This window comes from Cebidichthys violaceus, unplaced genomic scaffold, assembly GCF_023349555.1.
Source record: "Cebidichthys violaceus isolate CVI_PGR_0920_01 unplaced genomic scaffold, fCebVio1.0.p SCAF_4, whole genome shotgun sequence".
In the NCBI taxonomy this organism is placed as follows: Eukaryota; Metazoa; Chordata; class Actinopteri; order Perciformes; family Stichaeidae; genus Cebidichthys; species Cebidichthys violaceus.
The window spans coordinates 19,452,032-19,512,979 of record NW_027176594.1 but is presented as its reverse complement, the minus strand read 5'-3'; the positions used below and the strand labels follow the sequence as shown (position 1 = coordinate 19,512,979).

At 44.3% G+C, this 60,948-nt stretch overlaps 6 protein-coding genes across 12 annotated transcripts in view; 3 read left to right on the top strand and 3 right to left on the bottom strand.

The window, feature by feature from the left end:
- Window positions 1-227: 227 nt before the first annotated feature.
- On the top strand, window positions 228-15,649 carry dnm2b (dynamin 2b). Of its 3 annotated transcripts, none has more exons than XM_068726895.1 (20): window positions 228-675; window positions 3,391-3,464; window positions 3,792-3,941; window positions 4,079-4,282; window positions 4,769-4,867; window positions 5,065-5,225; window positions 5,526-5,668; window positions 5,763-5,898; window positions 6,397-6,464; window positions 8,632-8,770; window positions 9,727-9,813; window positions 9,932-10,002; window positions 10,648-10,702; window positions 12,128-12,238; window positions 12,459-12,568; window positions 12,666-12,777; window positions 13,112-13,279; window positions 13,389-13,615; window positions 14,190-14,435; window positions 14,682-15,649. In XM_068726895.1, the coding sequence occupies exons 1-20, from the start codon at window positions 515-517 to the stop codon at window positions 14,749-14,751; spliced, it is 2,592 nt and encodes an 863-aa protein (XP_068582996.1). In that variant the 5' UTR covers window positions 228-514; the 3' UTR covers window positions 14,752-15,649. The 3 variants fall into 3 exon arrangements, with proteins under 3 accessions (XP_068582996.1, XP_068582995.1, XP_068582994.1); XM_068726894.1 differs by lacking the exon at window positions 8,632-8,770 and adding an exon at window positions 7,670-7,808 and having other exon boundaries at window positions 229-675; window positions 14,685-15,649; XM_068726893.1 differs by lacking the exon at window positions 8,632-8,770 and adding an exon at window positions 7,670-7,808 and having other exon boundaries at window positions 229-675.
- A 1,737-nt stretch (window positions 15,650-17,386) lies between these two features.
- On the bottom strand, window positions 17,387-21,850 carry tmed1b (transmembrane p24 trafficking protein 1b). Its single transcript, XM_068726897.1, has 5 exons — window positions 21,581-21,850; window positions 20,007-20,104; window positions 19,722-19,911; window positions 18,527-18,694; window positions 17,387-18,426 (listed from the first exon to the last, which is right to left on the bottom strand). The coding sequence occupies exons 1-5, from the start codon at window positions 21,830-21,832 to the stop codon at window positions 18,376-18,378; spliced, it is 759 nt and encodes a 252-aa protein (XP_068582998.1). The 5' UTR covers window positions 21,833-21,850; the 3' UTR covers window positions 17,387-18,375.
- A 3,536-nt stretch (window positions 21,851-25,386) lies between these two features.
- On the top strand, window positions 25,387-28,485 carry LOC137884847 (tumor necrosis factor ligand superfamily member 14-like). The gene is made up of 8 exons (XM_068726896.1): window positions 25,387-25,467; window positions 25,580-25,673; window positions 25,960-26,208; window positions 27,042-27,107; window positions 27,208-27,241; window positions 27,418-27,489; window positions 27,618-27,852; window positions 28,042-28,485. The coding sequence occupies exons 3-8, from the start codon at window positions 26,011-26,013 to the stop codon at window positions 28,241-28,243; spliced, it is 807 nt and encodes a 268-aa protein (XP_068582997.1). The 5' UTR covers window positions 25,387-25,467; window positions 25,580-25,673; window positions 25,960-26,010; the 3' UTR covers window positions 28,244-28,485.
- Window positions 28,486-30,900: 2,415 nt separating this feature from the next.
- Window positions 30,901-33,173, bottom strand: LOC137885041 (uncharacterized). The gene is made up of 3 exons (XM_068727173.1): window positions 32,612-33,173; window positions 32,462-32,495; window positions 30,901-32,130 (listed from the first exon to the last, which is right to left on the bottom strand). The coding sequence occupies exons 1-3, from the start codon at window positions 32,915-32,917 to the stop codon at window positions 31,757-31,759; spliced, it is 714 nt and encodes a 237-aa protein (XP_068583274.1). The 5' UTR covers window positions 32,918-33,173; the 3' UTR covers window positions 30,901-31,756.
- A 6,553-nt stretch (window positions 33,174-39,726) lies between these two features.
- On the top strand, window positions 39,727-47,042 carry LOC137885378 (phospholipid phosphatase 3-like). Its single transcript, XM_068727615.1, has 6 exons — window positions 39,727-40,299; window positions 42,642-42,799; window positions 42,911-43,197; window positions 43,308-43,365; window positions 45,817-45,993; window positions 46,094-47,042. The coding sequence occupies exons 1-6, from the start codon at window positions 40,092-40,094 to the stop codon at window positions 46,190-46,192; spliced, it is 987 nt and encodes a 328-aa protein (XP_068583716.1). The 5' UTR covers window positions 39,727-40,091; the 3' UTR covers window positions 46,193-47,042.
- Window positions 47,043-48,362: 1,320 nt separating this feature from the next.
- LOC137885500 (adhesion G protein-coupled receptor L1-like) overlaps window positions 48,363-60,948 on the bottom strand; it is a 27,224-nt gene continuing 14,638 nt past the window's right edge. For 2 of the 5 annotated variants that reach the window (XM_068727820.1, XM_068727822.1), the window contains 21 exons: window positions 60,714-60,921; window positions 59,958-60,222; window positions 59,514-59,853; window positions 59,136-59,429; window positions 57,850-57,953; window positions 57,551-57,736; window positions 57,400-57,438; window positions 57,127-57,307; window positions 56,906-57,028; window positions 56,480-56,697; window positions 56,186-56,359; window positions 55,303-55,515; window positions 54,990-55,210; window positions 54,678-54,744; window positions 54,470-54,558; window positions 53,150-53,318; window positions 52,892-53,041; window positions 52,673-52,769; window positions 52,477-52,587; window positions 51,789-51,809; window positions 48,363-51,462 (listed from right to left, as the gene is read on the bottom strand). In XM_068727820.1, the coding sequence (XP_068583921.1) occupies window positions 49,469-51,462; window positions 51,789-51,809; window positions 52,477-52,587; window positions 52,673-52,769; window positions 52,892-53,041; window positions 53,150-53,318; window positions 54,470-54,558; window positions 54,678-54,744; window positions 54,990-55,210; window positions 55,303-55,515; window positions 56,186-56,359; window positions 56,480-56,697; window positions 56,906-57,028; window positions 57,127-57,307; window positions 57,400-57,438; window positions 57,551-57,736; window positions 57,850-57,953; window positions 59,136-59,429; window positions 59,514-59,853; window positions 59,958-60,222; window positions 60,714-60,921 (5,264 nt within the window). In that variant the 3' untranslated portion in view covers window positions 48,363-49,468. The remainder of the gene's footprint in view (window positions 51,463-51,788; window positions 51,810-52,476; window positions 52,588-52,672; window positions 52,770-52,891; window positions 53,042-53,149; window positions 53,319-54,469; window positions 54,559-54,677; window positions 54,745-54,989; window positions 55,211-55,302; window positions 55,516-56,185; window positions 56,360-56,479; window positions 56,698-56,905; window positions 57,029-57,126; window positions 57,308-57,399; window positions 57,439-57,550; window positions 57,737-57,849; window positions 57,954-59,135; window positions 59,430-59,513; window positions 59,854-59,957; window positions 60,223-60,713; window positions 60,922-60,948) is intronic. The other 3 variants (XM_068727821.1, XM_068727823.1, XM_068727825.1) reach the window with 2 other exon arrangements.

Genomic DNA, 60,948 nt, shown 5'->3' with positions numbered 1-60,948 from the left:
ATATTCATGTTTTATTTTCGTAAAGGGTTAATTTGCAAAAACTGCAACAAAAAAAAAAGCAAAATGAATAAATGAACTCATTCGGGTGTTTTGTAACTTTTCTTCGTATTGCAATCCCAAAAGCTGTGTTGTAAAAACGATGACATGTATTATGACAGACGTCCCAGCTGACCAATGAGAGAGGAGAGTGACGCTGGAGGCGGAGCCACGATCTCCGGCGGAGAGCTGGGTGTCGCCTGACCGGATGATGACAGAAGTTTTCGCTTTATTGTTGCTACTTTTATCATGCACTCACTCAGACAGTAACCTCGCCGGCGCTCTGACCGCGGTCGGGACTCTCGACTCTGAGCTGCCTTGTGTTTTGCGGAAATAAACTCGCAGAGGCTGTTGCAGACTGCAGTGACATCTGGGAACTTTTGCGTTGAAGAGCGACCCCTTGGCTCCTTATTTGACCGGGGGGGGGGGGGGGGAAGAAGAGCAGGATAGAGCCCGCTGGGCTGACCGAGCCGCCGCTATGGGAAACCGGGGCATGGAAGACCTAATTCCCCTTATCAACAAACTCCAGGACGCCTTCAGCTCCATCGGCCAGAGCTGCAACTTGGACCTGCCGCAGATAGCGGTCGTCGGCGGCCAGAGCGCAGGGAAGAGCTCCGTGTTGGAGAATTTCGTCGGGAGGTTGTACCGTTAATATGGATTCATCTGACGATGTGAATGTGATTCGTTTTCCTCCCGTGACTGTAGTTTGTGGCCCTTGTTGTTCTTTTATTACAAACAGCGCCGAGCTTTTTTGCGTAAAAGTCGCCAACTAAGCACTTGGTTGCGCGCTCCGTTTTGTCGGTGCCTCCCAGTTCCTAACGTTTTTTTTTTTGAAACGGATTCTTTCCATTTTGGAGCTGAGCTATTCACGATCCATAATTACGCATACTACGCTACAGAAAACAGCTGTTGATGGAGAGAAATTGGTTTAAACTGTGTATAAACGTGATGTTAGTCTAGAGCTCCTCGTCCTAGATTTATAGAAATATAACTTTTATATCGGCGCTGATCTGTTCTGTCGCTGATTCATATTAGGCCCAGTCTGTCAAACATTGACAGAGCTTGTTTTCCTTGAGACTGCTTGCCAGCGGTTGTAAACACATCTTTATAGCCTCGCATTACAAAAGGTCAGGTCAATGTTTTACTTTCAAGGGTGAGATATGGCTACTAAAAGATTGTTGGGGGGGGGGGGGGGGGGGGGGGTTCATGATGTCACTGCCAGATAGATAAAGTATTGAAGGAATCAGCACAAATGAAGACGACAGGAGTCTGGGCGCGTCTGCGCTCCCAGCACGCCTGCGCTGCTGAATGCCTTGAGGTTGATGAATGAGTATAAAGGAATTTTGAATGAGTTGTGTGGACCCCAGTTTGATGACAAATAGAAGCAAACTCAACTGTTCCATTAACGCCATATGTTAGGATCACTCTGCTTATACCAACATAGGAAATAACCACTGAGCCAGTTTGTCTGGCAGTTAAAACAAGCCTGGAGGAAAAAAAAAAAAAATCTACTTGTTAGGAAAGGGAAGAGGAAGGAGCCGCCATAGAGGCCTAATGTGAAGATGTCCGCAGCAGCTTTGTGTTTTTATCTCCCAGTGGAGATGTCCAGAAAAAGGGAACACTTGACTCGTCTACATGATTTCACTTGTTGTCCAAGAGAGAGGGAATGTTGATTAGCCCGCCACGTCTCCTTTTTTTTTTTTTTTTTCCCTGTTGCCTTTTGTCTCCGAGTCCCAAGCAGTGGCTGGGGTAGACAGTAGGGGCATTGATGCGTTTGTGCTGGGGTCATCAGTGATGTCACCAGCTGCACTGTCATGTGTATATGACACACTGGGTACCAGATACCCACAGAAGGCTCCTTAGCTGTTTACGTGTTTGTTAATTAGCCTGGAGCCGGTTTGTTCTTTTATTTTTTTTTACTCGAGTAGGTTTTAGTCAGTGCTGCAATAGTTCCCAACCTGTGGGAAGGGACCCCCTCCAATGGGTCACGTGATTAATCTGAGGGGTCACAAGATGATTAATGAGATAAAAGACAAAAATGGAATTATTTCTGTTGTTTGGTAAATATTGGATGGTTTAAAGTATTTAGGAGTCTAGAAAAGCTTCATTTCTCAGGGCCAAAAAGCCACACAGGCTGGGAATATGGTCGCAACTAAAGATTATTGATTTTTTTTTTTTCTTTGGTTTTATCAATTCAAAATGTCTGTTTTTGTCCAACCAACGGTCCAAAATGAAAGAATGTCGGTGTGCAATGAAAGAAAAACAAAATCACCAAAATCTCACAATCAAGAAGCTGAAACCAGATATATTTGGTTACTAAAACAATTCATCAATACTCAAAACTGCTGCCGATGCATTTTGATACAATTTGATTAATCAAGTATTTCAGCTCTAGATAGAAACCAATGATTTACACTATAAAGTGTGGGGAAAAAAAAAAGAAATGACAAAAAGAGCCCACATGCACACATTCGAGGAGCTGCAACAGCGAATGTTTTGGTTGCGATGTTTACGGGATAAATGACACAATGATTTCATTGATTAACCTTCTTGTTGGTCAATGTATTTTTCATGTTGTGCTTTCATAAGTAACAGGAAGAGATGAGGAAAGAGGATGGGAATCGCTGTTGTGTAACATCCTGACTGCTGGTGTCAGCAGTGGACAACAGGCACAGGGTGTGTGTGTCTGTGTCTGTGTGTGTGTGTGTGTGTGTGTGTGTGTGTGTGTGTGTGTGTGTGTGGCCCGCTTAACTTATACTAAAACTCAACTCAGTCGTTGCTGCTGACCCGGCAAACACAGAGACAGAAGGACAGACGGACACGTTCTCATCGTAGCCTGGAGAGATGTGGAGTCGGTGACCTGGAAATGATCACAACTGTATTGAACACGAGTTTCCATTCTGATGAACGTGTGTGTGTGTGTGTGTGTGTGTGTGTGTGTGTGTGTGTGTGTGATGAGAAGGGGAAGCTGAGACACGTTTCCTTCTCTTTGCACCATTTATAATGAACAGGGTTGTAAGTCTATCTTTCCCTTGCATCAATAATGCACACTGGGGATCAATGGTATAACTTGTGCTCTTATTTTGGTAGAAGCTGACACAGATTCAGCACTTTATCATGAGAACGTATGAAGACAAAGGGCTAACGGGATTTTTTTTCCCCACAGTTCGTATGTATTTGCTGAGAGAGAGTATCGTGCTGCTGAATATTTAATCGGGGATCAATGCGAGTGCACTCGATTTCTCTTATTTTAACACTTGATTGTGACATTTTGTGACATTTTGTCCGTTAATGTCCTTGTCCCAAAGTGGTCCGTTTGTACTGAACCTTGTTCTCTCCCTTTCTCTCTCTCAGGGACTTCTTGCCCAGAGGATCTGGCATCGTCACCCGTCGTCCTCTCATCCTCCAGCTGGTCAACAGCAAAGCAGGCAAGTTTTGTACACGAGTCAAACAAGTCGGGGGGGGAAAAGTGCTTTTCAACAGTTAAATCGAATTGAAAGGACGATTGTCGGCACAACTTACAGACCATGCAGTCGTATAACCGTCCAAATGTATACACAAAATGTTTCACACAAGCTGTATTAAGAGTTTACTACAACATGCTGAATGAAATTAATAATTTGATTTCACTCCCTTGAAGTTCCTCTTTGCGCCTTCGCTCTCTGTCCCCTGTTTTAACGCATCTGTTTCTATATTCATCTCCCATCCATCACTCGCCCTCACTCCTGTCCCAATCTCTCACTTTCTCCATGTAGAGTATGCGGAGTTCCTGCACTGTAAGGGGCGTAAGTTTGTGGACTTTGACGAGGTCCGTCTGGAGATTGAAGCAGAGACTGACCGGATCACGGGATCCAACAAGGGCATCTCGTCCATCCCCATCAACCTCCGCGTCTACTCTCCCAATGGTAACACACACACACACACACACACACACACACACACACACACACACACACACACACACAAACTCCGCCTTCTAGATGCGAGTTTTCAACCTCTAATCGATTCCTTTCCTGCCCACTACCCCATCAAACTCTCTCAGTGCTGAACCTGACCCTGATCGACCTGCCGGGGATGACCAAAGTGGCCGTGGGGGACCAGCCTCAGGACATCGAGCACCAGATCAGGGACATGCTGATGCAGTTCATCACCAAGGAGAGCTGTCTGATCCTGGCCGTCACCCCGGCCAACACTGACCTGGCCAACTCCGACGCCCTCAAGATTTCCAAGGAGGTGGACCCTCAGGGTAAGGGGACCTCGTGAGACCTCGAGGCCTCAAGTTAATCTGTCTTTGATACCTTTTCTTCTGCCTCGGCTCTAATTTGGTACAAAGCTAATTACTTTTTTGCTGTGTCTTGCAGCCATTATCACTCTTCTTTCTATTAATATTTGCCTCCGTTGCAGGGGCCGACTCGTCAGAATAATTAACAGTTGCATTATTAAAAGACTTCCTGGCAGCATAGATGTATTGAATACGATTAATAGAGATATATTTTAAATTGAATCACCTTCTAGTTGGTCTTTCTTTCATTCAATCCAGAAGATGTTATTAAAAGTACAGGCGTTTAACTGTAGAGTGGCTAATAACTGCAGCTGAGCAGTTTTCCCCTTAACGTTCCATCTAATAATTAAATATGATCAATATAGCAAATTATCCGTGTAAATCCTAAAATCCCTGTTTGACATGTTTGAATACAAGAACTTCAGTATTATCAGTGACGCCCGTCTTTAGGTCTGCGGACCATTGGTGTGATCACCAAGCTGGACCTGATGGACGAGGGGACGGACGCCAGAGACATCCTGGAAAACAAACTGCTGCCGCTCCGCAGAGGTGAGACCACACACACACACACACACACACACACAGACAGACAGACAGACAGACAGACAGACAGACAGACACTATAACTTCTCAACATGGCGACTGCTAAGCTAACAGCGTTAACAGTGCTAACGACAGTTCTGACAGAGCTCGCTGTTTTTAGTCTTAAGCCATAAAGAATGGGCCTCGTCTGTATTTCTCTTTAGGTTACATCGGGGTGGTGAACCGCAGTCAAAAGGACATCGATGGAAAGAAAGACATTCGCGCCGCTCTGGCTGCTGAGAGGAAGTTCTTCCTGTCCCACCCTGCATACAGACACATTGCCGAACGCATGGGCACATCACACCTGCAGAAGACCCTCAATCAGGTAAGCGATTTCTGGCATGTTTTCAATAGTTTTTTTGTGTATCGGTGCTGCGCTGAACTGAAACTACACTAATTCATTGAGTAAGTAGGTGTTTGTGTTTTAGCTTGGATGGATTTGTTTCTTTTCTGTTTATCATATTGATATTCTAAGCGAGTGCTTCCCTAAAAAAAAGCACATGATGAAAAATAAAAACGGATCTCCTCAGCTTTAACATTTTCCCTTAAGTCATATTTTAAAAATGGACAAAGGGACTTATTGTATAACTTTGGGAAAAAATATATTATTTCTGTGTCGTTCCAGCAACTTACCAACCACATTCGAGACACATTGCCGGGGTTACGCAGTAAGCTGCAAAGCCAGCTGTTGTCGCTGGAGAAAGAGGTGGAGGAGTACAAGAACTTCCGCCCCGACGACCCCACACGCAAGACCAAGGCCTTGCTCCAGTCAGTACAAGCGCGTGCCGACGCTCGCAGACACACAAGTTGCATTATATCGAGACGTTTCGACATTTCTTTGTCTACTACTTGCAATCCGTAGGATGGTGCAGCAGTTTGGCGTGGACTTTGAGAAGTGCATCGAGGGATCTGGGGATCAGGTGGACACCTCCAACTTGTCAGGTGGAGCAAAGATCAACCGCATCTTCCATGAGCGCTTTCCCTTCGAGCTAGTGAAGGTGACCTTTTCTATGTTTTGTAAATGATCTTAAATGATGATTGATTAGATGATTAATTAGTCTGGTAGTGCCTTTAATTTGAGTGTAGTATAGTTATGAATTTCAGCAGGTTTTGACTTTAACTTAAGTTATAAGTCACATATTTTTACATTTGGCGAGGAATTGCTCTCTTTTATTTTGCTGTTGACAAACCAACTGTGTCAAAGGATTGTTAGTTTCTTACAAGTGGCTCAATCAGTGATACTTAAGTTAATAATGTGCTCCGACTGTTTCGTGTTTACAGTACTTATGCGGCAATCTTTACAAATACTGGTTATATTGTAACTATGTTGCCTAAGCTCTCATAAATCCAGCGCTAAGAAAGGGAACACAAACCACAGACCATCCCTTCTGTCTGGCCTCGTGTGTGTGTGTGTGTGTGTCAGGATACGTCAATAAGTAGACTTCATTTTTGCAAAGAACAAATACAATCTAAGCCTTTTCTGCCCCGCGTCGTAGATGGAGTTTGATGAGAAGGAGCTGAGGAGGGAGATCAGTTACGCCATCAAGAACATTCACGGAGTCAGGCAAGCCTGCAGACATTACACCACGTTTTGCACACATTTGTCTTCGCTGTCTTTACGTCTTCTCTCAGACGTTCGGTCTTCTCTGTCTTCAGGTGTCAGTGTACGCTTTTGTTTTTCATGTCCCCCCCTTAAAGAGTAACTTTGGTATTTTTCTACCTGGACCCTAATTTCCCATGTTTTTGTGTTTTTAGTGACCAATGGAGACAAACATTTTTTAAATTGGTCCATTATTGAGCGACAGATGCTAGACGGGCTGCAATGTAACCGCTCAGAGCAACTGTTCACGGTCAATGTACGTCCACTGAAGGTGCTCGTTTCTGCCGCTGACGGGCTCAGATGTTATTATAAGTGTCTGACAACATTATGGAAAGGAACCCACAGAGAAACGGAACGTTTTCCTTTAGCTTTAGCTTGATCCGAGCCCGTTTGTTACTGTGTGTCTCGCTTGGAAAAGTCTCGTTCTGAAGTGTGCAAGAGAACTTGGAAATGTTGAAGTGCCCTCTCATCCATCCGCATGCCAAACTACCTCTTCCACAGCCATTGGCAGTTGTGCGATTTGTTATTTACAGTAGTTTAATTAGTTTTTACCCCGACCCAGATTCCACAAAGACCCGCCCTATCCTTTATAAAGGTGGCAGCCCTTTTTCTTTTTTTTTAATGTTCCTTTATGGAATAAAATTACAGATCCTTTGGAGATTCCACTTCTGATGTGGTGTCATAATTAAACCTAGTTTTATCCTTAATGCTGATATGGCCCACTGATTAAGAAGAAAGCAATCTGAGCCTTTCAGGGGCTCTTAGTGGATGTACAATGATGGTGAGAAGATTACGCTGCAGCCCATTTAGCGGCTCCCGTCTGCAGCGCTGTCGCTCAATACGGGACCAATTTCAAAAATTGTTGTCATTTAGACACAAAAAAACATGGTCCAGGTTGAAAAATACCAAAGTTACCCTTTAAGTGTTGCCGTCTCTTCTGTCTGTCTTTGTCCTCTTTCATCTGTTTCATATTTTTCTTTAGTCTCCTTGGCTGCTTTTTAGCCTCATAGCGGTCTTCCACTCTATTTGTTCTAGTTTTTCTTTCACAACTCCTCATTCGGTCCTCGTCAGTGTGTGTGTGTGTGTGTGTGCTCATGTCTTCCTCCATCGGTGTGCCTGTCTCTTTCTCTTCCACGTCTCCATGTCTGTCTTGTCTGTATGTCCTTCAGGACAGGCCTGTTCACCCCAGACCTGGCGTTTGAGGCCATAGTGAAAAAGCAGATCATTAAGCTGAAAGAGCCCTGTCTGAAATGCATCGACCTGGTCATCCAGGAGCTCATCAACACATTCAGACAGTGCACTAATAAGGTATCGCTGCACGGTCTCCTGCCTGGCTGCCACACCCGTACTACATACACACCCCAGAGACCAGCCAACTTTAGAGCTGCCAGAGGCCATTTTTGGTGCCAAACTGCTGTATAAAGCAGCCGTTTTAGTTTTTCAGCTATGTGCTTTTGGACGTCATTTCGGCATCTTGGAATAAAAAAAAAAGAAAAAAAAAAAGGGGATGAATTCAAAGATAAAGGTTGAGTTTTTTACAGTCCTGCTTTGAAGTTCACTTGCATGAACATCAGTGGATGTATTTGAATTCCCTGGCTGTACTGCAGTGCACTGGAGTGGTGTCTCTGAGAGGCTGTGTGGTTAGAAACAGACGGGATGTGACATGTTCCTGTACAGGTTCATTACAAAACAAGCTGCAGGCATTGGTTTTAGGCTACAGCTGAAACTAAAAACTGCTGTCATGCACAGTAGTGCTCAAAAGTGGTCCCACAACTGACATCGCCATCCATAGAATCGTGACGCTAGCATGGCTTATAAGCTGTAGGCTGACTGATAAACACCTGCAGCTTGTTTCTGTTATGTACATGAAGTAGAACTAACTAAATACCTGTTTTGTTTTTTTTCTCATGTTCCTCAATCTCCATCCTCATTCTTTTCCTTTTTTTTTTAAACTCTTTCTTTTCTCCCCAAACTATCGCATCCCTCTTGGGCTTTCATTTTTTTTCTGCCACCGTTCCCTTCTCCCCTCATCATGACCCGTGCTACACCACCACCACCACCACCACCACCACCTCCTCCTCCTCCTTCACCCGACATAAAAACCTCCAACTCCCGTGATGCCTCACCACAGGACAGGCCTGTTCACCCCAGACCTGGCGTTTGAGGCCATAGTGAAAAAGCAGATCATTAAGCTGAAAGACCCCTGTCTGAAATGTGTCGACCTCGTCGTCACCGAGCTTGTCACCCTGATCAGGAAGTGCACTGAAAAGGTAAACAGGAGCAGCGGAGCGACAGATGAATACACACACACACAGAGAGAGAGAGAGAGAGAGAGAGAGAGAGAGAGAGAGAGAGAGAGAGAGAGAGAGAAAAGACATGTGAGTGATGGAGAGCAGTCAAAGAAAGGAAAGGGGACTCACAAAAATGTAATCGACTAACTTGTCGCTGTCTCTTATTGTTGATCGTTCCCCTTCACCGCTGCTTAAAGGCTTCACTCAGCACACGTCTCACCCCCCCACCCCCCCCCCCCCTTTACCGCGTGGTTCCCTCTCTAATGACGAACTGATCCTGGATCCCTACCAGCCCACTTACCCAATCAGCACTGCAACTGGTGATTTACGTAACAACCCCATCCACCCTGCCTCACTTATCAAATCAGATCCCTGCTCTCACAGTAAGAAATGTGGCTGCTTAGAAATGGCACGACTGTGGCTGTTTTCCACCCTGTCCTGTCCAGGGAGATTTGAATGCATTATCCTCCGATACACCCGTTTCTGCACCACTGACACCAACAATGTAATCCCCCTCCCCTCCCCTACCAAACCCTCATCTCTTCCTGGACTTTAACCTGATCTTCTTCCCCCACTTCCTCCCTGATTTGCTGAGACTCCCTATCAGCTTGAGATGACGCTATGCTAATGCTCACTGTTTTCTTTCATTTTGAACCGCTTCATTTGCGATCACAACATCTATAGTTGGAATCTCAAGCTGGTATGGAGCTCGTTAGTGCATGCCTCCACAGTCTTAATGTGTCAACATGTCCTGCCTCACGGTGTGTGTTTATACTGCATCTTTGCCGTCGGTGGTTGGGTGTAGCTGCTTGTGAGGATACTTGGTCTTTGCAGTGTTGCGTAAGTCTATACAGGTGTGTGTGTCCTGTAATCACGGTGGCTGCAGCAGTGTGTGTGTGTGTGTGTGTGTGTGTTGTCTGTGTGTGGGTCAACAGCTGGGATCCTACCCTCGACTGAGAGAAGAGACAGAGAGGATCGTCACCACCTACGTCAGAGAGAGAGACAGCAAGACCAAAGACCAGGTGTGTGTGTGTGTGTGTGTGTGTGTGTGTGTGTGTGACGGAGAGAGAAAGATGCAGCCCACATTTGTATAATTTCACCTTTTTGTGAACATAACATGTTTGATGATCTGTCTCTCAGGTGCTGCTGTTGATTGACATTGAGCTCTCCTACATCAACACTAATCATGAGGACTTCATTGGATTTGCCAAGTAAGATACTTCCTCGAGATACTTATTGAAACAAGTAGGTGATTAATTGGTTAGGCAATTGACAGAAAACGAATCTGCAACTTTTGATTTTCTGTTATCCATTGTTTTTCATGCAAAGATTTGTTGGTTTCATCTCCTGAAATGTGAGATTTTGATGCATCTCTTTGCCATATATGACACTAAATCTTTACGTTTCTTCACTGTCGGCTGTATAAAACAAGCTGTTTCAATAATGGATCTAATATAGATAAAATAATGGATAACTTTCACTATTTTCAAATATTTTGTTGATCAAAAAAATGAATCTGCAGATAATTGATGAATCAATCAATTAGAAAAAAAAAAAATCAACATTAGGTGCTTTATTCTCCAACATCCAGCCCCGTAAAGCGTAGATCAGTCAAATGTAAAGACCATTATGCTCTCCATCTGAAATTATTAAAATGTTTTGTAGTAATATTTGTAATATTTTTCAGCATTTCTGTAATAATATAGACCAAACTAAGAAAACTATGGGCAGAATTTATGAAAAATAATCATTAGTTGTTGCCCTAGGTCATATCAGAATTATCTAAATAATAATATGTGCTTTTGTTCGGCTACCCCTTCATCCTCGGGTGTTACACCAATTTCTTTCTCCTGCAGTGCTCAGCAAAGGACTGCTGCTAACGCCACCAAGAAGAGAGTCATGCCCAATCAGGTGAGTCTCCCGTTTCAACAGATGCACCGTATAAAGCCCTCACACTGTAGCATCATAGCAGCTGCTTTCTCCTGCTGGTCTTTTATTTCCCGTTCTCTCTGTCGATGTCTCAGCCTGTCTTTCCTGTCATCATTGCCCTTTTGTTGCTTCACATTTACACACACTCTTGTCTGTGCCCCTGTTGTCTTTTTTATTTCCCTTTCCTCTTTCTCCTCCTCTGTTCCTGCTTTTTTTTTTTTTTTTTGGCCCAGGGAGAGATTCTTGTAAGTACCGTACCCCCCCCACCCCCGCACCTCCACTTGACACTTCCTCTTTGGGTGGGTGGGGGAGTCTACGGTCATTCAGGCCCATACCGAGAAACAAGACTTGGGCTCCTCGATGAAGAAGGGGGAAGCGAAAGCGTTTCACTCAAGGATGAATCATGAGAACTGGATACCATGTACCAAGATGGCCGCCAGTCCTTCCAGTTTTCAAAGTTTCTCACCCGGCGAATAGGCCGAGAGATTTTTCTTCTCATCCTGTTTTGGTCCCGTGTTGTTGTTGTTATCATATGTGGGATATGGTGGAACATAAGCAGCCCGTCTTGTTATCCATCGCTCTGATTCTTACATAGTGGTGTGAACACATAACCTGCGTGGGTCACAAAGTAAGCCAGCGGTTTGAATTCATGACGTGACTGACCGCTTCAGCCCTCATTAAACTATTCCCAAAGAGTCAGCCTGCAGACAAGATCAGGTGTATATTGATGTGCGACCGTTGACTTTATTTAACTATCTATACATGTGCATAGACATAAGTGAGACCTGCCTAAAAGTAGATTGGGTGTCTGAAATAAATGACAAAAAAACGTCCTCTTTGGCGCCTAGCTCGCCGAAACAGCCCTAATTATTATAGTGTGTGTTATGCAGAATACGCACACAACGCCACATCAGCACCACCCAAGCAGACGCCGTGGACATGTTAAAAGTACAATAGTTATGGTTAAAAATACCTCAGTGAAATTACCGAATTTAAAAAAAAAAATACTCAAAAAGTAGGCCGAAAAACAATTAAGTTACAGTAACAAAAGTAAATGTACTGTGTTACTTCCACCCCTGATTGTCCCTGTGTGTCTGTTCACTTTGTCTCGTCCGTCAGTGTGACACAGAGAGGGATGCAGAGAAGGTGATTCTCACTAGAGCCCGTCATTCATTTCCAGCCTCTACGTTTGTGGTGTATTTATGGGTTGATCTGACTGCACTGTGCTCTTTTATTTCTTAATGAATACTGCTGCTCCTGCATGGCTGTTGTGCTGCACATCGATATATACACGACTATATCTTCTCTTTCATGTGTTTTCTAGTGTTCTGTTTGCTTTCTGTAGATACGTTCTACCCCTCTCGTGAGGGTGTGTAGTTTCTTCAACTGTTGGGCTCTCGCACGCAGGTGATCCGCAGAGGCTGGCTCACTATCAACATCAGTATCATGAAGGGGGGATCCAAGGACTACTGGTTTGTCCTGACTGCTGAGTCTCTCTCCTGGTACAAAGATGAGGAGGTAAGGCCGCTCACGGGACAGTAAATGCAGGAAAACGTTTTGTTTACTCGCCTTATAAAGTAAAGAGTTATTACTGTAACACTACAGTAAATCTGTAGTCATCATGTGCCACAGGATCCAACTTGTCGCACTCACTTGAAGTTGCTCCGGTGAGTTGATGGTTTATTTGTTACAGTCTGCCTTCTTTTATATGTGTCATTGCGTCACTGTGTCCTATCAGGAGAAAGAGAAGAAGTACATGCTGCCTCTCGACAACCTGAAGCTGAGAGATGTGGAGAAGGGCTTCATGTCCAGCAAACATGTCTTCGCCATCTTCAACACTGAACAGAGGTGTGGATGCTGTGATCCTCTAAATCAATCGTGTTTAAGGTGTTCTGATATTTGGTTAATGTGTGTGTGTGTGTGTGTGTGTGTGTGTGTTTTACAGAAATGTGTATAAAGACCTGCGTCAGATTGAGCTGGCATGTGACACTCAGGAGGACGTTGACAGCTGGAAGGCTTCGTTCCTCAGAGCTGGTGTTTACCCAGAGAAAGACCAGGTACACACACGAGTGTATTCACAGTTTAAATACTGCAGGCGGGTTAACACGGCGTATTAACAAAGGAGTCCGGTATTTCTTTTGAAGTGTGGCGTAAGGATATTTAAAGATACACGGCACATTGTGACTAACGTTTAGCAGAGAGATCCGTCAGCTGTTTGCATATATTTGTGACCAAGACCACTGCTTCGAAGCTTAATGGTCTATCAATCCAACATGCAAAGTTGAAAAATATAGTTTTGAAAAATGCATTTGAAGGGATTTAAACATGCGAACAAAACGTCTCTGCGTCGGCGTCCCTCACGTCTCCTTCTCTTGTCTCGGTCTCCTCCAGCCTGAGAGCGAAGACGCGATGAATCCCAGCGACACCGTGTCCATGGACCCGCAGCTGGAGCGGCAGGTGGAGACCATCCGCAACCTGGTGGACTCGTACATCGGCATCGTCAACAAGTCCATCAGAGACCTCATGCCCAAGACCATCATGCACCTCATGATCAACAGCGTACGTCTTCTGTCTCTTTTACCCACCGATCACACTGTAGACCTAGAGACCTAGGTCACTCCCTCTTGCCTTGCTGTCTTAACTTCCTCTTTTTGTCTCCCATCTCCAGGCGAAGGACTTCATCCACTCTGAGCTGCTGGCCTACCTGTACTCGGCCGGGGACCAGGGCAGTTTGATGGAGGAGTCGGCGGAGCAGGCTCAGAGGAGAGATGAGATGCTGAGGATGTATCATGCTTTGAAAGAGGCGCTGGTCCTCATCGGAGACATCACCACCACCACCATTTCTACCCCGGTGCCTCCACCAGTGGACGACAACTGGATCCCCAAGGACCCAAGGTGACAAACGTGATTCAACACAAATACGTCGGCCGATAACGGCTTCCTGCCGATATATCTGTGTAAACAGGCCAGAGTGCAGTCGTGCCGAGGTATTTTAGAAACAGAGTCGCCATTACATACTTTGGCCACAGGAGGCCACTGTTGATTTTTCTACTGTACAATGTCCTGATTATGAATCCTGGTAAAAGAAAAAAAATCTAAGGAATAAAGATTGCTGTCATGTGTTTACGTAAACAAAATCACCATCGGCCTAAAAAAATCAGCCGAGCAGTAGGATGCACAAAAACTGTCACAATCAGTAAACAGACTATCACTTCTACCTCTTAATCAGCGTCACGTTATTTCTTCGCATATTTCACAAAATGCACACCAAAATAGCTCCAGGTTCATGTTCACAAATAATGTTGTATTTAATATATTATCCCTAATTATAATCCTCATATTTGCATAAGCCGCCAGTCAAAAAATATGCATAACACCGATATAGAGAACACGAATAACGTATCAACAAACATAAAATAATGTAAAATGTGACTCTTCACTCTAAAGCGTTCTGTCTCTCTTGTGTCAGTCCTCCACCGGCGTCCCGCCCCGCCTCAGCAACAGCGGCCCCTCCCAGCCGACCCCCAGGGGTGCGGGGGCCCACCCCGGGCCCTCCACCCCCTCTCAACCCCTCGCCGGCATTCGGAGTGCCGCCCGTGCCGTCGCGACCGCCGGGCCAAACGGCCTATTCAGGCGATCCTAACTCTGGCGTTGTGCCTCTTATCCCTTCCAGGCCGGCCCGCGTGCCTCCTGCACTGCCTCCCGGGATTCCCAGGTACGATCGTAAACACACACACGCACACACACACACACACACACACACACACACACACATTTGATGGCTTTCGTGGTGACTTTGGTACTGCTGCTGGTGAAGGGTTGCCCCGTACGCTCTGGCTTTTGGTGTTTTGGGAATCTTTGGTGCATGACTATCTGATGATATTATTCCTTGCATGTTTCTTCGCCCCTTCCCCTCCCCCCCCCCCCCCCTCCCCCTCTCCCCCCCCCTCTCTTTCTGCAGCAGAAGACCTCCGGCTGCTCCCAACCGGCCCACTGTCATACGTCCTTCAGAGCCCTCCCTGCTTGACTAGAAGCACACACACATACAAAATAAACCCTTTTTGTTTACACTTTTATATTTCTCCTGAGCAGAGATACTCATCATTCTTCCATGAATATTCCTATAACTACAAACTTTGTCCTACTGTAACTGGTAATCTGATGCTGTTTTAGTCTGTGCATTTCAGAAACATATATGTACTTTTGACTTAATATGTAGGTAGCTTTTTTTTTTTTTAACAAGGAATATGACATTTTCTGAGTTCAGTATCATGAAAAGGGATACATTTGATGATGTTATTGACTTAAAGATTATGAACCAGCAAGTCATCTTTTGCTGTTTCATTTGAAATGGAATGTGTCTTTAAACGATTCATAACTTTTATATAATGGTAAGAAAACTATTTTAGAGGTAATGTGTTTGTGAGTTGTATACTTGCTAACGTTTTGTCAGTAATCTTACACACTAAGCACCTCATTAAGTAAGCAGCACTTTTCTCTCTTCATTGATGGTTGATTTTCAAAGCTTATTATGAGCTTATTAAATTCAGACTGACCGATGGAATTTGTATGCTTCGATGTTTTTGGGCTGATCACTTTATTAGAAGATTTTTCAGTTATTGGTTTTGGTGTTTCTCTTGTGGACCAATTAAAATGAGGAGGAGGAGGAGGAGGAGGAGGAGGAGGAGGAGGAAGGGTGCTGGGAACACAGGTGTCTTCTAGTGTATTACTGATAATTATGCTCTAGTTCAGACGGTTACCTCCGACCACTGCTCATTCTTAAAGAAATATGTATCCAAGTGCCTTGAGCAAAAATAATTTTGTAATTAAAAAAAAAAAAAAAGCCATAATGAAAAAAAGGCTGATGTTTGGAAAAGGGCCTTCAGAAGGTGCGTGACGTGATGGACTGAATAAAGGAATAGAAACAGACGGTGTGGTGGCTGGTGCTCGTCCTTGCTGTTAAGACATTCTTTTCTCAAATTCTCACGCACCACCAAGCCTCTCTTCGTCTGCTTTGTTGTTGTTGGATCTGTGGTCGTCCGTGCACGTGACGGTCAACATGTAGTACATGTACCTGCTGTCACTGTGTGCGACCGTCGGCGTACAGTTCAGTGAGTATTACGCAACAGAGTCCAGGTCGAGACCTTTTGACTTGCATGAGAGCCAAGCGGAGACAGCCGTGCAGAACAAGAACGTTTCACTTTTCTGCGAGCAGCCTGGCATGACCTCCCCACCTTCCTTCCTTCCTTCCTTCCTTCCTTCCTTCCTTCCTCCCTCACTCACTCACTGTATGACGGAGCTGTGGGTTGCCGTGGTAACCGTGGTTGCCAACGGCAACACACAGTAGAGACAGTGTTACTCGTTCCTTTTGGGCCGGGCAGGAATGACTGAAGGTATGCAGTCTTACTCCTGTTCTCCGGAGATCTGTTCCTCCTCCGTTGTGTCTGTCAGCTGCTACTAATCCACTTAAGAACACAAACTGAGCGTAGAAATCTTTGCATGGTGTTCTCCCACAGGCGACCTCCACACGTCCCATCTCGTCCCAACCACTGGTGAAGGAAACCCAAGGTGTCGAGCACTCCGACTTGGACCCAAGGGCTGGAAGAGTCTGGCTTCAGAAGTTCAGGCGTACCAAAGCGTCACTGTTGTCCAGAGCTGTTCCTATGTCCTCACTCTGTTGATGCTTTGTTTTTTTATTAGACATTTAAAGAAGGTAAAGATGCAGGATTATGACAATGGATGTGGCTGGATCATCTTCTATGTGTTAGGCTTGCCTGTTCACAACGTAACCGATCACCGCTGTACATACGGGTGTGTTATTAATGTTATTAACGTATGCTGTAGTTCAATAATCATCCGTTTTTCTCTTTTTTTAATAGTACTACTGAAATACTTTGTCTCATAATCCCTCACTTGAGATGTCTGCCAAACCTGAGCGTGGATGAGTCGACAAGGAAACTGTAGAAAAATGTGTCAAATTAAAACATCAAGAAACTGTATCATGAAATATTGTTTCTTTAGTCTTATTTCTCCATAGACGAGACTAAAGAATAACGTATTGAACACTCTTGCAAATGGTTTTTTTCTTATATTGCTATATACTGTACAGTCTGATAATTCATACTATGAACAATACATTTAACTCATGAGCTCCTCTCACAGCCACATGTGTCACTTTACACTTCAATATAAAGCAGAAATGCCTCAATGTAGTAACTTGGCAATTTGATAAAATCCAGTGTTTTTCAGATATTACTAGTCACCAACAAGTGAATAGTAACATCTAATCAAACATACCTGGTATTTAAGCTCTGTACCAACTTCAACTTAATGTCAGATAATGCCAAAGTTGTTTTTGACTGTGTGTTTATAGGTTTTGAAGGTCAGACGTTAGGGGGTGCCACCACAGCAGAAATACAGAACTGTATTCTGATCGCTTCCTCTTAAGTGGCTCTGGGGAAAATACTGCAGTTTGACAAGCAGGCTTGTGTATGGAAATAAGCTTGTATGAAAGAGACTAAATATACTGAAATACATATGGTTTCCTGGTGGTTTAAAGCTACATTATGCTGTCGTTAGCTCATGAAACGTGTCGGTGTTAACGGCACTAAGGGTTCTCATGATTTACAATATGCGGACGTGACAAAACACACTTCAAAAGATGAATCTGTGTCACCATTTTTTATTCACTGAAGACATCAAACCAAGTATTTCCCGTGTAAAAAATGTATTTATTAATATCAATGACTCATGTAAACCTGATTTTTTTTTACATTTTTTTTTTACTTATTCTACTGAATATGTAATGAAAGCCTGTTATTTTTTAATTCTTTTTTTAAAAACAGTCTGAGCAGAATCAAAACGTCACATTCTGTTTGATCATCTAGAAGACAAGAACAGAAGCAAGAGACACAAAAACACACATCTAACAATCGGCATGTCCACACTGAATTATCCCGATACATATCTGAACTGACAAACACATACGTACTTCATAATTGTCTGGAAGAGTACTGACACGTTGTACATTATTGGCAATCACACTGTAAATCATCCCTCTTTCTGATTCGACATTCTCACCGGTCCACGGGTCAGAATGGACTTCTCAGTAACGTCTCAAAAGAACTAAGGCCCGGTCAGATGGACTCCTCACTAACACGATGGAGAGATCTTTAACTTTTAGGAAGAACAAATACGCCAGAGACACTATTGCACATTGTTATCCCATGTAAACCGACCTTCATCCTTTAGTGAGGACAATCTCGCCTTTAACGAAATATTCCAAAAACCTCTCACCACTTTCAACAAACACGCTTACGCTACAATGTTTACCGTTCCGTCTATGCAGGCAGTGCCTTTTTTAAAAAAAAAAAGACGCATTTGCTCATTGGTTTGTGGTGAGATTTGACATAAAAAAAAAAAAAAAAAAAGGCACTAAATGAAATCAAATAACCACCTTCCTCATCTGGTTACCCTTCGTGATCTCGCAATATTGAATTATTGCTCACAAGCTGATCTAAAACAAGATTTTAGACGTAAAATCCATTAAAAGTGACGACGAACGCCGGTGTTCGTGTAGACTAAATGAAAAAGAATAAGAGCGTCGTCTGAACGGGTAACCAGCTGAACATCTTGTCCTCGATTGTTCTCCTCCATTATGTGCAGACCCTCCGCTTATCGTCGAACAGTTTTCGGACGGTGTAGACCTGGCGACGGAGAAATACACACAGAGATAGCGTGACGTCGGCGCGCGGACACATTCAAATCAGAAGCGCTGCGTGTGTTGTGCGTCGGCGCTCCACTTACCTGGGTGAAGGCCACACACAGCATCACCATTACACTGGCACAGGACCAGAAGGACACCCTCCACAGGTTGTCCTCCAGAAGGTTCCGGTCCCGCGCCTCAAAAGCCCGCAACACCGTCTGCATCTGCCGGCTGCGCTCCAAGCGTCTGTGCAGAGAGTCCATGGACTCCTGAGGAAAATGAGAGGAAGGATTTTTAGGGATTTGTAAAAAATAAATAAATAAATAAATAAAAATGGTGGCTGTAATGAGAGAGAAGTGGAAGTGAGAGACAGAGAAGACTCAAAAGTACACAGGATATTAAATCACTCTCGGCACATCCTTTGTCGAATTTAGCAGATGTGTTTATTTTCTGAGCTGGTTTTCATTGTGTGTCATAATGTCGGGTCGTGCCAGCGAACCAAACCATCACTTTGGTCTGGTCCAGCTAGTCTGACCCCCAAGGTAGCTCATGTTTAGCAGTTAGCATTCCTCCAGTAGACCTGTATCAGTTCAAACGGTTCAGGCTGACGTTATTCTATATTTTCCAGAAAGTCAGCAGATCTCACAAGGAGACCAAAACCACAAAGTGCGTCTTTCAATACTTTCCCACTTCCTCAATGTGGAACTCGCCCCCAAATTGTTCCTACTGAAGTGACATATAGTTCCACGAAGAAGAGAAGCTAATTAATTGATTTGACGGATAAAATAGTGCATTTGTTTGGGGACTATTTTCAGGCGTGGATTAATACACTCGAGGGAGTATTTACAGCAGCGGGACGGTGTGTGTAGGATTGACTCATAATAACCTACAGTATGTATGTTCATCAGTGACAGAGGAACAAGATATATCAGGCTTTTGTGTTAGTGGGATCAATTGATTGGTGGTTTTGGTCTTTTCATGGGATTTGCTGACGATAGGAAACACACAGAATATTTCTAGCCTTATTCTTTGAACAGCCAAGCTACATTTAACAGTATCTGGTCCAGAGGCCAGAACTACAGGAGCAAAGGGGACATACCTAAACCTGAAAAAAAGGCTGTTTTCATACTATTAACGCTTAATTAAAACATGTTTAAAATCTGAACTGGGTTGAACCTGTCACTATCTCTTCTCGTACTCCCTGCATGTTATGCAGACATTAGTTGAGTGTTTAACTGGGGGTGTATTCAGAATTCCTTCCTGGATTCATTTCTAAACCCCAAACAGCCATCTCACCCGGATGTCGTCCAGCTTGTACTCCAGAAGGCTTCCATCGGGCTCCACCAACCCCGGCCACTCTTCATCTCCACCCACATCTCCTCCCTGACCCTCGATGATGATCTCAAAGAACACCATCTTCTCCGAGAAGCGACTGAAGCTGTTGTCGAAGCAGATCTCATAGTCTCCCTCCACCGTAGACTCCACCCTGGAACGACAGGAAACAATGTCAAATATGAGGCGACGGATCCAACGCCGGAGGGGGGGGGGGGGGGGGGGGCAACGTGAGGAGGTACCACTCACACGTGGACTCCGTCAGAGCGTCGAGACTCTATGATGATGTTGATGCCTTCTGGAGAGACGATGGTGAAGTCCACGTCCATGCCAGCGCCCGCTATCACCTGGAAATACAGACACTTAATATTGAGATAGTGACAGTAGAGAGACAGACAGTACTGTATGTGAACAGAGAGACGGGACGGTACCAGGGACAGTGCAGTTACGTGGTCTGTGTCCTCTTAAGCACTAGGCCACCAGGACACCCCCCCCCCCCCCCCCCCCAAGACAAACAATCGAGATTACGAGTGCCATTTAAGAGAGGGTGTATTGTCGTTTCTTAGATTAGGACTCACCCGTTAAACAAACACACCGGTTAAAAATAGAGCTTTACATTAGACGACGTGTTCCTGTGTTGCTACGTGTGTTTTTAAGTGATTCGTATTGTTCTGAACAGAAGCAATTAAAAAAAAAAATGCCCGAAATTCATAAATTCCAGCACTTCTAATGTGAATATTTGGTAATTTCCTTCGACCTGTGTGATAGTAAACTGATACTATTCGGGGTTTTTGGAATATTTTTGGGACAAAACAAGCAATCTGGAGTCCCTGAGCTCTGGAACATTATGATGAACATTTGACATGATTAATATAATAGTCAGCTTAAACAGTAGACCGGAGATCTCACTGGGCACACAAAGGGCCGGTGTGCAGCTGCTCAAAAACCACTCAAAAGTGTTAAATGAACTGTTACGAGTGTGAATCCTGTAAATGAATAGGATGAACTGACTTTAAGATCCGGCTGTTGACCTTTGAATAACTAAAACTACTGCATGATAGAATGTCACACAACAGATACGGGGGATTTGTTCTTCCTCGAATCAGAATCAGCTTTAAAGTCCAAGTGAGTGTGAACACAGTGAATTTCATTTTGCTGCTCTCAATGTGCATGCACAGAAATAGACAGCTAGAAGGTAAACATAAGACACTTGACTAGATACTACGTACGGGACCAGAACCAGAACCAGGACCAGGACCTCCCTTAAAGAACCACCTGCTGGATGACCAGAGGCTAACAGGATCTGACACTTCCACTTATTTACGTGTAAAGCCCATCATTCACATAGTGACTCATTCAAACTTACTATGAGCATTGTGTGTATATCTAGATTTCCTGCTCAGTATTTTTTTTATCACTGAGCTTTCTTAGTGAAGCACGTGTGGACGTCTCTTTCCGGAAGTAACGTTACATATTGTATTGCAAAAAAAAAAAAAAAACGACGTTGGTTTTTTTTTCTTTCACCTAGTTCCTGGAAAATGTGAGTCATGTTGTTAAGTCAATTTAACTCCCACAATATGAAGATAATGGAGACATAAGCGCTGCCATTAGCCAACAGCTCCACTTTAAATCTGTCTCGTGAGAGTATGCACGGCGGACAGTATGCAGATAGTTCAGCTAGCTAAAGGAGTAACGTTACAGGTTTAGTGACCGTTAGCCCTCCACACCGTGCTCCTGTACCGCTGTTGTACGGCGTTAGCAGTTGGCGCGTGAACGTGAACACACTTGAGTGATTATGTATGCTGACCGCAACACACAGTTACCTGATATTCGACCTCCATCGTACCATTCTTTATTGCTGTTTGAAAGAAACACTCGGATCTTCCGGGTGGCAGCAGGAACGTGAACTCGCTGTCTAGGTTCTGTCCGAAACAGTTGGCAGCCCCTAAACACCAGCCGAACACGACTGCGAGGACGAGCACTCGCGCTCCACGTCCCTCATTCCTCCGGAGAAGGTCCATGGTGAAGATATTCCCAAACACAGGGCTATCTAAGTTCAGCCATCTCCTTCTCATCCCTCTTCCGCAGCAAGAACTTTGCGATGCTGTGATTGGATGGAGGCCCCAGGACGAGGGCGATCCTGCGGACCAATCAGAGGAGGAAGAGTAGCAATCGTCCTCCAATCACTGCAGGGCTGAGGTGTTCACTCAGAGCTGAGATGCTACTGTATGAAACACTGAGAAAGTGACACCACTTTATAAAGGATGTAGAGGTTATAACTTTATTTAAAATGTCAATTCATATTTTTTTATATATGTTTTTGGGTAAGTGTGGCTTGTTAATACAAACCACTTTTTTGGTTTCCAGGTTGAGAAAAATCTCTCTTGCTGGCCGACATAGACCGGAGATTTCACTGTGCAATTAGATCTGTTGTGGTTGTGGAGCAGCTGTCCAAATACTATTTAAAATGCTAAATAAACTTTAATGACTACAATAACTTAAACATATTATCATGTCATTGCCATTTGCTCTTTCCAAAGTAAAAATGTAAAAACATAACGTTCATTTATCTTATTTCATTCTACTTTATTTGAGGACAAAAGGCCACGAGGCAGCTCCAAAATGGGTCAGCAGGGTCAGACATACTGTTATCTTTTGTAACTATTAATATAATATTAGAAACACTGCCATGTTTCTAATGTTATTTAGTTTTTTTGTGTGTACATTGTGACTGATACCGATCCAGCTTTGTGTCGCCCCCGGAGCCTCATAGGGGTGAAGCTGTCCCATCGTGGGCTCGATCGCCTCCTAAACCTCTCTCAGGTCTTAAGCAAGGGGCCTGTTTATTAGGATTTCTGATAATGTTGAGGTTGAAGGGAAGAACAAGGTGACTAGCCCTTCTTTTTTCCTTCCTTCTTGATTTACTTCCTAGACACACACTATGGGTGGATGCAAACACTTGTAAGAGTTAATGTGACGCTTTTAATTATTCTTTCCTGTGTCAGACACATACGGCAGCCACTGTCACGCTCCGTTTATTACAGATCATTTTCACATATCACAGCAGGGCAGACACAGCTGCAAGTAACAAACTTAACGATGGGTAGGTTTGTCAGCTGGCAAGCATTGACAGTAGCAGTAAAATATTGTCGATGCTTGATAATTAACACACCTAAAACCAAACCAAGCCGTTACTCACTTTCATAGCTGCAGCTGTGGAAATGCTCCTGTCAGAAAATGAACGTTTGTACGGTGTCTGAATAATGTTTTAGCACATCTTTTGCGTCACAACTCTGGGGATTTTTTTTTGATTGATGTGATGATCAGTGACTTATGTCTATGTAATCAGTAGACTCATGTTGAAATATGTGTTTCATGTGACAATGCGTTACCTCTATTTGTGACACAATGTAGCTATGACAGTTGTTGTGGTCAGTTGGGTTAACCTGCATGTGTCATCTGTACTGTTAGTGCAAATAAGAAGTGAAAGAATTCTCATTACTGGGGTATTTGGGACAATTTTTTTCCTGAGTCCGAAATCTTTCCCTTGTTCAGTTTGCGATAACCTAAATAAAAGACACTCACCACTGACGTCTCTTTATAGGAAGTACGCCATGACAGTGAAGCAGCTAATTGGAATTCAGCCATAATTGTTTATTTTATTCACCCCTATGAATCGACTGTGATTATTATTTTTATTATGTGTCAGCATTGGCCGGTCACACAGTCATTTTGTCATCTTTTTGAATGCGACGCAAATACTTTCTGTTTGATTGTCGGAATTTTTGAGGCCCCTTTAAAACACTATCAGAGGCTGAGCCTGGTGCATCCACGTAGCAAACAGGGTGTTTACGCAGCAAATTATGGAAATAGACACCTAGACCATAGGTGTGACATTAGTAATAGCTTCATATCATTCAGTCGATCCAAAGCCAGCCAAAGCCCTGGCGTTGTGCCTGCTGGCTCACTTTAAAGGCTTTCTGGGACCCTTAAATGTAATTCATTTATCATTAATGTTGTTAGTTACAGCTGTGCTGCTCCTGAGGCGCACGTCCTCCTCCCCATGGGGCTCAAGCAGCCCCGTCGCTGCAGATTCAGACCAGGCAGAAGCAATGCTAGAAATCAGCAGATTATTGGATGAATGTGCAACACAGACAGAAATGTTTCAGGAAACGTTGTTAGGCAGAAATAGGAAACAGATAATTATTCAACAAGTGCTAAAAAAGTAGCAGAAATGAGAAGAGTTGTTGTTTTTTTCATTTTCCATAAATCTCCACTTTATTTATTAGTTAATGTATAATTTACACAAAGTTACTTCTGGGGTTCCACACATCTCTCTATGACTGCATTTATCAAGCAACAGCCACAGCGGCCTGTGTAGACTTCCGTCTGTCCTCCCAGAGTCTTTATCTCCACTGAACACAGTGTGCATATGTGTGTGTGTGTGTGTGTGTGTGTGTGTGTGTGTGTGTGTTATAGTGTGTGGGTAGAAAGTTTCAACATGTGGAGTCTGTCATGTCAAACTGCTCCCTCCTACAACAACAAAAAAAAAATGTGATGGAGTTTCTCATGCAACAAAGCCTGAATCATCTCTTTTCACAAGTCAAATACTTTATTGGCTCTTTGTTACACAGCAGAGAAATAGAAGAAAACCTGCAACATCAACATCAACATCAACAGCACATGTGAAAAAGAGAGGGATATGAAAGTATTTATCAGAATACGTGGTTCTGAGGTATGTGAATAAAAAGAATAAGAGGAAGAACAAAAGAGAAAGAAAAATATTCGATAACCAGCAGAGATTCCAGACACGTCTGCACTTCTGCTCAGCTGTCCACACACACACACACACACACACACACATGAAAAAGGAGGAATTTCATTGGTGGGATGTCGTAAATGGACAAAGCAAGAACAAATACGTTGTACCTCAAAACAGAAAGCAAATATTTTTGAATCACCCCGTGATACATAAATATGAGGGGAAAAAGGAAGAATAAAAAGTGAAGCAACTTTTGAACAGCGCAGTGACCTTAAGAAAGTGTTGCCACATGAGGCCTTGTGCTCGGCCGTAGTTTGCTTCACAGTCTCTGCAACGCATTAGTCCTCTTCAATCACTGCAGGTTGCTCAGCAGGAAGGAGAGAGACCCATGACTTACCCCAAATATCAACTCATGTTGCTCAAAATCCTATGACTATGTGAGAAAGCCTGACAGTGTGGGAAGAGGCTTCATAAAACGCTCTGCCACATTAAAGTGCAAATTAATAAGACCGTGTGGGTGACACAGTGCGAGGCTGTGGTAGTGGCCGACTTGACCTCACTCAACTCATCCTCCCCATCCAAACTCTACTGTTTCAAAGACATCACACCGGCTGACAAACAGAAATTGCCGTCAGACAAACTGAGAGGAACAAACCAAAAGTGAGCATGACACACAGTGAGCAAGAAACCAAAAAGTGAGAAAAGGAAGTGCCAGCTTAGGAACGACAACTATATTGGTGGGGAGTGTCCCGCCTCACACTCACACTCACATGCACACTACTCACACTCTCTCTCTCTCTCTCTCTCTCTCCCTCATCTTCATTTCCTCCTTACATTAGCGTGCTTCAAAAGCATTAAAAGTGATAGTTGACAGCGAGTGAGCAAACACAAGAGGTGAGGGAGATCAGTACTGGCGAAGCAGACGGAGGATTTTCTTCTTCTCAGGAGGTGAGACATCTGGACAAGTCATGATACACAGTGATATATAAGAGAATGTTTGTAGTGTTGTTTTAATTTGAACATTTATTTTAAGAACTTTTCTATCATTTTCTATCCCTAGGGAGTTTTCAGAGGTGTGTGTGTGAAAACCGCCCTGTGCTGCTGAATGGTTGACTGAGCTGTGTAAAAACATCTAGTGCACATTTAAACCCAAGGTAATGACTTACTGAACTACCTGTGAAAAACAAAAAAAAAGAAAGTATAAGAATGGGATATGTCTTTTTGATTTATTTTAGGTGTTGTTACGTGTTTCTTGTGTGCTTGCAGTAGTAAGGGTATGAAGAAATCACCTTGTTTCCAGAGGCTGGTTGCATTGCATTGGTTTCTTGAGGCCATGTCTTAATGTCTCATGTCTCCCTCTCGGTCTCTTTGTGTCTTTGTGTCTTTGTGGCTTTACCTAACCCTAACCCTGTTTTTTCCCCCCTTTTCTCGCCGCATCAGGCCCTTTCACCTTTAGCCCCTAACATCCTAGTCGGAGTGTAATCTGGTGGGATGGCAGAGGGCGGTGTGGCTACATGCCCCCAGGTGTTCGTGGTGGACAGACAAGCGAGCTACATCTCCCAGCCCAGCGGGAAGGCTTCGAGGTGGCCGAGAGTGAGCCAAAAGTTCCTTCTGCTGCTGTTGGGACTCACACTGTTGGGACTTGTTGTCGAGGCATGTTTCATCTACGGACTATACAAAAAAACGGAGGTGAGGCTGACGCCGGCATGTGATTGTGTATGTGTGTGTGTGTGACCGTGTGAGTGACAGGAGAAGCATCTGTGTTTGGAAAGTTTCCCTATTTTCCCATACGTCATAACCAGACACACACACACACACACTACAGCGGGCAGCTGAGCGCTTTGTATGTGGGTTGTCATTTGCTCTTTTAGTTAAAGGTCTATAATGACAAACGTGTTAAATGGACTCTTTCTCTACTTCTACTTCCCTTTCTTTTCTCTCTCAAGGGCAAACCCACAGTATAACTTCGCTTTTCTGAGACAGTTTCATAATGTTTCTCACATACTTGTCTCTGCTATGTTGTAAACTATGCATGTTATTTAATACAAAAACCTGTACAATGTCCAGCAATGACTCTCATCGCTTTACCGGCCACTGTATTTCTCAGTCGCTCATATTCGAGACAGAACGTAACATTTTGCTACATTATTTAGTTTATATCACGTGAAGGCTGAGGCATTCAAATACCTTTATTACAGCATTACTGTAAATGACCAAATTAAATAACAAGGACAAAAATCAGTGGTCAAGTGAAACCACTAAATAACTCTGATTAAAAAACAAATTTAAAATGTATTTTCTGTTGTTTTTTTTAAAAATAGGGGCTATTTTTTGTGTCAAATGACGATATGCCATTCTTTTTTGTGTACTTTTCTATTGGTTTCCCCAAGGCAGGACACTTCCTGTTCTTACGTATTGTTGAACTTTTGACATCTTGCTTTCAAACACGCACAGATATTATTACTCACCCATGTGTTCATTCTGTAAGTCTCACACTCTCTTTTAACTTCCTCTCCCTGCAGGAATTTAACCTCTGTAAACATCCTCTCTGCCAGAACCTGTCCCATCCCCAAACATCTGGCCAGCAGGTAAGTGTGGCCGTATGAGTCAGGTGTTACACTGTTGCTCTGCCAAATAGATGTGCGTTTTCCAATTAAAACACCTTTTTTTTTTTTTTCCCCGTTTCAGGGTGGCACCATAATGAGACAAGTGGGACCTAAAGGTATTGACTTACTGTCTGTTTTCATGATTGATTATAATGAGCCGCAAACATATGACGTCGGAATCAATCAGCGAAAAGTCAATTTTTTTTCTGAACTTTGCTAAAACTGTCACGGGAATTCATGTGAAGATTTGACATTGATTGATTGGTTGGTCTGACCCCGCTTTCTTGAACAGAGTCCAATGAGATTCCCACAGTGCCACCACATCTGGATCAGGTCCAACAGAAGCCCTTTGCTCAACTGATAGGTTAGAGCCCTCTCACCGCTCAAACCAGAATACTGAACATGACCCCCAACGATTCATCCGAACCATTCCCCCTAATTCTCTTTGTTCACAACGACTCTTTTCTCCCTTCTATCTCATCTTCATCCCAGGCGCCAACGATCCTAAAGGGGAGAACGACATGGTGCTGTGGGTATATGAAGATGCCTCCAGCCACGGCATGGGCTACGACGGCAAAGGACGGCTGTTGGTGGAGAAGGAAGGCTACTACTACCTCTACTCCAAATTGACAATAAATGCTGCAGAGGACTGTTCGGTTATCCAGCACAAGGTCATGAAAAAGACCAGTGCCTATGACTTGCCTATACTACTTTTGAGATCAAAAAGGTGAGTCAGTTTCACCACTCCTTACTTCCTTCGTCTGTTGGAGCGCATGTGCTTACAACTGCTTACTCGGGTGCAGCCAGTATGCGACTTCATCGTCTGTGTATTTAACAGGGCAAGCTGAAATCAATGTCGTCTTCATTATGTTGCGGTGAGTTTGCTTTCTGACATCTCGGGCATTTTTTCCTCCAGGAACCGCTGCCAGACCAAGAGTCACTCAGCAAAGGCTTCAGGCGGGGAGGATCTGTGGAACAGTTTTCTGGCTGGGATCTTCCACCTGCAGAGTGACGATAAAATATATGTCATATTGGAAAATAATACCAAGATTCGTCCAGGACCTACTGACAATCTCATGGGGGCCTTTATGATATTTCCAGGCAAAATTCTGCAATAACGCCTCCCTCCCACATCGTGAACTGATTCTATACCTCTCTGTGTGTTGTGTAATTCACACCATTTGTTGTGGTACATTGTGTATATCTAATATATACAATATATATATATTCTAAATTATACCGTATTCAGTTAATGGATTTGAATCCTTTATGAAAAAGCAACAAATAGTTGCGATGTCATAAAAAAAACGTATCTGATATTTAGATTATATAATCCTACAATGTTGCATATTTTGTGTGAATAAAATACAGTTTCTTATCAAACAAGTGTGAGGTGGCTTGAGCTCCTTATAAGGTCATAGCTTGAACGGGTATCAAGAGAAACGTGTTTTAAATAAATATTCTGTTGTCGATACGGAGCGGATTTCTTTGCCGCCCACGTGATAGACAGTGCAAAACAAACAAAGGACTCTTTTTGAAGCAGCTTAGATAGCTTCAGCACGATGAGACTAACCACATAACACAGTTGCAGATCTATAGATACATAGCATACACCAACGCCTCTCTCACTGTGTGTTTGTGTGTGTGTGAAAAGTGCAGGATGTGGTTGAGTCAGGATGCACTGAGGAGAGAATGGAGGGGAAGAGTTGCTGAGGTTGGTGTAGCTGACTCAGCTCTTCTCACTGTACAAGGGGAACGTTTTGCATACACTGCAGCATGGTGTCAAATGTTTAATAAAAAAAAATTAAAAAAAGGACATAATGGAGGTACAGAGAAATGAAGTAAAGGAGAGTTTGGCAACCAACGAGGGAATTCTGTCAGGGAATTTGGATGTGAAAGGAAACGCAGAAAGCGAAAGCGTACCAAACACATGAGAATAGCGTGAAGACACAGGAAACCATATAGACAGGTAAACAGACAGGTGACCAAATTAATGTGAGTGGAGAGACTTGACCTCAGATGCTGCTGAGATATTTGGGTCATTTCCTGCTCTGAAGAGGATACACATCTGAGTAACTGCGTGAAACAAATACACAACAAGGCGATGCTCTTGCAGCATGAGCTTTGCATATAAAAACAAACCTGGTTTTTCTTTGCGGCTTTGGAAGATTTCAAGAGAATTTGCTCAAGTGCTGCCATTGTTTAGGTACTTAGGTGAATTACTTGGTTTCTTTCTGTCTTGTGCACTTTATATCTCTGCTCCACATTTCAGAGGCCGACATTGTATATTTTACTTCGTTACATTCGCTGTAGTTATTTGTTACTTTGGAGTTTAAGAATGTGTACACATTGCATTTATTCAGCTGTTGAGATATGATACTAGACATGGATTACCAATGGTTTCACACTCCACTGATCAACAGGTGGTGATAGTGCACCTTCACCTTGTAAATGCACCTTTTGTGGAGATTTCTTTTAAGCGTACAAATATTAGGTTTAAATTCAGCATTTCTCACCAAAACGTTTGAGGTCAAACACATGGGTTGAATGCATTCGCTTCATCATAAAACGTTTGCAAAGTCTATTTTTTGGCATCTTCAACGATACATTGTTAACATCCATGTTTACTTGCTTGGTGTCTGTGGTGCGTTGCTCTGTGTTTCTTGGTGCATAACCACCACTTGTGGATTGTTTGAATAGTGGGAAACCATTGTTGATCGTGAATCACGTAGCCTGTGTGCATGTTTGTGTATATATATATATATATATATATATATATATATATATATATATATATATAGGGGGAAAGTTCCACAGGGAACCTTTAAATCTGCAATAACTGTTACGCAGTGGAAACAAGATGTGAACAAAACAGACACATCTTTTCTTTTGATATGGAAAACTTGTTAGCAAATAGTTGCGTATTTACACATCCAGATGTTATATAGAGCAACATTATAATTTATTTTGATGTCATGTCCATATGATGAATGTAAGTAAAACATTTTTAATATGTTAATAATAACTTTATGTTCACTATGTTTATCAGCTGGTCACTGCCTTGTTTGCTGTTTGGTGCTGAGCAGGTCGTGTATTCTGGGCTTTTAGAGCTTTTTCAGTGAAATATGATGCTACGAGAGCGGCTAGAGGGAACCAGGACAGAAGCTTAACAAGGAGCTGCAGGTTCATCCCTACAAACATCCCCTTCACATTGTCATTTAACACATACATGGCATTGTTAATATAAGGATAATGATTATAGCCACTTTAAGTAATGACAACTACACCTTGAGGCATGTGTAGCTTTGAGCACAATCAATGAATTGCACTTAGTTGATTAGTTTCTTAATTCGGGAATCAAAGAAATGGAGGAGAATGAGCCGACATTTTAAAAAAAAGCACACTGTACACACAGGCACTCTTTATGATCTCATTAAACCAGCTGTAATTCTTCTTAGATATTTGAGTCTGCCTTCTGCATCGTGTGTGCTCTGACAAACTGTGTCTGGTAAAAGCAGGTACATTTGGTTTATACCACACGAGAGGTGTAATCATGTTTGTTTGCTGGCCCACATAAGAGGTTTTTTTTTTCTCCTAACCCACACTGTTTGGTAAATAAACAGGAAGTGATGTCTATGCAGTTCCCGGTATGCGCTGCGTAACAGCAGGGAACTTTCCCTTACAGATGCACTTTTCATATATTCCACTTGAAACCTTTTCACAATCGCTTTCACACTCGTCATTTTCTACTGTTCACACCAAAACGAACTCAGCATTCACCATATTCATGTTTAATATGGATTACGATAAAAATACATTCAACAGGGTGTAGTTTGTCCATAGGACTTACATATCTTTGAAGAACAAAACTTTTTTTGGTTTTTATCAATTCATGTGTCCACATATTACAGATATCTTAGTCACAATTACAGAAGGATCATTTTTGTGGGGCTTTGTTTCTGTAAAAGCTTTTTAAGTGCAGAGCGTTACTCATCATTGATACTCATCATTTGCCAGTATAGCGTTTGAATGACTTTAGCTTTACTACACAATATTTAAATGAGGCCCCCGAGGAGCTTGTTGGGGTTTTGGAGCAGAATCATAATCACACATTTTTTTAAGCCTTTTACTTTATGCCCTAAGCCATTTATAAAATGAAAAAAAGAGCTATAAATCACATTTCACTCAATGTAGGCTGATTAAACTTGCAGTGTATTGCACATCAACATTAATGTAGTGATATACATCAAAATAAATGTCCATAAATATAAATATATAAGTACATAAATAGTTCCATATTATCAAATAAATATATCATATACAGAGTAACATACTGTATGCACATTTATACAGAATAAGGTGAGTGTCTAGTCTTTTCCACATGCTGTTTGCATTATCATAAATGCAATTTCTCTTCAGATTCCACCTGAAAAAGTCCTGCCAAGCCTCATCGTCTTAGTTCGCAAGAAATGTGGTCATAGCTTAGAATAAGGCATCGGCGCCTGTCCCTTTTTCACCCACTTGGACTTTAAGAAAACACAAAACTGGTGTTGTTCTGAAGTCACGACCCCGGAGGTCAACGGCCACATCTGCATCTTCACCGCAGCATAGCTGCGCTGCACGTGTGCACGTTAGTCCACAAGGAACATCCCGAATCCTGAGCCTGTGAGCTCCAGTTTCCAGTTCTCCAGTCCCTCCTTCGGTACAGTCATCTGAGTGATCAGTTTCTGCCCCTCCAGTTGGCTCACTGTCCAGCACTTTCTGCTCACGGGTGTTGAATCTGACACTTTCGGAAGCTGCACCTCGCAGGTGAGCTTATCGGCCACGCGCACGCTGAGGAGGCCCGCGTTGCACTGGTAGGTGCACGTGAGGTTCAGGCTAACGTACATGAAGTATATCCCCGCCCGTTCGGCCTTCAGCGAATGCTGATCTGTGTCAAACAAGAACTTGCTTCCCGCAGCGAAGTCGGCCGGAGCCCATTTCATGGTGGAGGTCTTCAACTCGCCTGCAGGAGGAGACAAACACATGTCATTTAGATGATGTTTACAAAGCTCAAGAACAGCATTGGTAGCTGTATTCCTTTCCAGTGTTGACTTGCCTTAAGTCTGAAATGATTTGGCACATTCTAAAAACCTTATGGAATCTCATTAATGTCTTTAATGTTTGGAAATGTCACTCTGTCTATGGAGAGGGAAACTATTCTACATTACGGCCCTGAAGGGAGACATTATTATCATCTGTTTACTCTATTTATTTATTTTCCTTTATAATGCTGATAATCTGTCCCCTAACAATAACGTGACATGGGTGCTTTAAGTGAATAAAAGTAGACTTACTTGAGATGGCGTCCAGATAGACAAAGTTCTGAATCTGTTGAACAAAACAGAAGATATGAAGTGGATTAAAATGTGCAGAGGACATGGGTCAAACTTGATAAAGGAGGGAATAAACAGGTAGAATGTGAATAATATGAGACACTTGTTTACCTTGTTTGTGGGGTCAGTTGCGTCTCCTGACAGCTTTGACGTCTCCAACACAAAAGACGGACGCTGGGACTCCAGTTTGGACCGCAGCTCCATCACAACCATCACTCCTCCGGCGGCCCCAGCTGTCACCGCCACAAACAGAAAAATGATAGACACGACGAGAAAAACGTCCAGGCAGCTTCCGCGGCGGCGGCGGCCGCTCTTCTGGTGAGACTCTACATCCATTTCTTTATCTTGGTGTCCCATCAAACGGCAGTGCGATGCCTGAGCTTCGGGGAGACTATCCAATCCGTCCGGATTTTGCATTCAGCGAATAAAAGTCTTTGGTTTGAAGTTGTGCAACTCCAGATGTTCGGCGGTTTACCTCCTCAAAGATAGTCCTCTTGTTGTCACACTGCCCAGTCCGCGTCTAAATGTGAATGTCACGTCTGTGAGCACCATGGTGGCTTTTTATAGCCCACTGTACTTAGCACAGGGTTTCAGACACAGAGGAAAAACGCGGAAGTCATGGATTTCCCTCTCCGGAGTCTCACACACGCCCCCTCCTTCGCATCACGTAAGGTGAGAAAACGAGACGCGCTGACTTTCCACGGCTCTCCCTCAGATTGCGCAAGTGCGCCTCAAAGGAAGCGCGCGCGGTGGAAAACGAAAGGGAGAGAAAACGCGCATCCTCTAGCAACACTAGGCCACATTCCGACACAGTTCTCACTCCACTATAAACCTCATACGGCTGGCAAAAAGTAGCACAACGGACATACTGCAAATCTTATTTGCACTTTGCTGCATTATTGGAAAAGCAGCCTCTCTTTTTGACAACTTAATTAATGTAGAACAGGAACGGCTGTGTGCGCGTGCGCGCTTGTGTGAGCTAATGTAATGGTACAGGGTGGGGCATTTGTCAGGAGTATATGTATTTCATCACCAGGCCAAAGAAAGCTGTCATCGTCACTCACCAAGGTTTATATACCTGGCATTATTCAGGCACAAGCACGTGCCAGCTGCTAACAAATCAGATTGAGAATTATGCGGCTGAGCAAAAACATACGGGAATCCCCCACTGTATTACGTGTGTGTATGTTTGTGTAGGTGTGTCTGTGTGTGTGTGTGTGTGTGCTTGAGCAAGATAGCGAGAGAGAGAGAGAGAGAGAGAGAGAGAGAGAGAGAGAGAGAGAGAGCGGCATGTAGCCTATCCCAAAAAATTTAAAAAGACAATCAGACTGCAAACTTAGAAAGTCTCGACAACAATAGATGTGTGTGTGTGTGTGTGTGTGTGTGTGTGTGTGTGTGTGTGTGTGTGTGTGTGTGTGTGTGTGAAAGAGGGGGGAGACAGAAAAGGTGCTCAAGAGTGAGATGCTGGTTTCCTATCAAGTGTTTTTTCATTAACATACATACATACAACATCACTCAAAACACATTGGGCAATATTTTACACCTGTCATTTTAATAAATTAGCAGCAATTTCTGTGAAACTGCTCCTGTGAATTTTTTGTGTGGTGTAATTTCCAGGAGTAAGCAGACTGTAAACCAAAAAGCAGTACTTCCAGTTATGGGAGCAGCACTGTATGTACAGGTGTATTACTGCAATTATTACTGCAAGTCGAAAAAGTTGCCCTGGGACATTTTAAAGTATAAGTTATATGGCTGTGTTACATGTAAACACACTTGTCCACAGACTTTTGTTCAGGGTTTCTTCTGTTTTCCATAAAGGTCCCTTAGTTCCAATCAAGGACATTCTTAAAGCTATTATACAATGATGTACAGGCAATAGTATATGCCTCCAGGTTTGTGGCAAGAGTCTAGGTGAGGCCCTTAAACGTGTTGCTGCCCATGTACATTGTAACGCCTGGTTCTATCAGCCAGCATCAGATATCGCCACAAATCCCTGTAGACTGGTTCTAAAATCACGTGGAAAGCCTTCACAAAGGAGTGGAGGCTGTTCTAGCAGCAGATTAACACCTTCACTTTTTTTTCCCAGAAGGAAATAGTGGCAAATAATGATCTGTGAAAATTACCAAAGACTGATAGCAAGCTTAAAAGTAGCCCAAGAAGTGTGTCTCTTCACTTTAAATCAGCCTCTATGAGAAATAGTTTATTGTTCTCTATGTTTCTGTCTATTTGAAGACTAATTGTACCGAGAAAAAACCCCCAACATCTCCTGAGGTTAAAGTCGAGCGGGGTTGGTTGGGCCTCTTTTGTATTGACAGGTGTCCCAGCCACACCCAGGTAACTGTCCCAACCGTCCCAGAGGGAGCCAACAAGCTTTGGGCTCCATGCTACCAACAAAAATCCAGCTAGCTAACACAAAGCTAGCATCAACCAGAAAATAAGCTTTCCAACAATAAGGTTTTCGTACGTGGCATAACTAAAAACAGTATGGTAGAAGAAAACGGGTTAAGTTCACTGCTATTTAGTATGCTTGTCATTGTGAGCATGTTGAGATGACATTAGCATTTAGCTCAAAGCACAAGTCGCTCAGTCTTTGTCTTAGTTGTCAGTGCAGATGAGAAACACTATTGGTGAGATTTATTAATCTTCCAGGTGATGCAGAGCTAAAACACAAACAATAAGTTGTTCATTTTACTGTAAGATGCAATATGTCACTAACCGGTCACCAGTGTGTCAACCCAGTGTATTTACCGGTGAGGGCTTCGTGTCGTCAGGCGCTGATCCATTCAGCCCCGACCGCCTGCAGGAGAGTTTCCCGCTGGGATTTATGGTAATCACACTCAAATGCTCCATGCTGATCAAAACAACGATCAGCTGATCAGACCCAGACACAGTTTGCAAAGAGAGAAATGTCAGGGAAATGTTTGTGGTTGTTACGAAAGAGCAAAGTGCACGGTTCACTTAAGAGAGACAGATATATGTAGAGGTATGTGTTTGGGTTATGAGTTGACTGTGCTGCTGAGAAACATACACATGGCAAAGCTGACACTAATCATCAAACTATTAAAAAAAAACAGCTCATGCTCTATTGTGCATTTTAGCTCAGTCTGCACACGTAGACTGAATTGAAATGTGAAGATAAGTCACTTGTGGTTGAGGAACAAAAATAGACTTCACAGTAATTGTTTATGTATTGTAGTTTTCAGGAAGTAGTGCTGCAACGCTGCTGTAAAGCGGGAAATCGTTATGTAACGCGCTGAGATTGCATTATTCTATTATCTGTGGTCTAATCAAGGGCTCTTGAAATTCCAAAAGTCCTGGGCAAGTAAATAAAATGTTATTGTCTGTTTTTAAAGGGGAAATGCCACCTAGATGAAGAATTCCAATATGTTATTTCCAAGGCCTCGAAGAGTTTAATCTATATCTGTGAACATGAGCTCCTCCCTCTCAAAGAAACCAGAGAAATGATCGAAAGTACATGCTTCCAAGTCGGTATTCCCGACTTCCAACCTAAATGCGTCCCTGTGCATCTGCTCGGGAAATAATGGACTCCTGCGGCAAACCGATCTTTGCATGACAAGTCTCTGAGCTTCGCAAGCGTCCACAGAGGACCTACGTCATGAACCACGACGCCATTAGCAAAGAGAGGATAGTAGCTTAAAAGAGAGGGGAGGAGTAGGCTAACACCCGCAGAGAAGCACAAATAAACTGAATGGAAATTGAAATGGCAGCTACAACAATGTTAGAGCAGGTTTCATAACAAAAATATTATATAAAAGATCAATCTTGCCCGACTTGAATTCATTGCACTTCACGGTGTCGGTGTTGTTTTCTTCCCGAGTCTCAAACTTGTGATGTTGTCAAGTATAAAGTGTGGAGCTGCTCCATGTATACGATGACTGGGAGACTGGGAGTTTTCTTTTCTTTATACAATAATGATTTTTTATTCTATTATAATGTTCTCCGTTGTGCAACAGAAAATGTATCCATTTACTCAGAACGTCCCCCTGGGTTCTCCGTGTCACCCAATACATCGTTCACTATTCATAGTCGATGGAGCAGCTACACACTTTATACCTGATGACATCACACATTTTCATTTCAACACTCTAGTCTTTAGATTTGGGAGGGAGTCGTTCATGTGTACTAATATTTTTGGACAATATAATATAACGTGTGAAATTTGAAAAAGGTCCACTTTAATATGGACCTAAATCCCTCCGGGAAAATATTGTTTTTCTTAAAGGTCAATATGATGTATTATGTAAATTTGTCTGTACATACATTTTTCATAATACTCCTAAAGTCTACGACATTGCGTTTTTTTTGTTCAATTTGTTTCAAGTAATTACTGCAATTTAAGTAGATTTACTCATGTACTGTAATCCAGTACTTGGAGGTACTGCAGCTGATATTGTAAAGCATTAGAAGTGGAGTATTTTACATTAGCCTGATCCAACTCTACTCTCTCCCGGCCCTTTCATTTTCAAAAATTTTAAAATTAAATTTCCTCTTCTGCGGTACGGTCCTTGCTGGTTTTATTTTTGATGACTTTTCTGTCATCTTCTTAGAGAGCTCGGATCGGGTCTGGAAGCTTTGATGTTGCAGGTCTGTAAAGCCCCCATTGTTTGTCTTCCTCCACCACGCTCAGTTTCCCCATAAAATCAAAATAATAAATCTAAATCTATAACCTCATAAAAAAAAACAAAAAAAAACTGCTTCAGTAATTACAACACTATGAGGAATGACAAGTGAGAAAAGTTGTGGGTTATGTTTCTGTGGGGGAGTGACAGACGGATAATGTCAGCCAGAAACAGACACAATGAAGAAATGTTGCATTTAGCATTACAAGTATGACATAAAGTGTGCAGAAGGTCAGATGCTCCTGCAGGGCAAAAACCCATGTCTTCAGTTCCCTAACGAAACTAACCACACGTGGTGCAAACATAAGCACACCCCCACACACAGATAAATTCCTCAGATGGAGACATAAATCTGCTGATGCATCCGTCAACCTGTTGGTAAAAGAAATCCAGTTGTTTTCCACCTGTCATAAGAGGAAGTGATCCAATCCGACTCCCAAAGTGTCAAAGTAACAAGCTTGGTCAGTGCTCCTCTACGTCTGACAACAACAACATATTTCATGTGTGCATGGAGCGCAACCACCCACGGCATTATTAAGGGCAGAGTAACTGACGTAGTTTGAAGAGCAAGATAATCACACAGCGGGGCAGCAGAGGAGGTAGCTGGGTCAAATAAAGCAGGACTTTTTGTTCAGGAGGTCGATGTTTTGCCTTGAGTTCAGCATTTGGGTCGTCGCCATCTTGGTTTTTTGCAACCAGTGAAGGATGTTAAGAGTGCGGAGGAGCGGCGTTGACACGGCATATACGTATGGCTCTGGTAGTGATAGCAACCTGTCAATCACAAGGTAGCCCCGCCCTATAGCATGCCCTGCTTTATCGTCTATTTCACTCTAATGGGACCATCATTTACGAAATGAACGTCATGCTGTATTGAAGAAGACTTGAAACTAGGCCATAAACTCATAACCTAAGGCAAACCAGTTGCTATAATTATAAATCAATAAACAGACACACACACACACACACACACACACACACACACACACACACATACATGAACACACAGTTTTCATATCCATAGTCAGATATTGTGATGTCAGGATTACGTATGGGCCTTTTAGACAAAAATAAAAACCACCGCCATGATTTGCTGGACTTTTTTCACGGGGAAGTCGCTGTCACTGTTTTCACTTCACAATTAGAAAAGTACAAGTACTCTCTCTCACTCTCTCTCTCACTCTCTCTCTCACTCTCGGTCTCTGTCTCTGTCTCAGTCTCTCACTCTCTCTCGGTCTCTGTCTCTGTCTCTGTCTCTATCTCTATCTCTGTCTCTGTCTCTGTCTCTATCTCTATCTCTATCTCTGTCTCTGTCTCTGTCTCTGTCTCTCTCTGTCTCTGTCTCTCTCTGTCTCTGTCTCTATGTCTCTCTCTCGCTCACTCTCTCTCATTCTGTCTGTCTCTCTCTCTCTCTCTTTCTCTCGCTCACTCTCTCTCGTTCTGTCTGTCTGTCTCTCTCTCTCTCTCTCTCTGTCTCTGTCTCTCTCCGTCTCTCTCTCTGTGTCTCTCTCTGTGTGTCTCTCTCTCTCTTTCTGTTTTCCTCTACGTACAGAGACTAAACTAAAATTGCTTACCATCAGCAAAGGAGTCAAATCAAACCTCCCCTGGCATCATTGCTTTTGCTGCCCCCTACAGCAGAGAGTTAAATTATAAAACATTCAGGGGTTTTTTTCTTCCAACATTGCTTGGGTAAATAAAGGAACTTGCACAGTTATGTGATGACATTTTCCTTTTTACTATGAGAAAACTATTGTGTCTCATTTCTCACGTGGTTAATGGAAACCTGTAGGCCTAAAAAACCCCATTATTTTGATCTGTTACTCCCAATCAATCACTCCCCTCCCAAAGAAAAAAATATGGGACAGGGTCATAATACTAAGCGAGTTTGGGTATATAGATTCTTAATTATCTTCCTCCCAAGTAGGACATTGTCCATTGTTGACAACATGTTGACCCTCACCCACAGTTCATCTTAGCTACTTCAGCTATAGGTCAGTATATGGCAACACCATACATTCACATTAAAACAGAACAGGACCGCTCTGTTTCATGTCCTCTGCTTTTTATTAAACATTTATCAACGGATTACACATGATTTTTAACTGTGTGATTACCAAATAGAAATGATAAACACTGGCTGAACACCGGCTTGTATCTGATCTATAAAGCATTACTAAACGTATTTAACAACTATGAATATATGAAGTGAATCCTTTATAAAGGTCGTCCTATTAAAAGGTTCAACTTCCCTCAGACTATAGGTGGAAGTACTCTTTTTGAAGTTTTACCTTTTAATTAAAGGAAGCAACAATAAAGTGTTGGATATGTGCCATGACGCTTATTTAAAGATATCATTGAAGGGAATTAAAATGGTAACTAAGATTTACAGACATGAGGAAACTTTGTGACTGTAACCAATAAAATGAAGGTGAAAGGTGAACGATATATCTCCCATATTGCCGCATGTTGGCCAACTATCGTCACTGCGACTGATGCATTTGAATCTCTTCCTCTCATCTAAGTTAGTGGAAACGATTGTCACACCCTTTAATTACCGAATGGGCACAAAGAGAGAGGAAGAGAGAGAGAGAGAGAGAGAGAGAGAGAGAGAGAAAGAGAAAGATGGAGAGAGTGAGTCTGCCTGTTGCACAACCAGCCTGGAGTTTTCCGCTCCACCGTGGTGCATATCTTCAAGGTGACGGGTGCCCTGCAACGAGTCAGGGCGAACACCGCGGACTGTGTGATGAAATTCAAAATGCGTAAAAAAGACACTTAACTTAGACATCGACGCGGCACGTGGCGTGGAGAGCACCATAAATACCGTGTCAACCTGCGGACTCACTTACTTCCAGTCTCTCCGCACGCAGCTCTGCACATGAGTAGTTCAAGGGCGCTCCCAAGTTTCTGATGCCAACAAGTTCTTTACTCCGAGCTTCCACCCGCAGCCAATCGTCATGTTGGATACATTCGGGGCGCAGTGCGCCGGTGTGGTCGTCTCCAGCGCGGACCTCCAGCTCAAACTGACGGACAACAAGAGCAGCCTGGCCGCAGCAGGGATGGGGATGGAGAACGGCACAGGGAAGAAACTCATAGACATAACTGGTCCGGCTTTATCCAAAAGAAAACTTCTGGTCGGCTTAGACCTCCTCTGCCTCTGCCTGGGTAAATATCACAATACACATGTAAAACTACTGTTATTTCACTTTGTTACCTACTTTGTTGAAGTGGACCAGAGGTGAACTCAATATCACCGAAGCACCTGTACAATCCATCCCAACTAAAGAGTGTAACAAAAGTTAATACTCGTTTGGTGTGAGTTGCTGATACAACTCTGTGGGCATCGGCTTGCAGCGAGGTGTTTCTGTTATTTTGTCCACTCATATATAAACTGAGTATAGCAAGTCAACAGCCTAGCACTGATAAGTCTTTTTTTTTTTTTACCCATTTATTAATATTTAAAGCTGAAACAAATAGCTGAATAATCAATTAGTGGATTTAATTACTCAGTGGACCTTTTATGTTCATCTTCTAAGCAAAACTGCAGAATATTCTCCAGCTGGACAGGATGTGCTTCTCTAATGTCTCATGATACTGAATGTGAATGTCTTTAGTCTTGTGTTGTGTTCTGATCTGATCATCATGGGCGTTTTTTTCACCATTTGCTTACATATTTATTAACCAACAATTAAATGAATCATTGGCTGCATATCATACAGGAGCCATTACTTTTTAACTTTGAAACTACAGTTGAACTCCCTTAAAAATTGGCATTCGTTCCTACGTAGACTATCTCTGGTGAAGGTGAACTTGTACCATGCCGAGTTCTGTTCCGCTTTGTTTCCGTCCCTTTCTATTTAGTCAACAAAGACAGTCAGGGACTACAATCAGGGACTACATTCAGGCGTGACGATCAGGCATGTGGGCCTTCACAGTATGAGCAGCAAATTAACACCGAGTTTGTGCGCATAGAGAGAGCGAAGGAAAGAAAGTTTTTCAAGTTCTGTCTCCATCTCGATGTATCCCTGGCTCTCTATTTTCCACTCGTGCGCGCTCTCGAGCGCTCCGTGCCAGCTGCTTTGTGCATTGCCCAGGGAATTCTACAGTTTCCATGACAACCTCCAGTTCTCAGGGTAGAGCCGGGCCAGGGGGAATTGTATTTGGTATAAATAAATACATGCACGATCCACTGTGTGTGTGTGTGTGTGTGTGTAATTGTTGCTCCTTCTCATGGTCCCTATATATGACTAGAGGAGGTTATATAACGTTGGCTAATTGGAAAGAGCTGGACGGAGAGGTAGTCTGGATTAACAACAGATTTGACAAGTTAAGAAGGGAGGGAGACGCTCTCTTTCCCTGTCTGTCTCTCTCTTTCTCTACTGTATGTGTGCAGGCATGCAAGGCAGAGACAGAGAACGAGATAGAGGGGGGGAAACACTCAAGAGACAAACAGAGACAGTGTGAGGCTGGTTCTGGCTCTGGTCTGCTGCGGCATTTGCTCTTTGTTTTGCAGGGAAGAGAACTGTCACAAACAAACCCCCCTTTCTCTTCTCATCAACAGAACTACACACACACACACACACACACACACACACACACACACACACACACACACACACACACACACACACAATTCAAAGCATTGTTTTCAGAGAAAAAGAGAGTCACGGTTCCCACCCTTATTTTCCTGTAAAACTATTCTTCTTTGGATCTCTCCCCAGTCTCCTCATCTCATATTCCCAGTTTTACCATGAATTTCTGTTACCGCCTTCTTTCTAGAGCGTCACGTGTGAACCGGTGCTTGGTATCCTACGTCAATGCTTTTGGCGTACTGATACAAAAAGTACAAAAAAACCCCAAAAAACAAACATGTTTTTTTCTTGGTTTTAGGGTTTATTTTATTTCTGCAAAGTCCTTAAATTGCTGCTTGTGTTAGAGTCAACATTGCGATTTTAAGAAGTTGTTCACAGCAATGTGGAGCTGTACTTTGTCATAGCTAACATTGCTGATAATGACAGTGTTAACATGCTAATGCTTAGCAGGTAATTTACTGTCACATCTCAGTTTAGCGTGTTGGCATGCTAACATTTCCTAGTTAGCTTTAGATACAAAGTAAAGCTGAGGTTGAGGGGCTTGGCATTAGTTTTTTGAGTTAACTTAATATTAAGTATTGAAAAGATTATCGTTTTGTTTTTTGTATACAGAACCACAAACCTCTAGAATCAATTTCAAATGACACCCAGCCCTCGTCTGCACGCGTGTATCGATAACACAGAATTTCACATGGCTAAGAGCTGGAAAGACACGCATGTTTAAGGTTATTATTAAATTACATTTTTTCTCATAGCTTTGCTCCTCTTTTGCTCCTCCCACGCATCATCTCCACTTTCCCATCACAAAGAGGAATGTCTATACTCACACTGGGGATCGTTGGGCTATCAAATAATCTCCCTTCTTCTCCTCCTCCTTCTCCTCCTCCTCCTCCTCCTCCTCCTCCTCCTGTGCAGCTTCCATCCCTTTCTTTGCATGTGAGCTGAAGGCAGTGAGTCCATACAGGAGGGGCTTCATGTGCGGCGACCCCAGCATCACCTATCCCTATCGGCATCGAGAGGCCATACCGGATGAATTACTCATCACGGGTGGCATCATAATCACCGGCCTCACGGTGAGTCCTCATCATAACGATCACCACAGTCCGTCCGTTATTCGTTTTACGTGATGCGAGGATGAGGCTGAGAATGTAATATGACTGCTCTGACTACGTGTCCACCTCCAGATCGCCCTCGGGGAGTGTTTCCGAGTTCGTTTCAGAGGCGTCAGCTCCAAGGCCTTTGTGAGGAACCTGTATGTGTCCTGTCTGTACAAGGAGCTGGGCTGCTTCCTGTTTGGCTGCTGTGTTGGCCAATCGCTGACCAACATGGCCAAGCTGAGTGTCGGGCGGCTGCGACCGCACTTCCTGTCTGTGTGCGATGTCACTTATGCATCGCTGAACTGCACACCTGGAACGTACGTCGCAACAGTGACCTGCCGCCAGCCCGACCACCGGTTGGAGGAGGAGGCCAGGTGTGTGTGTGTGTGTGTGTGTGTGTGTGTGTGTGTGTGTGTTAATGTACAAAGTGTTTTGTATCATGCTTTTGTTCTGTGTTATTCTAAATACTTCTCCATATTTTTAGGAAGTCCTTCTTCTCTGGTCACGCTTCCTTTGCGATGTACACAATGCTCTATTTAGCAGTGAGTATTATCTATCTATCTATCTATCACACATTTTCTCCCACACACACACACACACACACACACACACACACACACACAAACACACTCACACACTGGCAAACAAAATTTACGGTCTCTCCAATTTCAAATTACCATCTCTCTATAAAATGCAGAGAGAGAGAGAATGAATGCAACAGGGAGCCGTCAGCCGTCCAGTTAGCAGCAGAAAGCGAGGGAACGAAAGAGGAGAGGGAGAAAGAGAGGGACTAAAAAGAGAAATGGGACAAACAGAGACAGCTTTGTTCTGCTGTGGGAGGAGTGTGACCTCGCCTCACCGCCTCACTGCTCTCCTCTATTGTGTGAGTGTGTGTGTGTGTGTGTGTGTGTGTGTGTGTGTGTGTGCAGGCTCCTTCATTTATATGTGTTTATGGCAGCCTATGTGTGTCCCTGAGCAAGTGCCTGATGTACATGTGCGCATACAGAATATTAATGTGTGTGCCATCTTGGGTGTGTGTGTGTGGGTAGTCTTGGCTTGCTTGTTAAAAAGGGAAGATGAAAAAACAAGGCATATCCAATGCACCAACAAGACCATGATCACCATAACTTTAGATCTCGGAGAGCTCCGTCAAATGCACTGAATTCTGTTCAGTATTCGACACATTGCGTTTCAGGAATCTGGAGGGAAATTGTGTCGACATGGACATTTTGATTTACACTAAGCCTCTCAGCCATTCTCAGATAAGAGCCAGTATTTAAATAATGACCGGACCAACTGCAATAAATGTGTGTTTGACAGTATTTATCTCATAAAGAGAGATTCAGTGCCAGGGCTGGATCACCAACTTAGACCCTCGGGGCCCAACAGGCCTCATGTTCACCGTGTGGCAATGTTTGTGGCAGTTTAAATAAGTGGAAATGAGTTTGGTAATATTATATGCTCTCCTTAAACAAACTACTAAACCCAAATCACAAGGGCTTTAAGGTCTTGTCAGACGGTGTTTTTGTGCAGTTGCTCCATTTAAAGAATTGTTGCTAGGCAACTACCGACTGAGTGCTAACATTTTCTTAACTCAGACCACGAACTGTACGCTACCTGATGACTTTATATTCCAGTTTTAATTAATGAAGACAACTTACCAAAATCTCAAGTATCGCACTAATTTGCCTCCAGGCCTCCATAGCTCCGGGTATCCAGCAAAGAGTCACCGCAATGACAAAACTGCTTCAACTCGAGGCGTTAAGGGCGCTCCTGCAAAAATGTGAGACGCTCAGCAATGCAAGAGCAGTGTGCAAAGCACTTACTTACTCTCGTTAAGACGTTTAAAAAGAAGCCGCCCCAGGCTGCTTCAACTTGCTCTCTCTGATCAGGCCCCAAGCCATCAGCAACATTACCACCATACTCTAAAATCAAGTTATTAGTCCTTGTATTGTATTCAATCAAGTTACCACAAATTACTGTGTCTATCCATCCATCCATCCTGTATTTACAAATTCACACATTCATAGAGCACAGAGCGGTGAGTGTGGCATGAGTCTGGAATGATAAATATAATACAAACAAGGTAAACATGTTGATTGGCACAAAACGCATCGACTGACACGTTTGAAGCAGGGAGGTGGACCCAAGTGCAGGACACTCGAACTAAACAATAAACGTAGAAACGCTTTGAAACAAAGACGGGCAGAACACAAAGGAGCGCCAACATGGCTTCAATGCTGGAAGTGGCGTCAAACTGTGAAAGAACTCAAAGAGCAGACAGGTATAAACACACAAGGAGCTTACCACGAGACGAGGCACAGCTGGAGTGGGCAGGGAACAAGGAATAAGGAGGGAAACACTGTGATTGGGTAACGAGACAGCGAGGACTGGCGTCACAAAGTTGACGAGGCAAGACATTAAACAGGTGTACGAGGGAAGACATGCTGGGCAGCGCTAAAGGAATACATAAAACACAGAAAGCACAGGAAACTCCAAATATGATTGGAAAAAAAAACAGCAGAAGGACAAAAACACTGGGTGGACACAACGTAAGAAGCCAAATGAAAAACAGCTGAAAACCCCAAAAAGTACACAGAACCATGATGTCAACAGCAATTTAAAATGGGAGTTGACAGTAGAAAACAGGTACAAAACAGGTTAATTGTGCTATTAAGTATGTATGCTTACAATGAGGATAATTAGGAACACAGTAAGGGCCAATCTCTAATATGAGAGTGTTTCAAATATATACCTGTTTAGTAATATACTGTAGTATGGTATTCAGATACTCTTCTAATGTAGGATTTCAGCTGTTCTTTGGGGGGGATCTATAGTAAATTGTACTTAGGACAGAGTTTCCATAAACGCTAAAAACCTCTCACTCATGGATAACGTTTTAACTGCAGAATCCAGGTCATCATTTACAATAACAGATGTTACCCTTATTGTTCTGTGCACTAAATAACATCATGTTCATTTTCGCTACGTAGTTTTACCTTCAGGCGCGGTTGACATGGCGTGGGGCTCGGCTGCTGAGGCCGGCTCTGCAGTTTTTCTTGGTTCTGCTGGCGGTCTACACAGGTCTGACCCGCATCTCAGACTACAGGCACCACCCGTCCGACGTGCTCACAGGCTACATACAGGGAGCCCTCACCGCTTACTGGGTGGTCAGTATAACCTCGCCGGCTTGAGTTTGTGCATGTCCACATGTCAACGTCTGTTAAAACCTGAAGGCTTGTCGTGTGCGCTTTTTGTGTGTTTCACCAGGCCTTCCACATCTCGTCCATGTTTAAAAGCTCGAGTTCAGATCTGTCTCCGACCGAGACCCTGGACAGCCCCTTGTCGCCGCACCACACTGTCTGCTAAAACCTCGCCTCCACCAAACCCCTCTGTGTTCCAACATCCACCTGCTGCCTGTAGCTCACCTTGGATGGACGAGAAATTTGAAGAATGTGAGACCATTTCCTGTGAAGTCAAACCACATACCTCATATGGACAGAGTGTGTGTGTGTGTGTGAGAGAGGGAGGGAGAGGAGAGATGCTGAGATACTGTATGTGGCTCAAAAGACAAACCGTGTCAACTGGGAGAAAGGACGAGGCAAGGCGCTGAAAACAACACTTGCTTGCTGGGCTGGAGCCTTTCCTGTTGTCCATGTGACTGACCTTAGCTTCACATGTGATACTTATACCTGTGAGATGAGGCGACAGCAACTACTACCGCTCTATACCTGTAAATATATATATATATATATATATATATACACAGATTTTGTAATGATACTGTAAAAGCACTTTTTTGATTTCCATGTTAGTATTATTAATTAACACTCTGTAATAATTTGCCACGTAGGATGTAAAATATTTTCTACAAACGTGTGATTTAAGTTGTACTGTAGCTGTTTATTTTATTATTTTTTTTTACGTAAAAACCCAGTGAATGTAATGGTGTTGAAGAAAAGCACAAATAGCGAGAAAGCAACTCATTTTCCTGAGGTGTTGTATCATTTAGATGTGGTAGGATGTGTCTGTCCTTCTGTTTGCATTCAGTGTGTCGTATACGTAGTTCAATAATGAGAGAATGACTAGGAGGACGTCTACACAGTAGATATAATCATGTTTGAAACAGTGTGGACGCTTTAACTCTCAGACAGTATGTTGCTAGACTACTTACCACTCCAAGAGCACACAGATCATTAAATAAAAATGTGATTTTTTAAAATAATCATTGTCTCTTTAAAGCTACTAACAGGAACTTATATTTTGTGTTGATAGTGGCGGTCCCTGTGGACAAAGGTGGTACTGTTTCCGAGCGACAAACTCCATTTAGAACATTTAACTGCATCAGGGTCTGACAGTCTTTTCTGCTCAGTCCTGGCTCTGGTTCTCCCGTGCCCCCCTTCCCTCCAGGGGGCCCAGCTATACGGCCTGGCTCTCCGGCTACATGGCGTTGGTTGTTGGCTCCCAGCGGGGATGTGCAGAGCAGCGATGCGAAGCTCTGCTCCTGGTCGCAGGGAGAGACTCTGTTGCTAGGCACTTAGCTGTCCTCCTGCCACCGGAGCTTCGGCTTGGCTTAGTCTGACACCCGGATGTAGACCGTGTCTATAAGACCGCATAGTCCATCTCCTCCCCTTCCATTATCACTATCACGCAATATCTATTTTGCCGTGGTAACGTCGCTGCGTCCTCCAAGACGAGGATGACGATGGTGAATGGTTTAAAGAAATACAAACAAGCATTAACATACTGGTGTAGAAGTACCGTCTCCACCAGCTACCTGAGACAAGTATTTGCTATTTAGCTGCAAGATGCTCCACCATGTTGACAAGCTAGATGCTCAATTTTGATAATTTGCAAAAAAAATGAAGTTGATGAAAGCATTTTTTTTTGTGGGCTGTAAAACCAAAACATTTGCCTTAAAGGGGACTACAGAGTTGGGTGATAATCATCTTTGGGTTTGTCATTTTAACATCACACATAGTTGTTTGTTTAAAACTCTTACTGTAGCTTCAACTCATCGAAAATGAAATATCCCCTTTTTCTCCGTCAGCATTGGTGGAAGAAGTACTCGGATCAAGCAACACCACCATTGAAAGATGCTGTGTCCTGCATTCAATACTTAAATAACAGTATTGTTTATCAAATGTATTTATTGAGTATCAAAAGTAAAAGTGCTCATTGAGCAGCCCGATGGCCCATGTCAGAGTTCCACTATTATAGACAGTATTATTGGATTATTAGTACTGATGCATAACAAACATTACAACTGTAGCCGGATGAGTCGGTGGGTACTGATGGGTTGTTTTCATCAATGCTTCATATTAAAGTCATCATATGCTTAGTATATATAATCTTTATCTTTTGTGGAGTAGAATATATAATGGAAGTACTCAAGTAATGTCCAAGTACAGTAGATTATTTGAGTAAATGTAGTTAGTTACATACTTTTTTTTTTTACAGTATCTGTCTAACTCTCTTACATCCTTCCACGTCTCTCGCCCCCCCCCCCCCCCCCCCCCCCCCCCCCTCCTTTTCCACTGCAGATCTACATTTGTCCTTTGAGTGAAAGCCCCGCTCTCTCTGTACATCCACACAAAGAGAAAGACGGTAACATTTATTTCACATGTTTACTTGAACTTCAATAGCAATACAAGACAATCAGAACACTTGAGGTCGATATTTACAAGGATCTCGGGGGGGGGGGGGGGGGTTGCAGAAAAGTTCTGAGGTTTCATATGATCTCTGGCTCCGGAGTCAATAGTTCTGTTGCTATGACAGGCTCCATGGCAACGAGTTCCATCACCAACAGTTCGTGGCAGGTGGAGGGAGGGGTGGTTGGGGGGGAGGGAGGCGGGGGGGAGGCGAGGGGGCGGGGTCGTCTTGATGTGAAATGGGATTGGTCAAGAGTTCAAAATCAGTAGGAGGGGATGTGTGTAAGAGGCCCCCCTGTTGATATTGATAAAATGCTTCACTGTGATACATTAATTATACAAGAATGATGTATATACACACGCTCACACTCACACACACACACACACACTCATCCTTACACACACGCATGCTCATCAAGCTATTCACACACACACGCGCGCGCACACACACACACACACACACACACACACACACACACACACCTACACACACGCACTTTCCTCCTACACGGTATGTAGCCTGGTAAAGCCACTATAAAGTCATGCACATGTTCTTTGAAAGGATTTTTTGGCAACACACAAGTGCTTCTTTGACACACTGTTTGCTTGCTACAGGGAAGGGCAACACCCAGCCGACAAACCAATAGAAACTTAAGACGATGGGCCAATAAGGATAAGCACCAATGAGGCGGGAAGACACAGAAGGGTTTCGGGAAAGAGAGGGTAAAGAGAGGAAGTGGAGGAGGAAGAGTTATAAATGGATCACAGTCATAGAAAAGTAACAAAACATGAAAAGGGGGAAGTCTCGTGGTGATCGGGAGATAGAAGCAGGGAGGAGCCATCACTGTCATCATCATTACCTTCATCATCCATCATCATTATCCTCTGTCATCGTAATCATCATCCTTTCCATCAGCTTGATCTTCGTTATTTGTGATAACCACCGTCTTCCGCCTCATCCCTGGTTTCTATGCCCCGATCACCACCGCCCTAGTCACAGGCTCGTCACCCGCTGCATCTGTCCGTCGTCTCCCTCCGAGGTGGGCTCTGCTGTGTACACTGCCTCTCCGTTGGACGCCAGCGGCGGCGGCGGCTGGTAGAAGGTCTGCAGGTGATTGGGCCGCGGGCCGAGCGGGGGTCGCCCCAGGCTGTAGGGCAGCTCCAGGGCGGGCCGCTGGGGCTGGCCAATGGGGCTGCTGATGTCTTCTGGACCTTCGGGGCTGCTGTCTGGGTACGAGAGGGTTGGAGGGGAGGTGCGGGTGTAGAAGCGAGGAGGGGAGCTGCTTCGGCTGTACACCTGGGGGGAGTGGCGCGAGTAGAGATTGCTTGGAGGCGAGTTAGTTTCTCGAGGAGCGAAGATGTTCGTCGGGGGAGAGCTTCGGGGGAAGATGCTGAGCGGAGGCGAGCGTCGGTCTCCGGGGTAGAGCGGGGAGGGGTTCGAATCCCGGGCGTAGATAGGGGAGGAATCAGGGTCAAGGTCTAGGTCAGGGGTCAAAGGCAGAGCAAAGCTGTCAGGTTCCTCTCGTTCGCCGTGATACCGAAGAGACCCTCTATCTTTGCCTCTTTTCCTCCCGTCGAGACCGCCGTCTTTGCTCTCGAACAGGAAAGATTCGTCCCTGTCTATATCCATCCCTCCTCTCCACACATCCAGCGCTCTATCCTTCTGCTTCTCATTCTCTCGCTCGATCCCTGCTCTCCATCCATCTCTGTCCTTTAAAAACAAGGATTCGTCTTTCTCTCTGTCCATCCCACCTCTCCATCCGTCAACCCCAAAATCTTTCTTCTGTGTTATAAAAGTCTCTTCCTGGTCTGTCTCCCCCCGCCACACCTCCATCCTTCCGCTTCTCTTCTCCAGCAGATGAGATTCCTCCCTCCCTCTCTCCATTCCAGCTCTCCATTCGTCCATTTCTTCATCTCTTGTCTGAGAGGTAAAAGACTCGTCCCTCCCTCTGTCGTTTCCTCCTCTCCATTCGTCCATCATTTCGTCTCTTTTCAAGAGAAATGTCTCGTCCTTCTCTCTGTCTTGGCCGCTTCTCCATGCCTCTACGCCTGCCTCCCTCTGTTTCATCAGCAGGGGCTCTTCCAGAGCCTTGTACAGGGACTCAGACTCCTGTGGGGGAGGGGGAGGAGGAGGCGGGAGGGGCCTGTCCCGGTAACGCTCCCTGTCTCTCTCCCTGTCCCTCTCTCGGTCTCTGTCGGCCCCCGCGTTCGGCTCGACCGCGCCGCGGTGGCGCGACAGGGTGCCGGGTGTGCGGCTGAGGGTGGAGTAGGGCCGTGCCTGAACATCAGGGGGGCGCGCCTGCTGCCTGTCCTGGAGCCCGCGGCGACTCAGAGTGCCTTGCAACGACCTGTCCCCGTCTTTAAGCAGCTCGCGGGACTCGGAGTCTCCAGAAACCCGCGAGTGTGACCAGCCGTCTTGTAAGCGTGGCGCCGCGGCGAGATCTTGTCCACGTGCCGTGGAATGCGTCTCGGCGTCTTGTGTGTGGTGCCGCGTGTGCGCCCAGGCCTCTTGCGCGGTGTGGCGTGCGTTTGGCTGCATGGTGGCAGCCCAGCCCTCTTGGGGCGGCTGCGCGTGTCGAGTCAAAGTGGCGGTGTGTGGCAGGGCTGCCCTGTCGAGGTGCTGGGGCCGCGCCAGGCTTCCGTAGCGCTCGGGAGGAACAGGCATGGCAACTGAGGGCCTCAGGTTGCTCTGCACCAGCTCCGAGATGATCATCTTTTCCAGCGCCGCTGCATCAGACAGGTTACGACGCATTCCAGCACCGCCGCCCAGATCTGTGGCCCCGTGGGGGGTGAGGAGGGCCGGGGAGATGTCATCACCTCCGATACCAACTCCTCCCTCCCGCAGAAGGTCAGTGCTGCCCACCACTCCAGCTCGGGACCCGGGTGTGGTTCCCAGACCGTGCAGGGTGAAGGTGTTGGGGGTGTAGCCTCCATTGAGACACACACTGTCCAACCCACAGGACTCCTGGCTCTGGGACACTACACCTTCTGTTGGAAGAAACAGGAAGATGAAAATTAGCGAACAGGGAAACCATAAAAGATTCACATGAAGGGATTTAAGTGACTGAATGTATGAATGGATGAGCGAGTTTAGGGTTCATGTGCCTACTGACGGTGTGGCTTTCCCACAAAGATTTTGATATTGAAAATATTCTTTGATGAAATGTTCAGTTATGCAGCCACATGAGAGAGATGTATGTTATGTCCTTATGGTCAATTATTACTGTGTGCAAATGTTGCACAGGTAGTCTATGAATTGAACAAGGAAGTGGCGCTCAATGGTTCGAGTGAGCACAATAAAGGAGAGCTCATACTCTTGTTTCTGAAGGTTCCTACTGGTCCACGATAAGACGGAGAGACAGAGAGGGAAAGTGTCAAAAAACATTTAAAAGACAAAACATTTCAAGGTAAAAAAAACAAAAAAACTGGAAACAGAACAACACACTGGTATAAACCAAAATATTTTCAGCTTTTAAATCCAAACTTTCAAAATGTACAGAAACGATAAACTATAAAGGGCAAATGTCTTAGGCCACTCAGGGAAATTCAGGAAGTAGAGCCCAAGCGATAAATCGATCGCCTGATATTATTGGTCAATATTATCTTATCACAGTGTCATCGTCACTGTTTCTTTAAGAAAGCATTTGCAAATTAAATCTAAGTGCCTTGCTCTATACATATCATGGCCACAAATCTTAAATAACATAAATTGAATCGATGCTTATAAAAAATATATATGTTACGTAGACACAACACACGAAAAAAGTACGTCAGAATTAAACACATTAAACTTCCTTGAGAGTTGATTCTGTGCACCTTTTAATTAAGAAACCTTGAGAGGCCTTACATGGGCAATTATCAACGTAGCATAAGAGCTTTGCAAGGTACTGAGAGTACACATAAGTAAAAGAACAGTAAAATATACCAACATAAAGAGGTAGAGTAAGTAATCTGACAGATTCAAAATGAGGACGAATCCCAGAGCGCTGTGGTGAAATGTACCTGTGGAGGTGAAGGGTTGGTTGTACCCCTGGGCCAGCATCGTGTCATAAGGAGAGGCTCCAGCATGAGTCTGCAACACCGGATTAGTCAGGAAGTGATTCCCTAAAGCAGCTGAGGAGAGAGGGAGGGAAACAAATAAATACAACTGAACAACAGAGGAGGCAACACTGACATTTAATAGAGGCCAAATCTTTACCTCGGTTAAGAGTAGGTGTGTTGTTAACGTCTGCGGCGATGAAAGACGATTCAGTCTGTCTGCGAACGGTGTCATTCCACATCCTCCTGATACGACTCTGGAATAGAAAATATTTCACACAAGGTCAAACTGACTCAGGCGCAGCGAGAGAGAGAGAGAGAGAGAGAGAGAGAGAGAGAGAGACAAAGAGCGTAGAGGTGCAGCGTGTTTGTAATGCACCTGTCTGTTCGCAGTAGCTCTCCGACTCTGGCTGCTGGTGTAGCGGCTGTTGGACCGCAGGGCAGCGCCCTTCACCGAGTCCGGAGAGCTGGAAGAGGAGGTTGCGCAGCACTGCGAGAGGCGCAGGCATCGGCCGTAGTCCTTCTGACCCTGCGTGCGATATTCAAACATGTGACATATCTCTTTGGTCGCAAACGATGAGGTTAACGCATTAGGGTCTTACAGCTACGTAAAGACGCATGAAAAACAGAGACAGACCTTCCTGGCAAGGGTGCAGTGTAGTATGGTGATGAGGAGGCCCTGGGCGGTGTTGAGGGAGGAGAAGAGGTAAGCCAGGAGGAGGGACGGAGCACAGAGGAACATCAGGCCTGAGGACCAGGTGACGCTCTGCAGGAAGAGCAGCGTCAGGGAGCCCACCGCCCACGCCCTGCAAATCACACATTTTATTTTCATTTTGACAAGAGCAAGAGTTCTCTCACCTACATCTGCTGTTAATCCGGTCCTCGAGCATTACAGCTACGGTTGGACACTTCATTAGAAATGACTTTCTTTCATATTTACTCAAACTGTCACTTTATCCTGGCAGTAGTACATGATACAGATAATATGTGGAAATTCGCACCTCGCCCGAAGACAAACAATCAACCGGAGCCGAGGAGCCTCTAACGCCGCAGTCAATCACTGACTGCTCCGTTCAAACTGTCAAACTAGACAGTGCTGATCAAATATGAATCAAGATTATGTTACTGCATTTCTCAGATGTTTTCAGAAATATATAGAAGTGCAGGCTGCTCGGGGTTCCTGCACAGTTTCCATTTTAAAATCCAATACTTTTCCAGACTCAATTGTTCAAACTTCTCCGTAGATTTATCAGCCCATGGTGACTGTGTTACTCTGCGTACAGAGGATGCTGTGACAGGGTTAAGGTGGTTTTGCCCTTGCATATCCCCATGTTGGAAATTATTTTACACAAAGTTTGCTTCTAGCTTTCTTTTCCCATTTGGAATCCTCAGTCAAGCAGGGTTTATAGGACTGTCGGCGCTCGGAGAACCTGCATTTACCCATTAAGGCCGTTCAGTCCACACTCCTGTGTAATCTGTATTATTAATTTATTAGGGCATTTATGAGGGGCAATAGTCTGAAAGCACAAATATTTTCCCATACTCTCTTTTTTCCATACTTATCCAGACCAGGAAATTATTGAAATCAAATTCCATACGTTTCCATGATGCTGTCAAGACTGCTGCTTTAGTGCTCAAAGAAACATTCATTTCCAAAAGAATTTCTTTTTGTTTTTCTTTAATTTTTCTAGTTTCATCAGGTTGAATTATTTATAATTTAATAATAACATAAATAATAATATTACAAATAAACGTGGACACAGGACAGAACAGGACAGAAAAACTGTAAATTCAACTTTACTATTACTATTCATTATTATTATTATTAGTATTAGCTTTACTTTATTTTTTGAATAACTGTGTGAGTGGAGCCTGACCTACTGAAACACAATGATACCTACACATAATAGCACACATAATACCTACACAACAGATCAGCATGAGACACGGTACTCACCTCAGGTTGTCATGGCGACTGGAGTCTGGCTTCAAAGCAGCAGTGCTGTGCATCTTATGTAAGGTCATCACCAGGACAACCAGGTTCAACTGAGGCCGAAAAGAGAACAAAGACTGTTCAATATGTATTCACTGATAATAACTCAACATGATGTTATTACATTAAAATGTTTGTGTCTGTATTCGACCATGAATTCACCCGAACTCACCGTAATGACGACGCCAACCGGTCCGAGGAAACTCCAGATGAAGTAGTTGTCTGTTCGCAGCCAACATCTACGCACACACACACACACACACACACACACACACACAAACACACACACACACACACACACACACACACATAACCATATCACAGTAAATAACAATCTCCTAAAGCAAAATCAGTCTGGTAAAAGGAAAATACAGATGTAGGAAAGTAACTGTCTTCATCCAAAAACATGCACACAGAAACACACACACACACACACACACACACACACACACACACACACACACACACACATTAGTCAACGTACGCAGTTTTTGAGCCATAGCCTCTGAAGTCTATTGCTGCAGAAACAGCCACCACCAGCCCAGGAATAGAGTAGCCACACAGGTAGAAGTACTTCCTCCTGGAGTTACGTCCCTCGAACACCTCCCGCTGCAGCAAGTACAGTTCCACCCCCTCCAGACACAACCAGCAAAACACCGAGAGCAGCGAGAAGTGCAGCAGGCCGGCAATGATGGAGCACACCACCTGCAAATTGAGATCGAGAAGAAGGACTATTTCACAGAATGCTACCCTAAACAACATCCTTTAAAACACAGCAGTAATGAATGAGCACTCACCGTATATTGCGTCTTGTTGGCACCGACAAGGAAGAGCAGTTCAGTGATGAGCAGGTTGGCCCACAGGTTGCAGTGGATGGTGCTGTGGTCTGTGTGCCAGGGCGCCCCCTGGCAGCACAGGGTGGTAAGGCAGGTGGCCAAACACACCAGCGCCACAGAGATGCCAACCCAGGAAACCACATAGACGAGAAGCTCTTCCACACCGACGCCAAACTGATGAAGAGGAGCAGACGGGAAAGAAAGTGCCGAGAGATTCAAGATCATTTGTTATCTGATCATAAATGGTACAAGTATGAGTGCAGGAACAGGTGCAGATGCAGGATTGTGTGTTGAGTCCCCGTGTGCCTCTGGTTGTGAGTCTAAGCGTGTTACATAACATTCAAATGAATAAAATCACACCCAACAAAGAGGACATCTTGCAGAGAAACACTTAATTCAATTTCATGGCAGGACAAAATAGCCTGCAGCATTTATCACTCTTTTTCTCTCTCTTTCTCTCTTACAGCTACAACCCACAATTATCGCCCCCCCCCTCTGTGCTTGACTTTTAAACAACATTTTGGGCAGCAGGGTGGGGGTATAGTCCAGCTGTGCTTCAGCAAATGGATGCACAAAGGTGGAGTCGGGAAGCCTTTGTTGGCGGAGGATGGAGCTGGATTTATGAAGTAAAGGGTTTGGCACCTGGTCCTCTTAAATGAAGCAGTAGTGGCAGCAATATTGTGTAACACGGTCCATTCATATTCATCTGCACAAATGCCAAATGCTACATTTTGCGCCACTGTCATTGTGCCTCTCTGTACTGTGTGAGAGAAGGTTCATGCAAATCCAGAAAAAAACACACACACTTAAACGCCGTAGCGTGTTTGTGGTGCGTGTTACTCACAGCAGGTTGCTGATATGTCATGAGGACGGCATAGCTGGACAGGTGGTTGCAGGCGCAGGTAGTGTGCGTGTTGTTAGTGTGTAACAGACGGCAGCCCTGCGTAGACCACCGGCCACTCCCAGAAACCCCTGTTCCGTTCCAGAAAGAGCAGTTGGGGCCAAAGTGGTTTTCCAGCTGTGGAGTCAAACGCACACCAAAACATATTTGAGTGCATACGGTATAAAGGATACTTAGAGACCAAAAGGGAATTTGCTCATTCTAAACATTGGAGGTAAACAGGCTTCAAAACTAGACCTGCAGGTGCCTGAGAGTGAAGATCACCGGCTCGGAGAGATACACTCTGTTGGATCCTCTGTGCACAGAGGCGGAGATGACGTGGGAGTTGACCACCAGGCTCCTGCGCCTGGCCTCCGATCCCTGGCCCAGCCCCAAACCGAGCCGCAGAGTTGAGTTCTGGGTAGTCAGGAAGGAGCCCAGGTTCTTATAGAGAGAGAGGACCAGCTTCACCTGGCCTGCAGAGGAAAAGGGGACATAGTGAAGAGAAGATTCGAGACTTCCATCTTCCATTTTAGAATGTTTGGATTTTGATATGTGGACAAAAGACTAGTATTACTTCCACAGCCCGATACTTGTCCCACCTATGGTTTACCAACCCAGGCAACATCCTTTATAATACCCAGCTATATAAAACATTTATTAGTTTTGTTGCGTGTCACAGACCATTGTTGCTGTACTGTTGCAGAGCCAGCGCTGATATCTGCAAGATGCTGTCGCTGTCGTAAGAGTGAGGGAACGTCAGATCCTGTATGTCTGCCTCTGTATTTAGCACATACACCTCCAGATCTGTGCACACGGGAACAGACACGCACACAAACGCTTAGACGAACTGGTCATTTCCACAAGGTGTAGAGCCAAAGAAAGAAAAGAGATGGACCACGTACCAACATTTGGTGCCCTGTCACTGAAGCGGCCTTCATAAAGATTGTTTGCCAATAGAAATGCTCCTTTCTCCACCGCGTCTAACAGCAGCGATGCTGAGCGGGACTGGTCAACACTGCTCATATCCGCCCAGGACACCAGAGCCTCAGGACCCAACAGGTTATCAACTGTCTGAACGACCGCCTGACAGAGACAAAGAGAGTGTTTTATTCTTACTCTTGATTATCTGTCTGTCTGTTTGTCTGTCTGTCTGTCTGTCTGTCTGTGTGTCTTACCTGAACATAAGCTCTGCATGTGCGTTCCCTCTTCTGCAGCTGAAAAGACGAATACAAAAATCTAATGTTAGAATCATCATCGCTGACATTTCCGCTCTCATTTCCATGAAAGGTCAAGTACACCTCTGCACTGACAACAGGAACAATTTACCTTGTTGTAATTGCGCGCTGCTGACTCTTTATTGGCTGGTCTCAAGGCCTGGAGCTGGGAGTCCAGGATGTCCAATAGCTGTTCAATTAGCTTGACGGACATGCTGACATCACCGGCGTAGATCCGTCCCCGGGTCAAGTTGACCAACTCCCCGGCAATGTTGGCCGCGTTCTCTCCGCTCTTAATCTGGAGTGAGGCGGGGGTGTTTGTAATGTCAAATATTTTGACATTTAAGAGAGAGCTGCTTGTTGTCTGGCTTTAGGGGATTTGCACAGTGCGTATGCGTGTGTGTGACTAACCTTCTGCGCAATTTGGCTGACCCAGGGAGAGGTGCAGTTGGAAAGGTCAGGCCCTCTGGAGCTCCAGCCCACCGGAGACTGCATGCACTGATAGGAAGCTATACCTGCAGAGACAGACGGGGCGACACAGACTGTCTCGAAGAGAAAGGACAGCTTGTGTTTTACAGGACCTGAGGGGGTTCGACACTTCCCATGCATCTTTTACCCTTACGTGGAGCTCAAAAACGCTTACACTTGTTTTGCTTTTTTTTTTCATTTTTCTACAAGCAGATATTATAGTGCAGCAAAATAATAAAAAAAAAGTGTTGTCACTTGATTAAATATGGATTTCATCAATATTTAACGAAAGACAAGACAGTCAATAAAACCTGAGTGTATAGTCATGAAATAAACAGTAAACCAGGAGGAAATATTCCTAAAAATGTGGACTGAAAACACATTTATTGTCTGTTTCGTCAAGTAATGGATACCATACAGTCTTAGTGACGGATGCGTAGGACCAAAAACTCAAAAACAAAGGGTTGGATTCTTTGCATTCCAAGAAAAGTTTTAGCAAATAAACTACCTATTTACACCTCCAGCAAGAAGCAAAATTAGCGTTCATTTGGAGTCGTGTTCGAATCCACCTGATCACCTGATGAATATAAGTATATTATTTACTGTCCTTTTATCTCGTTTTTTGATATTCATCAACTTCTGACAAAAACACACGAGTTGTTGCCTAATTAGCTTTCAGACGTTTAACCAGTCTTCACCAGCAAGTCGCTAACTTTGAAACTGACCAGTGAATGTACTGTACATTAAATTATGAGCTAAAAAGAGGCTAAAAGCTCAGTAAAGTATAAATATTTCATAAAGCACAGTATCTGTTACACCATGTTCAGTTGTAAACATTTAGTATTAGATCATTCCCCGGTGAAAACATCACCTCTGTGCTAAAACCATGTCCAAACCATTCAATGTGATTAGGACGAGGCAGAATGCACCGCAGGCTTATCTACATAATCTGCATAAACAGCTTCTTTTTCAGAGGGAGCGCTGGGCGGAGGAAGACAGCTGCACAGCGAGAGGAAAAAGTTGACGAACCCAGCGCCTCCTGACACTATAAACTCTTTCTTCTTCTCTCTCCAATATGAGGGCAAGTTCAAAGAGGGGACATCCGACTACATTTCAAAGGGAAACAAGATACACACTCACACATGCAACTAGCCCACGTACACACACACATGGCATGCTCACATCTGTACAGGCACACACACACACACACACACACACGCCACACCTACCCAGTGACCCTTTCGGGCAGGGCCTCTCCACATTCTCGCCCTTCAGCGTGGGCGGCCACTGCACCCCTCGTGCCACCCGGCCCTCGCATCCGCCCACCTGACCGGGGCCCCCAGGAGCCAAGGGGACACGCAGAGGTGGACGTGGGGTCAGAGGGACCATGGCCGTGATCGGCCGCTGGTCAAAGGGCCCTCGGTTGATGACGCCGATGGGGTGAGACGCCGACGGCCGCACTGGGGTCAACGAGACAGTGGCCGTGTAGGAGCGGACGGTCGTCATCAGAGACGAGAGAGGACCTGGAGGGATGGAAACACTGTTGATTCTCTGGTTTCAACACATACCAGAATGTCCAAATACACAAGTGCACTTGTTCCACAAACCTTTAGTGGGCGGCGGTGGTGTGAACTGTAGCGGGTATCTCAGCACGTAGTAGTTGTTCCACACGTACAGCTGGTTGTCTCTGGGGTTGTAGTCTATGGAGGAGATGTACTGGTATGGGTTGGGGAATGGTATTTGAACGGGCAGCTCCTGTCCACGGCTGGTGTCGTAGGCGTAAACCACCATGTCGCTGCCGACTCGGCCTTCTGCCTGCCCCTCGTCGTCCTGGAAGACGGAGCGCACGGCGTAGAGCACCCCGCAAGCCATGAAGGCATTGCTCGCCCCGCGCTTGTCAAAGCCGGTGGCCCAGGTGCCTTCAAAGCGCAGGGTGTACGGGTTCACCTGCAAACGGAAAAAAAAAATAAAAAGACAGAACTCAGTAATAAAACCCATCATTTTTTTTTCTCTTTCCAGTCATCGATCTGTTTTCCTTCCTCCTACTGTACCTGGCTGACCACGATGCGTCCATTATTGGCTTCAGTCGAGTAGATCACCCAAAGGCCGTTCTCGTCCACCGCCAGATCAATGTCTGACTTCCCTCCCCAGCGGTAAGGCGAGGTGTCGTGGTAGTTGGCATTGACCACCACCGCCTCGCCGCTCTTGATGCGTGTCCGCAGGTCATATTTGACCAGATTGCGCGTTCGCTCCTTGTTGTAAAACACGGCGCCGTCATACACCACAAAGCCTGTGCCGTCCACGCGGCTAGGCAACCTAGAACAGAGAATGGTGAAAATATGAAGCGTGCGTAGAAGTTTCTTTTTTTTTTTTTTTTCTTCTCAATCAGCTTCATGTTTGCCGCAGCATTTAAGGCCAGAGCGAGAATGGCAGACTTCACTCTCATTCTATTGAGAGGTACCAAATCGGTGTTAACACATTTAATGGCTATGGCAGGATAAATACCAGTCGCAAATATAATGAAAAATTGGGTTTGCTATGATACAAATCTAAGGGTTATAACTTTAACTCAGCTTGTTGCTAATTTAGCCAAAAATACTTTCTGTTACGAGATGCTTAACATTTGAAACTCAGGTTTTAGGGACTTTAAACTCTCATTTAGAAAGTCAATGTTCCTGTGGTCCCATTTTGAATTGGTTATATAAAGTGAAAAATAAATTAAACCATTTAGATTTTCTTTGGACGAATGGAATAAACACATTTTTGCATATTTAGCAATAAGCAGTGTACACAGAGAGATTACTCACTTATAGGTGGTGGTGACCCTGTTCTGGCGGTAGTCGTCCCAGGAGGCGTACTCATACAGCACCTCAGTCCTATATGGCGTCCACGGCATGACGTACAGCCTGTCACCAGCCTGCAGCGGGTCCTTACACCACGCCCCCGACTGATGCTCCGCCTCCAGGAGAGAGGAGGCCGGCTGGATGCTGAGCAGTGAGCCGGGACACACGAAAACTGGAAGACGGAAGTGAGGAGGGGAAG

What these genes read in the sequence shown, in the direction of transcription:
- LOC137885378 (XM_068727615.1), top strand. Translation starts at nt 40,092, where the DNA reads ATGTTGGATACATTCGGGGCGCAGTGCGCCGGTGTGGTCGTCTCCAGC. An exon ending in CCTCCTCTGCCTCTGCCTGG is followed by an intron (nt 40,300 to 42,641) that starts GTAAATATCACA and finishes CCTCCTGTGCAG; the next exon opens with CTTCCATCCCTTTCTTTGCA. An exon ending in CCCTCACCGCTTACTGGGTG is followed by an intron (nt 45,994 to 46,093) that starts GTCAGTATAACC and finishes GTGTTTCACCAG; the next exon opens with GCCTTCCACATCTCGTCCAT.
- LOC137884847 (XM_068726896.1), top strand. Translation starts at nt 26,011, where the DNA reads ATGGCAGAGGGCGGTGTGGCTACATGCCCCCAGGTGTTCGTGGTGGAC. An exon ending in GACTATACAAAAAAACGGAG is followed by an intron (nt 26,209 to 27,041) that starts GTGAGGCTGACG and finishes CTCTCCCTGCAG; the next exon opens with GAATTTAACCTCTGTAAACA. An exon ending in CTACTTTTGAGATCAAAAAG is followed by an intron (nt 27,853 to 28,041) that starts GTGAGTCAGTTT and finishes TTTTTCCTCCAG; the next exon opens with GAACCGCTGCCAGACCAAGA.
- dnm2b (XM_068726895.1), top strand. Translation starts at nt 515, where the DNA reads ATGGGAAACCGGGGCATGGAAGACCTAATTCCCCTTATCAACAAACTC. An exon ending in AAGACCAAGGCCTTGCTCCA is followed by an intron (nt 5,669 to 5,762) that starts GTCAGTACAAGC and finishes TGCAATCCGTAG; the next exon opens with GATGGTGCAGCAGTTTGGCG. An exon ending in GACTTCATTGGATTTGCCAA is followed by an intron (nt 10,003 to 10,647) that starts GTAAGATACTTC and finishes TTTCTCCTGCAG; the next exon opens with TGCTCAGCAAAGGACTGCTG.
- tmed1b (XM_068726897.1), bottom strand. Translation starts at nt 21,832, where the DNA reads ATGAGAAGGAGATGGCTGAACTTAGATAGCCCTGTGTTTGGGAATATC. An exon ending in CGATGGAGGTCGAATATCAG is followed by an intron (nt 20,105 to 21,580) that starts GTAACTGTGTGT and finishes CTGTATTTCCAG; the next exon opens with GTGATAGCGGGCGCTGGCAT. An exon ending in ACAAGCTGGACGACATCCGG is followed by an intron (nt 18,695 to 19,721) that starts GTGAGATGGCTG and finishes CATTTTCCTCAG; the next exon opens with GAGTCCATGGACTCTCTGCA.
- LOC137885041 (XM_068727173.1), bottom strand. Translation starts at nt 32,917, where the DNA reads ATGCAAAATCCGGACGGATTGGATAGTCTCCCCGAAGCTCAGGCATCG. An exon ending in CAACTGACCCCACAAACAAG is followed by an intron (nt 32,496 to 32,611) that starts GTAAACAAGTGT and finishes TTTGTTCAACAG; the next exon opens with ATTCAGAACTTTGTCTATCT. An exon ending in CTATCTGGACGCCATCTCAA is followed by an intron (nt 32,131 to 32,461) that starts GTAAGTCTACTT and finishes CTCCTCCTGCAG; the next exon opens with GCGAGTTGAAGACCTCCACC.